At 40.2% G+C, this 72,089-nt stretch overlaps 2 protein-coding genes across 2 annotated transcripts; one reads left to right on the top strand and one right to left on the bottom strand.

Annotated features, from left to right (window-relative positions):
- The first annotated feature begins 36,205 nt into the window (after positions 1-36,205).
- On the top strand, positions 36,206-59,256 carry insyn2ab (inhibitory synaptic factor 2Ab). The gene is made up of 6 exons (XM_068717242.1): positions 36,206-36,276; positions 36,473-36,635; positions 43,335-44,502; positions 48,853-48,924; positions 56,390-56,839; positions 56,996-59,256. Exons 3-5 carry the CDS (start codon positions 43,340-43,342, stop codon positions 56,571-56,573), a joined length of 1,419 nt encoding a protein of 472 aa, XP_068573343.1. The 5' UTR covers positions 36,206-36,276; positions 36,473-36,635; positions 43,335-43,339; the 3' UTR covers positions 56,574-56,839; positions 56,996-59,256.
- Positions 59,257-59,455: 199 nt separating this feature from the next.
- On the bottom strand, positions 59,456-64,043 carry LOC137877368 (indoleamine 2,3-dioxygenase 2-like). Its single transcript, XM_068717226.1, has 10 exons — positions 63,939-64,043; positions 62,678-62,773; positions 62,426-62,545; positions 61,758-61,876; positions 61,572-61,586; positions 61,336-61,435; positions 61,048-61,165; positions 60,883-60,934; positions 60,507-60,655; positions 59,456-60,343 (listed from the first exon to the last, which is right to left on the bottom strand). Exons 1-10 carry the CDS (start codon positions 64,026-64,028, stop codon positions 59,982-59,984), a joined length of 1,221 nt encoding a protein of 406 aa, XP_068573327.1. The 5' UTR covers positions 64,029-64,043; the 3' UTR covers positions 59,456-59,981.
- Between the last annotated feature and the right edge of the window lie 8,046 nt (positions 64,044-72,089).

The following is a 72,089-nucleotide window of genomic DNA, read 5'->3' as shown; positions in this document are numbered from 1 at the left end:
CCAACAACCGGTGCAAAGAAGAAGCTGTTCTTACAAAAAGTTATTGATGTTTTAAATGGCTGCGCCTCGGAGGATTTTGTATTCTTGGGGGGGGGGATTTTAACTGTACGGAAGACGCGTCTATAGACCGCACCCACGCAGAGCCGCATCCAGCTTCACAGCATGTTCTGAGGCAGCTGGTCCACTCTCATGGCCTGGTGGATGTGTGGAGAAGGATGCATACCGACTGCCGACAGTACACATGGTCCCACCTTAGAGAGGGTAGGATCTCCTCAGCCAGGTTAGACCGTATTTATGTTTTAATATTTTTAAAATGTGTAGTATTGTACCTGCTGGTTTTACGGACCATTCTTTGCTTGTATGTAATGTGTTCATTAGTAACATTTTGCCTAAAAGTGCGTACTGGCATTTTAATTCAGTCTTAACCTTTTGATACGAATTTTAGAGAGGTCATTTTTTATTTCTGGGGTGTTTTTAGGCAGAGGAAGAGTGATTTTAGCAGTCTTAGGCAGTGGTGGGACCATGGTAAGATTGAGATTAGGCTCCTTTGCCAGCAGCACACCTTCAACGTCACCAGAGACATCACCAGATCTATGAAGGACCTGGAGACTGATATAGTGGAACTAGAGCGTTGAAGCGAGTCCACAGGAGATCAAGGACATATTGAAGTCCTCAAGATAAAAAGAATGGCTTTGGCCGACCTGTTGGATGTTAAAGTTCAGGGTGCACTGGTCCGGTCCCGATTCCAGACCATCACAGAGATGGACACTCCCTCTGGCTTCTTCTTCGGCCTGGAGAAGAAGAGTGGGCAGAGGCGGGTGATCCACTCACTGTTAGCAGACACAGGGCAGCCGGTGGTGGAACCAAGCCAGATAAGGAAGCGAGCTCTCGGCTTTTACTCCTCCCTGTATACCAGCGAGTACAGGGAGGAGGAGGCACTGACGGAGGGGTTCTGTGGCGAACTACCTCAGGTCTCTGAGGAGATGAACAAGAAGCTCGACAGGCCTGAAAGTATGCAGGAGTTAAAAGCCGCCCTGCAGAGAAGGCATGCTCCTGGCATTGATGGCCTCTCTGCAGAGTTCTATAGAGCCTTCTGAGATATATTCGCTCCTGACATCCTAGAGGTTTTTAATGAAAGTCTGGCCTCTGGTTCCATGCCGATATCCTGCCGCAGAGCCGTAATAACGTTGCTGCCAAATAAAGGAAACCTGCAGGACATCGGCAACTGGCGTCCTGTGTCTCCACTGTGTGTGGATTACAAGCTTCTGTCCAAAGTCTTCGCCTCCACAGGCTGAGGGAAGCTATGGAGCAGGTCATCCATCGGGACCAGACCTACTGTGTGCCCGGCAGGTGCATGGTAGACAATGTCTACCTCATTCGAGATGTTTTGGAGGTCTCCAGCTCTTTGGGCATTAATACTGGTCTGATTTCTCTAGATCAGGAAAAGGCTTTTGACTGCGTTGAACACAACTTCCTCTGGAAAGTTATGGGGAAGTTTGGGTTCAGCGCTGGCTTCATAGCTAAGATCAAAGTGTTGTACAGTGAGGTTGAGAGTGTGCTGAAGATAAACGGCAGTCTGTGTGCAGAGGCGTCCGGCAGGGCTGTGCTCTGTCCGGGATGCTTCTCCCTGGAACCCCTCCTCATCAGAATACGCTCTAGCCTACAAGGTCTGGTTTTACCTGGTTTTAGCGGAAGCACGATTTTATCAGCTTATGCGGATGATGTTGTTGTTTTTATTAAGGACCAGAGGGATGCAGACCTTTTTAACCAACATCGTGAAAGATTTTAATACAGCATCGGCAGCTAGGGTGAACTGGAAGAAAAGTGAAGCCCTCGCTGTCAGTGAATGGCGTGACGGTCTCCCAGTTCTTCCCCAGAGCCTGGTGTGGAAAAGGGACGGCTTTAAATACCTGGGGATATATCTTGGACAAAAGAGCATAGTCCAGAAGAACTGGGAGGGCGTCACTGAAAAGATTGAAGGAAAACTTTCCAAATGGAAATGGCTGCTCACTCAGATGTCTTTTAAAGGTAGAGTACTGGTTTTAAATAATCTCATAGCATCCCAACTGTGGCACCGTTTAACCTGTATAGACCCTCCCTCAGGCTTTCTAGCCCACATACAGAAAAAAATGGTTGATTTCTTTTGGGAGGGTCTACACTGGGTGCCACAAGGGGTGCTGTTTGTAGCCAGAGAGGAGGGGGGACAGGGCCTCGTCCACCTGGCCAGCCGGACGGCCACTTTTAGAATTCAGTATGTGCAAAAATATCTCACAAGTCCAGAGGGTTTAGTGTGGAGAGATGTGGCCAGCTGCATCTCAGACGTGCAGATAACCTGGGGCTGGATGCTGCTCTGTTTTTAATTGATTCTAATGTTTTAAAGGTAAGTGGGCTGCCTCCGTTTTATCAGGGTGTTTTTAAGTCTTGGGCCCTTTTTAATCATAAAAGGTGCCCAAAGTTTAACTCTCTGTACTGGTTGTTGAGAGAACCTTTGATTCACAGGGCCAAGCTGGACATCAGCAGCAGCGTCACCCCTGGCCTGATAGGGGCGCTGCGCAAGTCCAAAACCCTGTGCCTGCAGCAGCTGGTGGATGCAGTGGGGCCGACACTGAGCGACACCCCGGCCCTGGGCTCTCTGCTTTCCCGGAGATCTCCCTGAGCCCGGGGCTAAGGGAACTCACCGGCCCCCTGCTTACTGCTACACAACCAGAGAGACTAACACTATACAAGGCAGACAAAAAAGACTTGTATTTTAACTGTGTAAAGGTCATGAACAAAAGTGGACTGTGCAACAGACTCCCCACTGTGTGGTCAGACAGACTGGGACAAAACGGACCTGGCCCACAGTGAAGGATTTTATATAAACCTCCCCTCAAGAAACGGACTGCCGACCTCCAGTGGAGGATTTTACACGGTGCTGTCGCCTCCAATGCTTTTATCTCTGTTCTTAACCCCACTGTTCTTAGCTAGTGCCCGTTCTGGAACCTTAGAGAGACTGTTTACCATGTTTTTACTGAGTGCAAGAGACTCACAGAGTTCTTCTCTCTTTTAACATTGGTTTTTAGTCTTTTTAAGGTGGGTTTTAATGAAAGAGTTTTTATCATGGGAGCTGCCTGCAAAAAAACTGAAAAAGAAAAGTGGCAGCTCCTTAACTACCTTTCAGAAGAAGCCAAGATGGCGATTTATTGAAGTAGGAAGAACCGGGTAGAGAACAGGGAGGGGCAGGAGGCCAAGGTAGTCTGGCTGTGCAACATCAGGGCCAGACTCTGGCTAGAATTTAGGTTTTATAAACACATTGGAGATTTGGACGCTTTTAAACAGTGCTGGTGTTTTAACAACATTGTTTGCTCTGTGGTCAATAATGAGTTGACATTTGCACAAGTTTTTATCAGGTAGAAAATTATGTATATTTATGGAAAACGCATTAGCACTTTTTGTGTTTTTGAAAAATCTCTCTCCCTCTCTCTCTGAGAATGAACTTTTACCTCTATATACTGTTTCATAAAGCTCCTTTTTGGAGCTGAATCACCAAAGTCATTATTAAACAAAATGCAAGGTGTAAATTACTTTTTTTTGTAAAAACAAAAAAATATAGATAAATATGAAAAAGAACACATTTCAGTGACACAAGGTTAAAGTTGGAAACCAAATCTAGTATGCAGAAGTAGAGAAATGGAAGGAGAAATCTACTATAAAATAAATTAAATAACATGAACATCCTTCTATGTTATTAGTGTAGAGTTCAGCGAACACAGCAACGAGAAACATAAGACAAAATGAGGCTCTGAAATCTATCACAAATGTCAAAGTAATACTCACTCAATGAATGTCAGTGATGGTGGCAAACACCATTACACATGTTCTGTTTCCATTCTTCATCATGTAGAAACCGGGGGGGGGCGGTCGCTCAGGGAGTTAGCCGCCTGGAGTTAAAAAGGAGTCATTGATTCTCGCTGCAATGCCCTTTGTTTTATTGCTTTTAAAATGAAAGTTATGCTCCATTGAGATACTCCTCTTGTAATGGATTGTATTTAAAAAAAATTGTGAGCCTTTGCCTCGTTATAACAAATTAAGTATTTCCCAGGAAGGTACTACTGTAGTTACTGTGTTTATTTAGATTTTTCCTTGGTGGTTGCTGGTTATTGTGTTGCAAGAGAAAAGTGATTTCAAAGAGCAACTAATGGAAATGTTACAAAATAAATCAACTGCCCTTCTTCCAATCTGTATTCAGACTCAATCGTCCTTATCCCACATGGGTCATCTTGAATCAATGGACAGTAATGCACCAACAGGACCCCTGTCAGACACACCTCCCCCCTACAAAGGCTACATAATGGCTTGGCTCAGTACTGGAATTGCCAGGTGTGAACTAGCCACGTAGCGAGGAGATGGATACTTCCAGGGCTTCTCACTGGGATGCTGCATAAGCAATCAGAGGCTTTAGGTTCCCTGGCTGTTTGGGAAGATGCTAAAAGCTTTAGCGACTCTTGCTAAATGAACATTGAACCTGGAATATGATTTTGCTAACAAAGAAAAGATGCAGACAGAAACAATACGTACATAAACACATTCATTGCAATCTGAGACTGAAGGTCTAAAAAAAACAAATTGGAACGGATTATGACGTTCCCTGTCGTTTCACCGCTCTATGAAGACATGTTTTATTCTCAAGCGGGTCAACTGAGTTATTAATAGAATCTCCTGGATGATAGGGGGGAAAAAATCCCACTGCATTTTGCTTTAGAGGAATTGGGAAGGGTTATTTTCCATTAGCAAGTCCTGCCAGGTATTTAGAGATTTCAAATAAAAATCTTTCAACCTCAGCACAACTGTCAGGGCTTAACAGTGGAAGTGTCTGCATTACACTGTATTCAAAACAGTAATAAATTCCCTTTTACGATCTTATTCAGAATATGCTGCTTACAAGCACATTTAGTTCAGCCTTCTAAAATCCTTTTATCCTTTCACAATACCAAACAATCAAAAAAAAAAAGTCTGGGGCTTATTGTATGTTAGATATTGTTGTCACGCTGTGGTCTATCGTTTAACTTAAAATATGAATAGTGGACATCACAAACTACAGACATTAGCTACAAAACCCTTTGAAATTTAAAAAAAACTGATGTCAGCATAATTGTGCAGCATTATGGAAATTACAACAGCACTCCGGTCTCTTACAAATTACATTTATAGAATGCTAATTTGTTTTGCCAATTACTTTTTGTGTCCAAATGTAATTGTGGTTTCCTGGCAACACGATTGACCAAGTGCTGTGAGTAGCTAAACATAAAAGAACATCAATCATGCGTTAGCTGCCATGAGTGGATATTGCATTCCTAAAAGCAGATATATACATTTGCACCTTGGTATGTCACACAACAATGTTTCCCCATTATGCTGATAAAAAACAGTCAGGACAGCATTAGGGTTCTTAAAAAAAAGCATTTGCTCTTGCAAATTAATTGCATATGATAGTATCTACGCAAAAGACTTGACCAGAGCAACATTATTAACGTACATGATCCATTATCACAGCTGAAGTTGACACATCATTGAAATAATATTTTGGATTTTCTATTTTTCCCAACTCAACATCCGCATAAAAAATGGCCGTTTGGACTTTGAGTGAAGTTTAGCCCAGATATTGCCAATTCATAATTGATGTGGAAAAACACATAAACTCCACATCACATAATGACTTTCACATTACCTTCAATCTATTAGTTCACTGCAGCCACCAAAGACTTGAGGGGTGTTTGTCATGTGTGGCAGCTCTCCAAACGGTCCCTTTGCAACTATGGCATTAGGGAGTCACTCATGGTTCTATTGAAGCGAGCACGCTGCTGGCAGTTTTAAGATGTCACTGATACAGTTTGAAAGCACTGAAACACTTAACACTACTCTTACATCATTTGAATCAAGTTAGTGACAGTTAATTCCACTCTGTGATGCCTGACCGGTTGATGAAAAGCCTGCTGCGGGTTTGACTAGTACATTATATGAGGTCTGAATCTGGAATGGTAATAATAAAAAATGATATTCATACTTTAGGGATCATGTTCGAACCAGACCATAAAGAGTTTGTGATAGCATGAAATGCACATTTATTAATTTAGGTAGGGTTGAGGAATAAGGTAAAGATCCAGGTTGTATGTGCAAGGGATGTTTGTTTGCCTCAATAAAAGCTATTAAGTCATTGAAGTGATGATGTAACTCATTTTAGCCGGGATGTTGATGAGTCACTAGTGCTTTAACAACCCATTAGTTGTTGCTGCAGTTCACAACATCCCTGGGAAATGATCTCATTTTTACAATTGCTTAATCTTGTAAATCATTAATTGTATATAAATGAAATGATATAAACTAAAATGGCCGACTGTTTAAACAAGCAATCTATTACTTTTCCACGCTCAGGACGAAGAAGCCAAGATAATTTCAAAACACAGGTGACATCTGAATATGACTATTCAGCCATTTGCTCTCCTCAGTTCCCATCATGAGCTGCATTTTTTTTAAATGAATGACATAGTTTCTAATGTACAGATTCAGCAGTCCTGTGTTTTCATAGCTGTAAAGTTTCCTCAAATAACGGAAATGAAATTACTTGTTCAATTAGACACTGCATTTTGGCTGGACTGGCCAAATGTGGCATAATGCTCAGCCAGCACAGTAAAGATAAAGGGTTATGATACTCAGCAGAGACTTTCTTCACCTTAGTTTTTAATAAGGGCTTACTATGAGCTGCAGAGATCTGTAGCGCTGGGTATTTCCACTGGGACTCTGCTGAGTATCGACCCCATACACTGGCTCTGAATACACCCATAACTGAGTCTTGCTTGCTTATTTCCCTCACTAACCATTAAACACTCCATGCTTGGTTGCATCTCAGTTTACTAGATGTAGCAAATTATTTCCTGAAATTAGAAAATAATCTCTTTATCCAATACTCTTAAAAAATAGTTTAAACTGACCCATGCATTGTTGTAGTATTTGCCATTATAACGCTCTTGTGGTCATACCAGTATTATCCCTGTGCTATTTTCAGGTGTGTTTAGGAAATCCAACTTTTTCTGCATTATTCTGCTGAAGTCATAAGTGATTACACTGATTATGGAGAGCAGCGGAAGTGTTCAATGTATGCTCCACTGAGCTTGCTGTGACTGAATCATGCAGTCTCCCCTTAAATCCCATTGTTGGCTTTTCTCGTCAGATTTTGATTTTCAATCCACTTGTAAATCTATATGGACATTCTTGGAGATTGACTCCTCTGTGTTGATGTTGCATAATGTAAAACACATGCTGTCTTTTTGAATGGCATATGAGATATAATACATCTCAAATCTGAATCAATGTTTTTTTTTCTGAAAATAACCTCAATCATCAATCAGATGTTCGGAAAAGTGTCTCTTCTCGCTCTGGCAAGATTACCCGACCAATTCCAATCAACATTCTAAAATACAACTCAACCCGTGTCCATCAGCAAAACCTGGTGTTTAAAAAGAGGCAATTAAATGTGTTCGGCTTTCCCAATTTTTAAAGTGTATTAAAGATGGAAGCCAGCTCTTCTTTCAGGCGTCATTCTAACCATTTTGGAAAAAGTTTGTGGCACAAATAAAGGGCATAGAGGAAGAGTTGGTGGTTGTGTTTGATCCACTTAAAACACACAAAGTTCAATCAGAGGGAAAAAAAATTGTGTTTTCTCATCCAGCATCCAAACACTGCAGCTGTGCATGAATTATGTGCCACTTATCCATCACGGTGTTAACCATTTCCTGTATCTTCATCATTTAGAAGGCCTTTTTATACCTGGAGTACAAACACTTCGACATGACTCATAAAGTAAATCCTTGTGGTAACAGCATTTAGTTAATACATGAAGTGTGACAGAATGTTTAGGTATGAAATTACCATAAAAAATGTATTAAAAAAGAATTTATGAAGAGTATATCACCTATATATTATGACCTTCACAAGAGGTATGACAGAGTTGAGGTGGTCAGTAAGATAATTACAGTCAGCTAACAGACTTGGAATACAGTAGTTTGTTCTGTAAATGTAGAATATGTACAGCATTAATGTAGTCTAGGCCTTGATTCAGTCAGCAATACTAACTTCCTCCCAAAACCACCTTAGCTCAAGAGCTTTACACGTGATCAAGTGCCATATGGCCAATTACCTAAGAGCCACATCAGTGGGACATAGTTAGTAGTGCCTGCTATGTGTGGGCCAATGCACCAGCCGCCGTGTGGCCCTTCTTTGGCTTTGGCACCTCAGACCATGAGGGGAATATGAATTACTCTAAAGCCAGCAATGCACCTGATATGCAGCAGCTTCCTAAGTCACTGAACTGTGCAGCAGATACACTTATTGAGCGCACCTTAATTTAACGGGCTAGTTTGTCTTTAGTGTGTTGACAATTTGTGCACAAAATTAATGTTCATTAGCGGCAGCTGGTTTGTTGTTATCAGTGAAAACGATAAGCCTGCATGAATGTGTACGCCGATCTTGGCTCGATCTTGAATTGATAACGGATTTGTCCATGACGAAGCCGACCAAAACCAGATATTTCAACTTCAATATCAGAACACACGTGCAGGAGTGTGCCCAAATGATGTTTAAGAGTAGTTTCTGCAACATTTCCCTGCAACCAACCGGACTCTCACCTGAGAAAAGTGTTAGCGGAGACATTTTATTGTTTCTAGATGACTGCTACTCATGCTCTAAGCCTCTGACCTCACACCCCCAGCTGGAAGTTTGTGACTCTCTGCAGGATCGATAAAAGGAGCGAAAAGAGCTGCACTTTTTCACGTGTATGAGGCAGACCTTAGGTAGGCCTGCTGAGAAAAGTGAATACAGAGAAAGTTGCAGTCTAAATGGAAAGTAATGGATTAACAAAGGAAAGGAGCACATGGGACTGTTTTTTTACTGGAGGCTGTGACTTCAGCAACCTCCACTCTCTCTCATCTGGGCTATCTTTTGGTGTTTGTGACCTGAGCCCTGAGACTGTTCCCTCCACCATTCATCGTAGTTGCCGCTTTTGAACTGCCCACTCAATTCAATCCAATTCAATTCATATGGCTTAATTGGCATGGCATTTGACATGAGTTGCGAAAGCACAATTACGATTGTGATTTGATGAAATACGATGAGTAAAAAAACTAAATAAAAGAATGAGAGAAAAATACAGTGAATATGATATAATGGAATAAAATAGATAATGATATGGGCAAATTATATACACAAGTAAAGGAGGTGATTTGGGTAATAATCGGAAACAAGCAAATCATGGTGATTGTTCTTTTGTTGTGGCAGGATATTTTGCAGCACATTCTGTCTTTTCCCACAAAAAGAGGGGTAATTTCTCTCTTTCTGTCAGATTTTTGAAATTGGGGTCATATTTTGGGAATAATTCCTCCCTAATATTTCTAAATTTGTCAGAAAGTGTAATTCTATCTCTCCAGCTCCCTCATCACAATGATAGCACAGCCTGTCCTCCCTGCTTAGCCAGGTCTGTCTTTGTCAGGCCTTCTCTATTGTCAGGCTTTGGTCCCTCGGTCTGTAAATTGTCAATGTCTGTATCAGGTTCTTATCAGTTATTGTGGTTAGGTAGTCTGCCACAGTACACTGTCTGTTTAGGGCCAATTGTTTCTAGTCTGTGTCGTAAATGTTTGATATCATTCCAACAAGTGATGTATTTTCTTTTTCTTTGGCTGTAATTGGATTACGTCTAATCTTCTGAGTGATGGTGTAACTGCTCTAAAGCTGGCTGGGATTTTAGATATCAGAAGGTGAAAGGTCAGTCAGCCTCAGAACCAGTTGGCTGAGGGGACTCTCTTTTATGTACAACTCTTGGCTGGCAAGGGCTTTAAAATGATAAGGCATGGTCGCACTTTTTAATATGGCTCCAGAATTTGATAGATCTTTCTTGCAGAGTTTGGGGGTTTTCTTTGTACATTAAAGAATACTCTAGCAGAACTCTGCATGCAGGGTTTCAACTGGAATGTTGTCCCATTTCCATTTTGCCCAACCTTTTTGGAGTAAGTACCTCAGTGCCATAAAATGTCACACTATCTTAGCATCCCTCTTATCCTCTAAAAATCTCTGTCTGTTCAAGAACGTATTCCTCCATTTAACTTAATTTAAATGTGTAATATGCTGTAAGAGAGCAAAGGAAGTGACAGTACAGAGAAGATGAATGACATGAATGATGTATGAGTAAATCACAAATAAATTTTGAGCGTTTAACAGGACGATTACCTAATCACGTAATTCACTAATTATGGCATTAGTCCTATTGTCTTTGCTCAAAAAGTGCGTGCAGGATTTGTCAAGTAAGGAAATTTTACATTACAAAATGTCACAATCACAGATGCATCTGGGTAATGTTAAGGTGCTTCTGAATCTTCCCAAGCAATATATTTTACAATCGGCATTGAACAGGTCAGTTTATATCCTCATTGGGTTATCTGTGAGGTCTGAGCAGTGTTGACAGGTTTCTGTGTTATCCTGCCAGAAGACGGGACAAGATCAGGTAGTGGCAGCAGGGAGCAATGACTTAATGCTGCAGTCGAGACAGACCGTTTCTAACAGTCATCATTGTCTGTAGAGGAAGTCTTAGAAACATTCACATCCTGTTATATTGTTAAATTTGGCTCTCTTTTTTTCTGCTGTACTAAGGTGTCTTAAGCAAAAGAGAAATTGTTCTTAAAAAGATTATCCAACTACATTTATTATGGAGTTTATTATTTATATATTATATATATATTATTTATATGGTTATATGTGATCCTTTTAAACCCCTATATGCCTCATCTTAAGAGGGTTTATATATATGTAGAAGTTCTCATCCGACATCAGATCATGGGTTGAGTGAGTTCTTCTTCTACTTCTTTCATAATACAAGTATGAGAAAAGAACACTAAAAAAAAAAGAACAGAAAAATAAACATTTGTAATAATTATAATGATGGAAACCCTTGTTTAACATTTTCTAGGCTACAGATGTCAGCAGATTAGCGCTACTTCATAGTGGAGCGACACACTTCCTGAGTAACACAGTAACTCAGGCTATGCCTGTCTGACTCTTTCAGAAACCCTGCATGCATTTACACAGGAACACATTGCATAATTCATCAGACGTTGTCTTGATGGGGAGGCCCTTGCAGTTAGAAAAAGTGATTTATGAATTTTAATGCAATCCCTGGGTCTTGTCAAAGTCTTTAATGCATTCCTTTGCGTTTGAATTACTAATTAGCTGTTCACATAGAATAGGGACTCGATCTTTCCTTTGGTTTGTGAACAGAAGAGGATTAAAAATCATGAAATCAATTGGTGAATTGATTTGAATGTTCAAGGAAAGGGCTTGCATATAATAGAGTTCACCTTACGGAGGATTTGATGAGTTGTCATGTCCTGGAAATCCTATAGGTAGTCCCCTGATACATGTAAGGAGTAAATTAGAGTTAATTTCTAAATGTCACAGGGAAATTAAAAGGCCAAGGTGGTCACCACAGGTTTGAATTTAGAGAAAGGCTTAGCAATTTTATATTTATAAAGTGTTTTTGAAATGACTTAAATGACACAGCTATGCGCTGACATCTCTGTTCACCATTTTTATATAAATGTGCTGCACTGTAAACAAGTACAAGAGTGTTGTTTAGAGTGAGCTATCTTTTTTCTAACTCCATACCCCCAGTTATTCGTTTTCAAACGTGTAGTCTTTCGCTCCACCTGACATTTTTTTGAAAACCACAAATGTCAACCTCATGATGGTGCTGGAGGAAAAGTCAAGGGATCACCAAAGTCATTAGGATACATCATATGGGGACCATAAAACAAAATATTGGACAAATTTTAATTTTGAAAAAGTGATCCTGTTGGGGACAGTAATGTCTAAACTACATTTGTATGGCATTCTATTTAATAGTTGATGAGCCATTTCACTTAAAACCACACATTTCATCCTCATATTAGTGCAAGGGGAAAAGTCAGGGATTACCAGAGTCATTGGGGTACATCATAAGGCAACTAAAAATCAATTGAAATATTGTCAAAGACAGCAGCATTAGTATTTGGATGACACTTACGAATGACATTGGTTAACAATACTATAGTTTAATGTCAATTATTGTAATACCAAATAAACAATGGTAAATGTCCCTGCATTGTATAGCACCTTTCTATTCTTCACCATTCAAAGCGTCATCATTCACCCATTCATATATTCATTCAATGAATACCCTCAGGTCACATTTTCACAAATATCATGTATGTTCCATTCATACAAGTTTCAAGTTTGGGATTGGATTAAAAAAAAGATTTGAAGATTGGAGCCATGGATGAATCCTGAGCCGTTTCAAGGTAGGACGCTGATTGGGGTCTTGGTTCAAACTGGCAATCTGGAGAGAAAGAAGGAGAAGAAAGGTGAGGGCGATGGCTCCATTGATCCATCAGAATGTGAACTAAAAATTTGTGTCTGCCGATGTTTTTCTTACTTTCGGAGAGCTCGTTGCTGATTCTCAGATCGTTTGCAAAGAACCCGATGGTGTCGAATTCTGCACCACTGTGGAGGGTTTCAAACAGCACCACTCCAATCTGATACACTGTGGTGGGTCCGGCTCTGTACATGCCACGGTCGTACCACTCTGGGGGGATGTCAGTACCTAGAATATACAGACATAATAAAAAAAGACAGTGAGAATGAGGAGCTCTGTTTGAATGTAAAAGTCACAGATGGGTAAGTTAGTGAAGAGCAGGAGTAAAGCCAGACATCTTACCGAAGAAGACTCGGTAACAGGCTCCTTTCTTCACGAAGCAGCTCAGACCAAAGTCAATCAGGCGAACTCGCGGGACGTCCGAGCGGGTCTCGATCAAGAGGTTCTGCAGCTTTATGTCCCAGTGGAAGATGTGTTTCTCCTCGAGATCAACTGCTGCATCGACCAGCTGTTTCAGTATCACCTGACAGACAAAAAGAGAGAGAGATGAGGGATCAGAGAGGAGGATGGTCTGACATGTTTTCATGGCTGTGACTCTGAGCTGACTGCAGCAGCTTACCTTGGTTTTCTCCTCGTCTAAGGAGCCTCAGTTATCTTCGATGTGTTCAAAAAGGTCTTTGGCGGGGATCGGTCTGATATTTTAAAGTTCCGTGTTTTCCTTATGTTACATTGTTTGTTTACTTAGTTTACGTAATTATTTTAAGGCCAACCATGTCTTTCCTAAACCTAACAATTTAGTTTTTTTCAAATGATCAAAACTGTTACCCTGGTTTTGGCTCCATACAGCAGTTCCATTCATGCACTTGGGCCTGGTGCAAAATTTGGCCACAAATAAATGAGTTTGTCAAACATGACCAACATTGCTGGATGTTTCCAATTAAGCTGTAGAAACATGTCCCCAAATGTGAAGAAATGTGACCGGTGGTACTTTGAGTGTGCAATTACTGAGAGGCTGCATACATTGTTATGATGAAACAAGTGTGTGATTGGTCTCAGTCTTTCTTTAGACAGAACTTTTATACGCATTTATAAAGCCTATATTAACATAGTCCCTAACCATTAGTGCATATCTAAATCATCATCAATCATATATATAAATGCATGAATAATGTACATCTAAATAAGTTCTTGATCATTTAATAGCACTTTATAAAGGATGTTATTAATCATCTACAACTCCTTAATAATTGGTTTAATATATATAATACTTCATTTATAAATGGGGAATCCATCATTTATAAAGTATGAAAACACAATCACCACACATAATAGACAAGCTTATTAATCAAGAATAAAACATTTATCACTGTTGTTATAAATTGCATACTAATGAGTGTTAATGTAGGAACAATGCTTTATAAATGATGAATTAAGTGTTTACTCATACTTAACTAAAGCTTCATAGTGTGTAGTTATTATAAAGTGTCACCGAATATTGTTAATCAAACTGGGTAAAATACACACTTTGAACCAATTCATCTTTTTTTGGTTAACAACTATAGCAAAACATCAACAGTTAAACAGAATATGCCAACTTGAAGCTGTGTGTGTGTGTGTGTGTGTGTGTGTGTGTGTGTGTGTGTGTGTGTGTGTGTGGGGGGGGGGGGGGGGCTTCATGTGAGATTTACCTCAATGGATCTAAGTAGCTCTGCCTCCGCTGTGTTCTGAGCGTTTTTGTCATGACCCAGACAAATTAACGATCAGTGTCTGTGTGTTGATGAATGTACCGTGTTTGACTGACTGAACAGTGGGTTGCCTTGCAGCCAAGAAGACGAGCTGCAGTGTTGTTTTTTGGTAAGCTCTGATTTTGTTGGACTCAGAGAGAGCGTGCCTGGCTTACGAGGAGGATCAGACTGTTGTGCAATTGATCTCTTTGACTGGATATCCAAAGCTGCAACATCAACAGTAAAATACAGTAGACAAAAGAGTGTAGCAGTAAAAGAAAAAAACAACAACATATCACTATAAGTTCGCTAGTTAACGCAACAGAAGATGAATGTGATTTTGCCATAGATGTAGCAGATAAAGGAAACACAAAAACAAAGATGACCTGACATCAACTAAAACTGAGGTTGTGCAGCATCAACTGTGACAGTAAGAAAAGTGAATGCACATTTCTTTTGCAATGCACGTTTAATACTTTTTTTTAAGTGGAACTCAGATTTGGAAGCAAAGCTGGTAGAGGGGGAACAATATTCTGTCGGACATTTCAAAACACAGATTATCACGGCAGAGTTGTGCAGTGTGAAATTGCCGAGTGGTGTACTGTAGTGTGAACGATTCGCAACTGAAAAGACCCACACCATAAAATCATAGAATGTTTGCCTTCTTCTCTTATCCGGTGTGTGAAAATAAAATGTTTGAAGTTGCTTTGGATGATAAAAGTGCTCGAGTTCTAAGAGATACCAAACAGCAGTGAAGTGCAACTGTAAACACACATTTTAAAACTCAGACCAACGGCTGTTTTGCTCGTCTACAGTCAGTGCCTTTTACCCTCATGAAAGGTAGTGCACAGGACTGGCACAGGAAAATATTTCCAAACAGCAGATGAACCAGCTTATGGTAGTGGATCTCAATGCCACACAGCTATGCAGAACTTGAAATGTGATAGCTTGGAACCCAAACAGAACTTGGGACACGATATACTAAATGTTGTATGTGGTCTTTCTGAAACTGCATCACAATACGGGACTGCAGATGTGTCTTTGCTAAATGTTTGTCATTTTCTTGCTTAATTATTTCCTGAAGAATACCAGAAAAAGACAATCTTGATGAAATGAAAAAAACAAAAATCAAATGCACCAGTGAGGCCAACTTACGCAAATTAAGACATTCAACCGGCGACAGCCTATCTAGCTTCTATGTCCCTGCATTTAGAAATACACCTGCATCAATGACAAACACCGAAATAGTAAAAAAAAAAAAACATATGAGAATTTTCATACTTCCTCATCCCACCCCACTCTCTTCCCTCTCTATAGTACTTTGGGTGTTCAATTTACTGCCTGTCTGCATTTGACAGATAAGCCAGCCCTTTACTGCAAAGATAAAGGGACAAATCTGGTCTGTTATTGTTATGCCAGCAGAGTGTGTGAAAACATTAGTACTTCTGAAGTGAGACACTCTTAGCTACCACAATTTCTGGAGTGTTGTGAGTAAAGTGTCAGTCTTTAATGAAACCATACATATACCCCTGTCACAGGAAATGTGCCACAGACTAACAGGTACATGCTCTTCCTCTAGTTAAGAGATGAAGTTGCGCTTGAACCAGAAGTCGTTCTGGTCTTTTTCACATCATATACAGTGTTATCATTTCCATTCAGTCACATGGGGCTGGTGATTCCTGTGCATCAGGTTTGATATGAGTTATAATTACAATTTCCCATGAAACATTAGCCCAATAAATCGTTTTCAGTGTTAAAAGACACCATATTCATATACTGGATTATTAAATAATGAATTCACAATCAGAATATCAATAAATACAGAGGCAAATAATGAATAAATAATGTAAAGGCATTCTGCCAGTAGAAATGGTTCTTGTGCTTCTAAGCAGGACACAGTACACAGTATAAATACAGGATGCAGGTTGTTATTCACACAGGCTACAAAGAGAGACCACTGCTGCTCTGGCAGTGATAACTGTGTGCCTTTTATTAGTACTAGTACAGTGAACATGTGTGCAGACACAAACACCATCAACAGTCTCTGCAGCTGTTAAAGCCGACTGACAGCTGATCCAGCTCTGACACTTAAGGTGACACTTCAGAGGTGACGTCTCAATTCTCTGTAAACGTATGTCATTGTTTCCTCTCTCTCTGCATGGTTTCCTGCCTCTCTCCATGGATCCCCCGGTGGGAGGGACTAAAGTCAAAGTCAGACTTTCTGTGTCCGTCAGGGTCCGCTAGGATCTGCGTGACATTCATTTCTCATCAGAGGGTGTGCGCATAGGCTCGTTGTGGACGTCCGCATACATCCAATTTGCTACAAGCCTAGTGTGACCACGGGACCAAGGCCCGGATTTGGTTTACAATTTATAGTGCACTGCACCTTTAACAAGCTTTGGCTCAAACCAACTCAAAGCCCACAGATCCTCTATTGGTACAGGTGGTGGTGAACGACGGACTGAGACAGGATTCCCCCAAGATTACAAAGTTTATTAGATGAAATACTTTAAACAAGGTATTAAAAACACAAGCAATCCCTTAGATCCAAAGGTTGCAACAGTAAAAAGAGTATATCTCAAATATACAGGTTATAATAAAAGGGTAACTTAATGAAGCAACACAAAATCATGCAAAACAAAACCATGAATACAACTAAATTGGTAACATAAACAAAACAGCTGTGGCAATCCACGTCTCTCCTGCCTGCTCACTGCATAACCCCCATCCGGAAGGCTCGACGGGGAAGTGATAATCTCTATAGCGCTGGACCTAGGAAGAACCAGGAAGTAAGAGGGGCCAAGGCCTACCCAGCCCTACGGTAGCCAAGGAGGGACACTTCAGCACCGGCTACACTAGCAATGTGTGCGCTGTGTGAAACGCATAAACAGTATTACTATGTATCTATGGTGTCCACAGCTGTCCGTTTGGGAGTATGAACTTAAAGCCTCGGTTATACTTTCCACAAGGACGGTCGCATGGACATGAGATGACGCAGAATTGTGATGAGGAAATGTTTGTAGCATACATTTAATTTAGCTTTCAGTGCATTCTTTTGTTGTCAGTAGGGCTTCCAAACCACTCAACTTCTTTGAATTTCATTTTTTATCACAGTAGCTCTCAAATGATTATTATTAATTTAAGCTGATTGTTATACGCCCACTAATGTTTATTCTCAGCACAACCACAACAGGGTTGTGCATCTAAGATAGCCCTGCATATTCTATCAAAAGAAAGAAAAGAAAAAGAGCATGTGCTTTTGCACTCTTAATTCATATACTGTATGAACTGTAGATTCCTTCATGACATTTGACAGAATACAACACCCTGGGCTATCACAGTCAGCAGAACCTCAAAAAACAAAGGTCAGCATGTCGAAATTAAATCTACAAGCCCACGACAGAAGTACAAAAGCCCTTCATCTAGTGTTACTGATTCAATGTCACACTAAAGTTTGTGTGATTTTCTTCAGATTGTGACGTTATAAATCACCGACCAGCATGGCAGAAGCAGAGTCAAAGGGCTGTCACAGTGAAATATTTGAAACTAACTGTTGAATCTGTGTGGTTTGAAATACATTCTCCCTTGCTGTGAAAACATCTTTTAAATTGAAAGTGACACATTATTAAAATGGTCAAAACTACTAATAGAGATTTTCTCCCAAATGGGGAAGTTCCATCCAAATGTAATGCAAAGGCTGAACAAATTTCTCAGAAAAGCTGTGACTGAAAAATTGACTTTTTTTTTTTGGACTTAATGGATAACTCCATCCCACTGTTGAGCGAATATTAGGGGTTGTGTGCATCAAGATAAACAGATTGTTGCGTAGAATTCTCTAGTCTGGTGCTATTCAATCATTGTAGAAAAAGAGGAAGTGTAATGAAAAGAGCACATTGATAGAATTCTGGTATTAACAATGGAAACCTGGTGTTCGTGTTTGTTTCATTACGTTGAGGAACGTTAGTCTCCTCATCGGTCCACATTGTCCGACGCCAATTTTGACTGTTCAGCTTGAGTAGAAGTCACATGCTTTGTGTTCGCCAGGATTTATACGCTTTGTTTCCATTGGACTTTTCCCATTTTGAAGAAGAATAATAACTTCATTAATCCCTGACAGTTGTTTTGACAGTAAATATATTTAGTGATGTTTGTTTTGTTCTTGTCCTAGATTTGTGATGTTGTTGCAGATGGTCAACTTGTATTTAGATAACAATTTAGGACTCAACATTCTGCAATGGAGGAAAGCAAGAGGAATCCCTTGCTTTGTGTGTGTGTGTGTGTGTGTGTGTGTGTGTGTGTGTGTGTGTGTGTGTGTGTGTGTGTGTGTGTGTGTGTGTGTGTGTGTGTGTGTGTGTTTTGGCATATGATGCTTATGAAAACATTTGACAGGCCTAACATGAATTGACTTCTGGGCTCAGGACAGTTACACATAAGCAGGGGTTGGATAGCGTGTGCACGTGCGTGCGTGCGTGCGTGCGTGCGTGCGTGCGTGCACACACACACACACACACACACACACACACACACACACACACACACACACACACACACAAAATTGCTTCCTTCATGCTAAACAACATGAAACAAGGTTCAGCTTCTTTCTGTCTTTCCTGCCAGCGTGTTGTGTGGGGTTGTGTTGTGTGGTGTTGGTGTGCGTGTGTGCTTATGTGCACGTGCGCATGTGTGCGTGGCTGCTATTTATCAGAGTGCTAATCAACCTGATAACCTGCAGCTGCGTCTGCTGCCTGGCTGAGCCCCTCGTCACTCTTCACCCACAGCAGTGTTAAACCACAGCCCTCTTCTAAACTCTATTACAAAGTAAATCCGTGAACAACGTCAAAGACATGTTGTCAAGATCACAGGGGTTTTTGGGCAAAATAGGTGGTAAGTATTGCAAAGAAATGCTGTATGACTGTTCTCCATTGTATACACACAAAAATGGAACTATGCACATAATTCTGAAAACATGATACTTCTGTATCAACACAAAGAGTCCAGTCTCCTAAGTATAATAGAGCATTTATTTCCAGGAATGTCGCCACAGACACCCTGTTTCTAATACTGCAAATATACAGTATAAATATTGCAATACTTTTAGTGGGCTATAGGCTCCATAACCTTTGTGTTTCCTCCTTCAGTAATAGGGTCTTTAGATTTATTATTAACGATTTGGCAGACTTGTTGGACAAAATCTAGACAGAGATCTAAGTCATAATCCCAATTTAATGACTATGTTAGCTGTCTATAGTGAACCACACCTATGTTGCCCAGTACTCCTATAATCCTGAAAAAGGATTTGTAATGAGGGAAAACATTGCATTCACCATACTAGTACGACCTGTCCAACTGCCTATAGCAATACCATTTAACTTAATCACTAATGTTATATACTTCAGTTGATCTGTACCGTTTTTATACAACAGCAAGTTGCAAAATGAAATGCTCTATCTTCCGTGCTGTGGTTTAAACATGTGAAAATACAGATTGCAGCTGTTTTTCAGGCTCTACAGCTCCTGCAAACCCACACAGGTGTTTCCAGTTATTACGGTTGATTAGACCTGTGCTCAGGCTATAATATGGACAGGGATATGCTGGGAAGGGGCCTTTTTCACAGCAGACATTTTACTTTGTCATAGTATAAAAGAAAAAAAAAAAGCACAGGTGTTGCTGACAACATTAACGAGGCCCTTGTACGTATCCTTGAGGTCTAACAAAGATGTTGAATGTGTTTCCTTTCTCACAGAAAAAAGGCGGTCTACAGGTCTGAAACTCCACAGAGGACCATTAAGAGTCTGAACACTCACAGAGTCCTGTGAAGGGGTTTTATCAGCTTAAGGTGAAAAACCCCTGTGTGGTTGTTCCATGGGTATAAAGGGCATAAGGAAAAGGCCACAAAAAACATTCACTGACCAAACTATTTTTTTTTGTATGACAAAGGCTGGAATTGCAAATGTCTCACTGTCACAAAAAACAAGTCTTGTCTCTGAAGATAACCAGATGATAAATAAGGATTAAAAAAAAAAGTGCAACCATTGCCATTCTCGGCATTCACACAAACATATCCTAGTCATATCCTTTTGGGAGCACCACTGATTTTACGCTTCAAAGTCTGTTTAGAGGCTTCAAGGAGAATATTAAAAAGCCTTTTGTATCACGTTTTCCTCAAATGACATCACTGTAGGACCTCTGTAGCTTGCTCCTCATCACTTGAGACCACGTTAGCCAGCAGTAGCATGACACACACACATATATTGTGTGTATGTAATTGCAGAAAAAGAAAGTAGAATGCAGCAAAGGATAATAGACTTGAATTTCATTAGTGACTTCAACAATGCGCTGAACAATTTGATAGGCATAAACACAATTAACCCTGTGCTATCCATACAGTTCACTTCATTACAGAGTAATTGAGAATCAGACCAAGAGAGTTTTTTTTTTCACACACAATTAATCTCTGTAGTTGAAGACTCCAAGTCATCAGGGAGAGGCCAATTGAGTCAAAAATCCTCATAGAGCGATTTATTAGTTGTATTGTTGTAGGAGTATAGCATGATGTGTCTATTGCATGAGTGCACTCTCACTTAGTATTCATAAGCGCTGTTGCATTGGTGAATAAATTACTTTTTAACCATTGTGTTGCACGTTGCAGGTTGCATGTATAGATTTAATATTGTGCTTCTTCAATGTATCCAAGAAGAGGAAAATGTTTTTACATAGCTGTTCTGAATTAATATTAAAGGAGTTCTGATTCACACACACATCCATCATTGTCCACATGCGTGCATTCTGCTGAGGTCCTATAGATTTGTTGTACTTGTAGTATACCCTTGGGTCCTGCCAAAAACAATAGGGCAATCAATCCTGCATTAGCATTTTGATGCCAAGAAACATATTTGAGTAGTTGCATTCATACCCAGTATATACCATCTGGTGCCTCACATAGAAGAAAGAAGCATCAAACCACAGACCAAGAATCAGTCCATCAACAGACTCATAGGACTCACTGGCCAGTATAATGGCATTACACAGAACACAAGGCCCATAAATCAACTGGGAGTTGATGAAAGCAAAGTGAACAGAGCTGCTGTTATCAAAGAATGATCATAATTTTGTTGAACATCCAAGACTACCAAAAAAACAGCTCGCATGTCTCCAATATCTTAGCTCATTGCTCATCTAAAGGAAACCTTGAGAGGTTATTACATGGTATTGTCGAGTAATATAATTCCCTGTGCACACAAGATTAATTTAGCACGGTATTAATGAATGTGATAATGGAATAATAAATGGGATGCCCTAAAAGAATGCTTGTGCCATTCTGCAATATCAAAGACTAAGATGCATGATTAATGTCTGTCAGAGTAAAGTAGTCTGAGATGTGTGTAAAGAACTGTATAAGACAGTCTTCCTTTTCTTTGTGTGTGGAGGCCATATTATCCTAACTTTTTTGTGATGAATTGGACTCAAAACGGTCATGTGAAACAGTTGTACATAAACAGAACAATTTGATCAAGTAATAAGTAAGTAGTACAAAGTATGTAATAAGTGTATACATTGATTTTGTTTTCTTTTTTCTTTTTGCTTTGAATAACGCGAACACAGGAAACATTCATCTTGGTTCCCTATGTTGCAACTCATTCAGTATGTGCTACAGGACTAAACCCGGCAGAAATATCTGTCAAATCTTGATTCATGCAAATTTCATTGCTGCCATCACAGTATAGACTGCATTTAGTTTTTTAGAATCTAAGTAAGTAATTCCCTCTTATTGCGAAGTAAGTAGCTACTTTCCTGTTTTGATTTTCATTTCAAAGAAACTCTTTGTTCAGTCTTCTATAAAAGTGCCTTGTTAATCAGAGCCTTTGTGAGTGTGAGAAATACTATTAGTGTTAATCCATGTCAAAAAATTATGTAAATGCATCTCAGCGTAAGGAGTCTGATATTACCTCCAATGCTCTAAGAGACCCCAGAGCTCCAGTTTTAATTCCATTACTGTTCTAATTCTTTAACTTTATGAATTCAGTAATATTGTCGTATTTCAGATATATATGGCTATTCAATACATATACAACAAATATAACAATAATACATATTTGAATGCACTACTAAAGCTAGTGGAGATGGATTTTAGAAACCTTTTGTTATATTTGCTGCAGGTACTAACAATAGCCATGTTTGTAGATTACGTTCATTATATGTTTATATTCATAGTGATCATTTTGGGGGAGTGACTTTGGAGGGAGCCCTGACGGGACTGTCACTGTTTCCGACTTGGCAACTATCTCGCTAGATTTAGGGACTTTTTGAGCTACTGCTGCTAGCTACGTTTATTGGATATGATTTGGCAACACTGGACTTTGTTTGTCAGTTGGATACTTTAAAAATCCATCATATTCGTGTTGGTTTCTCCAGTGCTTCTGACCCCAGCTATAACATTTTGCAGTTGGGACTTAGTCTTGGTTGGTGTTTGTTTTCCTTTAACAATGCAGTTAGTGAAGCATTTTAGCCCAGCAGCTAAAACACCAACCCGCTGCACCAACATCAGCACAGGCATCCAATAGCTTCACAATTGGCTAAAATAGACTTGAAATTGAGTCATTTGGCTTTCTTTGGCTGTCCAAGCACATGCCTGTCTGCAGAAGATGGCTCGAGGGGATTTTTAAGTCTGTCTCCCATTCGGCATATAACGATAAAAAGTAGGCTCAATCCTGCGACAACATTGAAAAAAGCACACATTGAAGAGGGAAGCTGCAATGAGAAGACTGGCAGATGGCATAATCCATCCTGGTTGTCCAAACAAAAAAAGGTTAATAGCTTAAGTGTTTGGAGCTCTTAACAGGAGGAAAAACTGACCTGCCACAAACTGTCTGGGGCAGCACACGGCTTAACTTCATTTCCTGACTACTCATCAGGATGGGATTGGATCAGTTTAAATTGATGTAGGTCAAGAGAATCGCAAACATATGGAGCCAGTGGTGGGTCATGACATTACTAGACCCCATCAATAGGTACAAGCCTGTATAATTCAACTATTTAGATCTTTTCATTCCATCCAATTCATGTTTTGAGATAGGAATCATTGATCTGTGATATACCTGATTTAAATTTTCAGTGAGTTCGCAGAAAGCCTCTCATATAGAGGCTGGCTATAGTTGTCAGAATTATTTTTACGGATAGTCAGAGGGAGTTGTGATTTAGGAGATAAACGATGTCGTCCTGCGAGACTTCAGCCCTTCTTTACTTAACAGATGAAACAGCATAGTGTGAAAGAGATGTTTCTTTATGATTATCTCCTGCTTATCATTCTAATTCGTTAAAACTTCTCAGATATCGGTTGTCTGAATCAACCAAATTTGTAACGTGTCAGGGCAACATTATGCTCCTTTGACTGAAGGATACAGCAGCAGATCAAATTAACTGACAACATACTGGCAAAACATTAAAGTTTTTGTTCTAATCACTTGTACTCAGCATCCGAGCTCATTTGCCAGCGGAGGCCAGCTGCCGTTTGTTTGTCTGCACACACTGAGATGACCCAGAGCTGGTTGAAAAAGTTTCCCTTAAAGTTTGATGTGCAGACATACAATGTTTTAAGTATGAATCCAACTGAGATATATTTTGCTCTCTTCTATTTGATAGTGTTAGGCCAAATAGCATTATGCAAGAACGAGGCTGCGTGTGATGGAGAGGAGGGGAGACTTCCATGATTTACAAGCCTGACAGGAACAATTAGGAGGGCACACTCAGTGGGCTATTACTCAACACAGACAAAACCAAAAGCCTGCCTTTCATTTCCATCAATGCAGCCATGAGGGAAGCAAGTGGAAGTGTGGCTGGAAAAAGACAATGTTTGTTTCCAATAGGGAGCCTATTAAAAGCTGAACCAGCCCCTACATTTATGTTTAGCACAATACAGAATTTTTGCCACAGACATCCATTTTTTTCCCTTGTGTGCTATCCTGATGATGGACACTTACATAATACAACATGCTACAAATAGAAAAGGCTGCGTATTGTTAGTTGCTCATTATTTCCCGAATGTGTATAATTGCCATGCTCTTGAACATCTCAGTACACTGTACAGGACTGTCATTTTCTGTAATGCATACATAGTTTGTAATTAAGGGTTGGTATCATCCTTTTCTGTGAATCTAAACCAATGGGATGAATTTGCTGGACTTTTAAGTAAAAGACTCAAATTTAAATGAGACGACTGGTATTCATGCCACAGCTACATACAGCAACGGATATTAGTTTGAGATGATCGGCATTCATTACCATCCTTTGCATCCAACATATTCTTGTATTTACCTCTGTTTGAGTGAGTGCAGGTAGATGAAAGTCTGCAAACAGGAAAGCACAGCAAGAGCCAATTAGAGCAGCTGCAGTATTTCAAGGCTGGCCTAATGGGTCACGTGTGAATGCAGCAACAAGGGACTTCCAGCAGCTCCCGTCCCCACATCTGCTGAATAAATGAAGAGATCTCTCCAAAAAAGCACAATGTTCGTTGACAGCTGATCAGAGTTGTGGGGAATGATGCATGTACTGTGTGTGTGTGTGTGTGTGTGTGTGTGTGTGTGTGTGTGTGTGTGTGTGTGTGTGTGTGTGTGTGTGTGTGTGTGTTTGCTTGTTGAATGGTTGGAAAAAGCTGAGATGCATACCGATCACTGTGGCAACCCGATGTAAAAAAGACGTGGCGTTACTGATCAGGAGTCTGCGCACACATTCACATTGTCATACAGTAAGTAGAGGACAAAGAGGTTTAAGCGGGATGGATTTTGTTTAATCACACACCCACCTGCTCCTGCAGGATTTTGGACTAATACCGTCAGTAAACAGTAAAACAGTAATTACTATTATTATTATTATTATTTATTTTTTCATTCAGTTAGTTATGTTTTTTAAAATCGTACCCTTCTTAGGACAGCTTGCAATCACACACACATATTTAAAGGAGACGCCAGTAATGGCGACTTGTTATCTACAAAAAGAAAGAGCAAGAGAGCAACTTTAATTTATACCATCTTTGCAGTTATAATCCATATATCGGAAGGCAATTTATTATCATGCATGGTTAAGGCCAAAAATAACAGCCTCTCATATAAAATTATATATATGAAATTTGTATATTGCATTCATCCCATTATATTGCAGAACAAGCTCTGTCATTTATGACAAGGGATGGATTGTCATCTTGCATTATTTGTCATCAATGCAATATGACAGCATGACATTGTTTCTAAGCATTCAGTTCTCCTATGTCTCATCTGTATGAAAGGTCACCTAAGTCCTGGAAATGACACTACCAAGTTTTTGGTCGAGTGGGTGCATGCTATTAATAATTTATTAGCTGCTTTTGTTTTTTCTTTGCTTTGAATTGTATATCTGAAATATCTGTGTGCCACCATTGTCATTGTTTCTAAGCAACCAGGGCTCCCTAAGACCAAAGCAGTATGTTGCTAAAAGAGAGCAAGACCAATTGGATGGAAACTTCCTGGGTGTGCATGCACAATGATCATCTTCACAGATTAGAAAGATATTTTTGACAGCGACCACAGTTTTTGAAAAGAACGCCCTCGGGTGTCATGTATACAGTGGTTACAAGAGTTCTTTTTAATTGTGTTTTCAAAAGAGAAAACTTCATGAATTAAATATAGATGTTTCACTTTTCTTTCATATGAATAAAAAACAGAGAAACATCCATTTTTAATTTATGACATTTAAATTCATGAATTACCATAGTTAAACTTATTTTATTGTTATTCACAGGAATGACCCTAACCCAGAGTGTGCTTTGTAAACTACAGCACACATTTAACTCTATGTATCTATGTATAAAGAGTGACACTTAAAATCTGTTTGACAGAGGAGGTCAAACCCCCCCCCCCCGCCCTCCGTTTGACAGATCCCACTGTGTCTATAGTTATTATAACACCTAATTGTAAATACACCATTCCCTGTATATGGGGGCAAAAGAAAGAGGCAAAGGCTGGGGGAAAACACTGCTTTTATGCTTACATAATTGGAAACCTGCTGCTACTCATGGCAGAATAACCAATTTGCCTGTGACCTGTGTCAGACAGCTGTAATTACCTCCATCCAATTAGAGTCAGATCTTAACATCAGCCTACAGCCAGTGCCTTGAATATAATTTGCCAGGAATATTCCCTTTTGAATTCAGATCTCTATTCATCAAGATTGTGCCTTCCATTGAGATGGAAGGCACAATCTACACACACACACACACACACACACACCCCACACCCCGCACAACATTTAATTGGTTGGTATTCTGCTGAGTCACAACAGCTGGACGAATAATGTGAATGTGTATGTGTGCGTACATTTGTCTGGATTGCAAGAGATAATAATGATTGACATGTGTCTATTTGGCTAGATTCAGATTTAGAGCAGTTACCCTTTCCACTGTACGTCTGGCTGAGGTGACCAACACACCACGTACAGTTCCAAAAGTACCATACAGTGTATGTGTTTTGGCAAAAAGAAGTCAATGGGCATTTGTAGGTGCACTGAAACATTCAATCAGCAGTATATGTCCGGTCTGTAGAGAGATCAGCGATGGGTGTTCAAGAGTGTGTAACCAGTGATGAGTAAGCACTTCCACTATTGCTCTCGACACATCTGACAGCTTCTCTCCAGTAATACTGCGCTGCGGCCTCATCTCAAGGGTGCATGAATTGAGACAGATTATTTGGGGAGTGATTCAGAACTCCCATTATTAAGTCCTCAATGCAATCTGCTGCTATTCGACGGGGCTGCCTTGAACAGCGAGACAAAGTCTGAAAAGTATTCCCGCTAATGTAGCCATGCAAGTAGCATTTCCGAGAATAACCAGTGTTCCACTGCATGTGGTGCAGGACAGAATGTTATGACCGAGTAAATGAAGAATGCAGAGAGGCGCAGGATTGAAATGAAATGATGAAATGGCAAGTCAGTTAGAAAGGTGATGGGGGAAGTGGCTTCAACTCTTGAGCAGCTGATATATATTCATGCACCACTGTGATTAGAATTTATATTCTGCAACTGCAGTCCTGACAGCAAAGACTTCTGTTCCAGGTAATGTGTGTTCGCACAGACCTGCATGATACTGTGATGTGAATGTGGATGTGTTTGATGTGTGTGTGTGTGTGTGTGTGTGTGTGTGTGTGTGTGTGTGTGTGTGTGTGTGTGTGTGTGTGTGTGTGTGTGTGTGTGTGTGTGTCGGTATGTGTGTATGTGCGTGTGCCTAATGCACACCATGTCTATGGCTGGCTGGCTACAGGTCATCACACATCATATTAAACATCTAGTTAAGCAGACCATATGGTGAACTGAATATTATTGTTACTCTAGAGACATCATATTATTATTTTTTACTTTGTCCACACAAATTAGATATACTTTTAGTCTGTTTTCATTCATTTGTGCAGTATTACTTTTGAGCACCAGCTGCTTGAAAGAAAGCGGTACCACCCCCCCACACACTTCATTGACTTTAGCGGTTTTCTATTTCACAAGGGAGAAGAAAACTTTCTTAACAGAGTAATTTGCCCTGAAAAATAATTGCCATGAGTAGCAGAGCAGTAATGGCGATTTTTAACAACAGCTTGAGGGGCCTATCAAATAAAACATTGAAAATGCTTCCTTCCATTCACATGTTATGGCCAGGTAGCTGTAGATGATGCAGTATGGTTTAGTAGCCCACAAGTACATGATAAATAACATTAAAATAAAAAAGTCATTACGAATAGACTGCCAAAGGATAAGATTATAGTTGAACAAGTGACAATATCAGATAATGTTTTATATCACGTATGCAATAAATTAGAGTGCTCAGAGCACTAAAATAAAAATGCCTGCATGGTCTTGAGTGACATGGTAAATCTAATTTAAATGTGCTCCCGTGCTGATGTGGCCCACAAGGTTAAAGACACTAATAGTTATGTGGTAATATTGCATTCCTTGGTAATAAAGTATCAATGGCTCAAAGATGCTGTGTCAGATGGGTTAATCCCTCGATATTCCAGCGGCATACAGCACAGTCTGTAAATCTGGTTCACTAAATGGCCAGTGGGGTTAGTTACCACTGAGATAGCATATGAGCCCAAATGGAAAAACTGATGATTTAATTTGGATGAGCAGAGATCTTCACGCATGAGGAAACTTCAAAGCCATATTTGGTGAGTCACAAATGATGGCCCACCGAGAGTGACTTTCTGGAGATCATATTAGCCGAGATATATCAAAGTAATTACACATGTGTGCTTAAGATTTTTCCATCCACCCTATTGAATATTGTTCGAAGCTCATCTCTTTTAGCAGTGAATGTCTTTTTACTTATTCCACATAATATGTTCTGCTCTGTTCTGTGCTATTCTGAGAGTCTTTTTTTTTTCTTATTTCGATAAGATGAAACCGCTGCAAAACGAATGCATATCTGAAAATATCCGATTAGTCACAACAATATAGGCTGCTACTAAAACAGACATCTTCCAGTTTGAAGTAATGCTTGTGAGGAAGAAATGGGAACCAAGCACATCCAGTATCACTGGTGCTCAGAGATCATTTCTCACTTTGAAGTGTGTCGTCGAACAGAGCCTGCAGTTGGTGTTGACACAGTCTGGGAGCAAACAAAATCTGGGCCATTATGTATTTAATGATGGAAGAGGAGGTACAGCCACCCCACCCACACCAAGACACAGTAACTGTTACTTGAGGACAGCATGTCAGTACTACTGCAGGTCCAAAAAACAATATGGAGGCCGATATGTGCACAGTATGCAAATATTGAAGTGGGTGCTATGCGTGACTGAAAAAGCAACACTAGAAAAATATTAAGGAAAAAAAACTGAATGTTTGGGATGCAACACAAAGCATTTCTTAGTTTTTGTTTTTACACTTTTTTTGCCACTATTGTAAATGAGAGCAATTGTTTTTAAGTTGTTGTGGTCATATAAGGTATAATGTTCACAGAAGCCCAAACCATTTGCACGAAGGAAATAAACTGTTGCATCCTGCATCAAGTCAAAATGCTGGTACATTATTTATTTATTTTTTAAGTAAGAATTAACTGTGGCAACTCGGTTGGAACTTGTTGTTTTTTGCCATTCTGGCAGCATGGTGACTCGGTCCGCTTCAGTGCAGACCACTATCGCACTGATTGTAGTGAAATTTTGTGCAGATATTCATGGTCCCCCGAGGAGTAAACACACAAACTTTGGGGATACCCTGACCCTGTAGCGCCACCATGAGGTTGACATTTGCAGTTCAGAGTGAAATACCTTGACAGTTATGTGATGGATTTTCAATTTGCAACAGGTATTCAAGAAGGATTCATTCAAGTGACTTTGATGAGACTCTGACTCTTCCTTTAGCGCCACCAGCATATCGACGTTTCACACATTTAGCTAAATATCTCAACAATTAATTGATGGATTGGCACACGATTTAGTACAAACATACATGTTTCCCACACAATAAATCATACTGACTTTGGTGATCCTCCTCTAGAGCCACAATGAAGTTGACATTTTTTGGTTTAACAACATTGCCATCAACCTCAGCTGTACTTTCTTTTTAGTGCAAATTAGGAAATATGCTAATAAGCTAAACTAAAACGTAAACCTTTTACCAGCATTATCATTTTAACCATGTTAACATGCTGATGTTAGCATTTAACTCAAAAACCGTTGTGCTTATGTACAGCTTCACAGAGTCATAAGCATGGCTGTAGACTCTTAGCCTTGTTTATGTATGCTAACACTGACTCAAATGACAACCCTTGTAATGTGCAGTTTGCTGATGCCAAGCCCACTGATTCCCTGATAAGTCAAGTGTTTCTTAACACTAGATATATTGCTACCAATATATCTCAGGAAAACTCCCAAAATTATCTCAAATAAAACAATCTTTTAAGTCTAATATTCAAATAAACTTTTACAAGCGTGTAAACATTAAAACTCTCCCTGGGGCAATCATTTACAAGCTTACACATTGTCCTAACTAACAAAGAACAATTGCCATAAAAAACAAATGGTGAAGAGATCCCTTCCTCTTTTCTTGTCTGTCGTTTGTTGATCCAACGGAAGCATTCTGCTCTAAGTCCCCAGTGCCAGATTAGCTGTGTTTGAATGTGGTCTCAGGAGGGATGGGCACACAGTGTATATGCAAATAGATTTACTGACAACCAATTACACTGAAAACTCCTCGAACAAAAGCATGCCCCAAAAAGAGAGACCTGTAATTTTCTGTTTGGAGGAGGCACAGAGAGCAAAGAGTGACTGGGGGCCAGAGACACAGTGAGAATAAGTTTTTGATTATTATTTAGGGCCCGAGCAATCGGCAACATCGGGGCGTGAAGGCCCAATTGAAATTCGAATACACATAGTACATCGGGCGCATATTTGGGGGACTTGCCATACTCGAAAACATGTTGTACTTTTTTGTCACTTTTCGCAGTTTTCAGCCTTTGTACTGTAAAAAACTCCTCCTACAGAATTTATGGGATCAACCTCAAATTTGGTCAGGATGCTCTTCATCACTTTTTTTGTAATGAAAAGTTATCAAATTGGTGAGTTTTCATGGAAGAACCTTGACGTGGCTGGCGGCCATTTTGCCTCATTCGGCATGAATAATGAAGTTGTTATAACTCCAAGGTACATTATTCAATCTGCAAAAAATTACATATGCATGATGCTAATTCAAGAATCAGCATACATCAATGCCAAAATGTTCAATAACTCATAGCGCCACCTACTGGCAAAAGGAAATGTCACATGTTATACTTTTATTTACAGTCTCAAATTTAAAAATTAATAAGATACATTTGTTATTTCCAGTTTCGGGTTCACAGCAAGGACACACAGTTGTTTATGCATATTTTTACCATTACATTCCACTCTTTAGATTATTCATTAATCATACAATATTGCAAAAATATGTTACAAAGACATTTCAATGACATCAGAAGTATTATACATAATGTTACACAAGCGCCATCAGAGCAGCGGAACGGATTCCATGGTCGATTTTGTTCTGGCATGATGAGAGAGAAACAGCCAACCAGTTTGTATGGAATTCACCCAAGCAACTGGTTTGTGTGATCAGTTTTGCTTCTGTTGACACCGTGAGGTTTCCACAAAACTGTCAGAGACAATGTTTTACCACTCTTTAGGTTCTAAATGTGTGTATGCAACTATATGTGTATTTTTGGGTGTGGTACTGAATGGGTAGATCCCTCGATGGTGACTGTATCACTTGTCGCACCCTCGTTGGTGACCGCACGTCACGTAGCTCCCTCGATGGTGACTGTATCACTTGTCGCACCCTCGTTGGTGACCGCACGTCACGTAGATCCCTCGATGGTAACTGTATCACTTGTCGCACCCGCGTTGGTGACCGCACGTCACGTAGATCCCTCAATGGTGACTGTATCACTTGTCGCACCAGCGTTGGTGACCGCACGTCACGTAGCTCCCTCGATGGTGACACAGAGCAGTGTGTCTTCGTCTCAGCAGGAGGTGGAACCCTTTTGCAGTGTGTTGCATGTATCCAGGTTGCCTTCTCAGCCACCTTCACAGCCGTGTGGGTGACGAGTAGTATCTGGTACGGTCCTTGCCACGGCTTAGCGTTCCATATTTTTACCATTACAACGGCTAGAGCGACGGGTAGAGCGACGGGTAGAGCGACGGCTAGAGCGTTAATTTCCAGCGTCAGGCAAAAATTCCGACTCGTGGGCGTGCTGTCCGACGGCCGCGGACATTAACGGCTGACGCGGACGGAGTCCCCGCCAGCACCCCCGACGTGCGGGAGGATGTGAGGGCCTGTTCATCGCTGCTCGCAGCTTTGATTTTATTTATAGTTTGGATTGTATTATAAATTAGATTATATTCTGATTGAGTTGTGTCACTGGTATGGATGAGAGGGACACCGACACTACACTTCAAAACACCAGTATATTATGACTGATTTGTCATTGTGTTTATACACCACAGTAACCCAGTAATCATCTGCAGCCAACAGGGAAATAATGGGTTGTGTAACAATTCCATACTACATTGATTATTTATTTTGCATTTACGTGCCTGTGTTGTATAATGGAAATGAGCTAAGCAGCATTAACAGTGGCTTCTCTGTGGGGGTTTTTACAGACAGTTAAGCCAATTTTCCAGAGCCATTAATAGTGATTAATGGTGCTGTGTTTTTAATGCTATTTGTTGGGATAAAACTGGAATAGCAGTTTGTGAAAAGACCAGGAGTCAATGCATTTACGAATATTATCCACTTAACAAGGAGAATATCATTTAACATTATGGCAGTTTGGAGAATGACCATCTGTGTTCAACAAGGCGTGCAGTTCCTGTGTGTGCGTGTTTTAGGAGTGGGAGGTGGATAATGTGTGTCTGTCCATGACTGCATTTGTTGTAAATTCCCAAATAATACGATTACTCTGTAGAGTAGAAATGGATCATCTAGAAGTCGACAGCCGTGCTAGCAGCTCTGTGAGGCTGTATTTAGGGACAGCAGTGCTTTCGGCTGAACGTCAGCATGCAAACATGCTCACAATGTATGCTAGAGTAAAAGTCAGTGGATCACTCAAGTTTTATACATCATCTGGCCTGCATATTTGTACCAATTTTGGTGCCAATTAATCAGTAGTGGGCACTTGGGAAGTGACCTATTGGTGGTGCAAGAGGAAAAGTCAGGGGATCACCAAGGTCTTTAGGATACACCATGGATGGTTGTACCAAATTGCATTGAAATCCATTCAATGGTTGCATCACAAGGAAACGTAAGAGGATTACCAAAGTCAGGATTCATCCTCTGGGGGTGTTTATATAAATATAAACCATTGAGGCAATTCATCCAATAGTTGTTGAGATTTTTCTGTTCGCACCAAAGTGGTGGACCAACTTACCCACCGACTAACATCGCTTTTGCCACGCAACTAGCGTGACTAAGAACTGTAACAGCATCTGATGTGATGTCATCGGCTGTGACCACTGTGCTCAATACCTTTTGAAGCAAAAGTGTATTTCTAGTGCTGGTGTCCCAATGGCCCCAGATATCATTCACGTGTTTTGAAGCAGGTTCAATCAGGATCTGTGAGGCAACATCTGATTCCTTGTTTGCCATTGTTTATGCATGTTTGTGGTTGTATGCAGTGATCTTACTTGTTCCGATCCCCATGTGTTTGCTGCATACAGTAGGAAGATGCTCATGAATAATTTAGATAAAAGATAAAAGTGTACGTTTACCTCTTTGGCTGTTTAATAAGCTAATGTAACCATTTCTCTTTCACCTACAGTGTATGGATGCTCTGTGGATCAGAGGAAAGCATTTGACAGTGCACACTTCCCTTACCTCTGAGACTTTGGAGAACTCAGTAGAGATTGGGAAATCAACCAGAAGAAATAGAATAGTGTTTGTGTCTGAACATTCTCCTTCAATCTTTTATGCAACACCTGCTGTTTTCCACACATTTTCACATTCCAAAGCCTTCATTTAAATACACATTTCCCCAGTTTCACCGGTGTATGACCACTTTACAGTTTCTGCTTGTACAGGCTGTCCTCAAGGATCCAACCATAATGAATGGTTAAACTGACAGTTATCGGCAAGCTGTGAGGGCTTTTTTGCATAAATCTGGACACTCCCCACACAGCCTTTGGCAGGTCAATAAACGGCGTAGTAGAGAAGAGATTAAGGGAAGTGGTGGAGGGAGGGATTTTCCCCTAATTGTCAACTCTGTGTTGTTCCACTTATTAAGCACAGCGAGATTAAGCTGGTGTTGGGACTGAGGGGATCTGTGGTTCGTGGCAGGTTGGATCGACATGCATGCAGTGGGCACAGTCAGAAGCTCGTCATAGTGCCTGTGAGCAGGCAGGGCTGGGAGGAAAACAGACAATTAAATCAATAAGACAGCAGTCAGCAGATCACTGCGCAGGCTACCGCTACCAGCTTTTCTCCTCTTCAGCTTCAGGTTGCTTGTACATACGCAAAGAATGGTAAAACGTTGGTCCTTTGGTGGAGTCATTTTATGACATCTCTTGAACCAAATTCCAATCCAAGCCGTATCCACCTCCACTTTGTTTGTGCGTTCCTGTGACGGTCCACCTTATTAAGTGCCATCCCAAACCAATTAGCAGGGAGTGGACATGGGTTATAAAACCCTCCTACAGCAAGTCTACAACATTACGTTTTTGGTTTTTTTTTACTTTTAGAAATCTTGTGTTCAATACAATTTTTTTTAATATTTTTCAAGATAATTCATCAAATTTAGAAATCCCTTCATTACAAGCATAAGAGACTTGACTTGGACTTCAGAATGCATACACGTGTTTCGGGATATTCCCTTAAACATGCTTATCAACACTTGTGACAAAGATATTTAATGGAGGCAAGATATTTTACAGTGCATTGCACTGCTTTTTTTTTTTTTTTTTCAAAAAGCAGTGTTTCCCCTATCATTGACTGAAAATAAATAAAATAATAAATAAAATATAACGTCCCGCTAGTTTCTCTGCTTGCAGATAGCTGCGTCTTGCCTTTCACATGTGACTGCATGTCACTTCGTTTAAGTAGTAGTGCATTCTTTTGGAGAAGCTATGTGATGATACCATTACTGAGTTATTTAAGCAGACTAAATTTGTTGTTGTACATATATACATGCATATATAAATATTAATACACATAGAGTATGCATATAAAGGAATGTACGGCTTGTCGACAAAAATATTTAAAGCTTGTCAACTATGGGGCAACTTTGCTTAAAGTCCAGGTTCTTCATTTAGTCCACCAACTCCTCACGGTTTCATTTTGCTAAATGTTTGAATCTTCTTCACCAGCTAAAGGGATTATAGGTATTTGGGGATTTAATCCATCCTGATACAGCTTTAGCAATCATCAACTGTTATTTTATTTTTACCTTTTGGAGCCTTTTATGTTTTGTTGTAAATATTTCACTGAAAATAGACAAAGCTTTAAGCCCGCTTGTTTAGAATATATCTCATTTTAGCATCTGTCAAATTATTCTGATGGTATAGGTTGTTCAATCCCAACAAATGTTGTTACAGTCTTTGTGCAGCTTTAAGCTAATTTATTCTCAGCTTTAAATATGGTCAGCTACAGAACTGAAATCTAACAGAAATATATAAATACCTGCAAAAACCCCATTCAGATCCAAATTAAACAACGTTGACTCTAGCTCAGCAGTGTTAGCTGTGCAAAAATAGCTTTATCAACTTATTCTCATGATAATGATGATAAAAACGTATCTGCACCATGATATCTTGTATGTCAAGTTTGCATGTTGTTTGCTTTGACTCAAGAAATTTATTTATTGAATTCGATTAGAGGTGTACAGGACTTTATATGCCATTTTGCCAAGCCATAAACTTCTAAGAAACTTAATTTAAGACGTCTGCTTAATCAATATTCCCTGTTTTCTAATGAAGTACATTTCTCTCTGGGCCTCTATCTCTCTCTGCCTCACTGTCTCTAATACTCTCTCACATATTTTCATTTTCTCTCTCGTCTCAGTTTCTCATTAACACTGCTGCCCTGTTGGCTCCTCACCTTGTCTGTTCCCCCCTTTGTGCACCTACAGAGCCACTTTTCTTTTCCTTTGCTCGATTCAGCCCCCTTCAACACCTCTCATACACAATATGTCAGATGTATGAAAGTAACGGGGAGCAGGAGACATCCAATTAAAAGCACAATACATTATTATTTTGCAGCTCCCCCTCTCTGTCGTCTCCTGAAGCCCTTCAGATTATATAACAGCTCAGTGTCACCGGAGCCAGCCTATGGAGGACAAGGGGGTCTTCGCCGATGATGCAGCTCAGCGACTCTGGACTTTCCCCAGTAGCTTGCCAACTACCCCTCACTCCTCCTCCTCCTCCTCCTTCTCCTCCTCCTCCTCCTCCTCCTCCTCCTCCTCCTCCTCCTCCTTCCTCTCTTTGCCATATCCACCCACCCATCCACCCACCAGCCCACCCTCTCTCTGCCTTCCTAACACACACATACACGCATACACTCAATCACGAATGCACAGGGATTGCAGCAACAGCAGCAGCACAGCGAGATGGAGATCTCCGCTGCGCGTGTGAGTGCCTATTCCCGGTGAGTGCGGGGACAAGAGCGAATGCGTGTCAGTGATGCTTGAATGAGGTGTATAAGGGAGAAGAGAGCAGAGTAAAAGGCAGAAGGGGGATATCAGTGAGGACCCGATGAGGTTTTGAGGCAATGTCTTTCTGCTTTTTTCCCTCTCCCATCTCGATAACCTGAATCTTTGCCGGATGTGCCACAACTACTCCAGCTGTCACTGCACCGGCTGCCTCTCTCTCGGTCCTCCTGCAGCCAGTGAGAGCTGCTCCAGTGGCTGGACCGTACCCTGGCACCCACTGAATACATGGATGAACACTGGCTCTACAGGGGATCTGCGCTTTCTTGTCCTTTGCACCTCTGATCTGTTTCTCAAGGTAAGAGTTCTGCTTCCTTTGGTGGAGTTGCACACATATTCAAAAGGTGCTGCAAGAAGAGTGGCAGATGCATCTGGTCTGCCTGCTAGAATCTTAATTGAATCAAAGTGGCTGTCAGACGCATGCTCAAATTTTGATGAAATGTTGTTTGAGTCTTTTGGTTTGTGATGCTTGTTTGCATTAGATATGGATAAATTAGGGAGGGGGCATTTATGCACCCAAGCATTGAAAGGTTAAATGAAAAATCAGGAAGGCACGTCAAGGTTTTCCTTTACAGTTGAAAATGAAGATGAATGGTGATGTAATTTGACTTTTATTTATACACTTATTAGATTGCGTGTCTTTGCAGCCTTTGCCAGACATGCAGTATTTATCTGATGATGCAGAGGCTGATTATTGAGATCGCTGTACTGAATTTTTTGGGCTTGATAATGAAGAATATTGACGTGCGCTCACTCATAGACTATTGTATATTGTGCTCTAATCGACTGCTGGAATGATGATCATTTATTGGAAAACACCTATCACATCAAGTGGCGTAGACTATATGACAAATTCATATTTGATGAGGGATGTGCTCTTCAAGGCGGAATTTCATAAAAGGTGTATTCAGACTTATCATGACTAATGACATGTGTGATCTGGGACGCTCTAGGGTACTGCATCATACATCATAAATTTGCTCTCAGTCGTTGCCTCCCCGCCCCACCCCCACCCCCCCACCCCTCTCTCTGTCTCTGTCCCTCTCTTTTCTACATGTCATTCCTTGACTACTGAATTCACAGGAAACACAGACAGGGTACAGCCTTAAGGTGCCAACAAAAACTGTGGCTTGTCTATCTCAGCATCTTTTTCACTTGCCAATCATCCCCTACATTACACCAGAGTCAATCATCAGAATGACCCGACTACACATGTATGCCCATAGCTCAACCCCTCATTAATCAATGAACTCATCAGGGTGATGCACTACAGATGTATGCTCTGAAGTGTTAGAGACAGTTTTCACCATTATCTTAAACAAAAAGCGGCCCACGCTAGCAGGAAAGCATATGATCACACAGAAAACCAGAATGCCCTTCTTCATATCAGCCTCTCCAAACTTACTCTTCCCAAGGATCCATTTCACAGCCAGTGCTCTCATCCAGGGTATTGAGGGATGGGAACCTTTTAAAACCTCCCGCTATTCCCCATAACAGAAAGTGCTGATAAATCTTTTAAGCCAATGTCATAAAGCAAACTTTCAGAGGTGTAGCCGGCAGCCCGGTTGGATACAGATAGCTCTGGAAGACTGCTGGAATAAGATGGTGTGTCTGTATATGTGTGTTTCTTTGTGTGTGCGTGACTGTGGAGATCTTAAAACTGGCTGGGATTATTTTTAAAAATTGAACAAAAGACAATATAAAAATCTGGGACCAAAGGGGCTTACATTGTCGCCCAATGGTGTGTTGAGAAAAAGATTACTGCAACGCGGAAAGTGTGGTAGTCGGAACCTATACAGTACAAATGCATATGACTACGCACGCACACGACCTTATGGATTGGACAAAGGCAGCGATCTCGTCCTTTGCATTGTGCTTAGTTGGTGCAATGTCACACTCTGTAATGTATGCAAATAACAAGAAAAAAATGCCTCATACAAAATGAATACATAGCACAGCAACAATGAATACAATGGACTGCATGGGGGGTGATGAGCTCAGCATCAAAGCATGTACCTTGTGATAAACACTTGTTTTAGCACATGTTACTAAAATGATGAGCATTGATGAACACCCTGTGTGCTTGATGCTCTCAGTTTGTATTGATGGTGCAGTGGAGGTTGCGATGTTAAAAGCCAATTACTTACCCATTAATGAGAGTGGCTAGACAGTGTATTATCCTATGTAAATATCCTACAGATGCACTTCAGTAATTTTTGCGTTGATGCAGACTGTCAAAGATGTAAGGCGATCAAAGCAATGCCGCCTCTTTCTCTCTGCTTTGCGATGGGGCATAAATCATGAGTCAGCAGTGTTGTAGGGCTGCTATTGCCTGGAAAATGGATCCAACCTCCCTCTTAACATTCTTTGCAAACAACCATGTTCCTACAACATTGTGGTCATATTAAAATCAATCATGATACTGTAGTGAAAGGTGTTTGTTTTTTCCCTCATTCAGCATTTTAGCGTGATGAACTGAAGGGCAATTGGAACAGACAACGTGGTCTGCCTGGGTACATAAGGAGATTTCAGAGGATTACTTTTGCAATTTTAGAGTCAATGCATTATTCATAATCCTTTGGATAGCTGAGGCCAAATCAGGGAAAGACCTCAGGTCATTAGCAGAGATATAGCTTGCTTTGAGAAGAGGAGGAGGAGATAGAAGACGTTGAGGCGAAGAAGGTTCTCGCTCAACCATCTGAATATATTCATGTGTCATGTCAGTCTCTCTCTCGGTATGTGTGTATCTGACTTCCAACAAAAACTCGTTGAAGAGCTTTTCTTGATTCCCTTTGTGTGAATTACCATTTAGCTGCTTTACATGCCTTACATGACTGCACAAGAAATTGTACTCGCTTAGAGGAGACTTCCTGCAGATGTGATTACCTTTTCAGTGGTGTGAGATTGGTATTTCTGAGTGTGAAATAAAAGGATCTCATTTGAATCAGCCCTGAACAAATTTCTTTTTTTCCATAAAACCGCTTCTGACAAACAACTTGCGCTAAAATCAAAGTGCATACCAAGCTATGTTTCAGAACAAATACCACCCCCAATAAAATCCAGCTGCTCCAAATTCCAAAACAACTGCATGTAAATTTATGAACCAGCATACAATATTGTTTGTGTGTAATGAGGTTGAGTTGGTTGCTTGTTTGTTTTTTTCTCATCTGGCACTGAATGCATTGCAGTGAATGAAGTGACACTAGAAACTGTTGGCATGCCGTTTTTCTCCAGCATTAATAGGAACCAAGATGAAACCTAGTTGCCTCTAAATATATTCCATTTCATCAACAGTTAGCGCTGAGGGGTTGGTTACAGTGGACAGTCTGCAAGGTCTAACACATGGCAGGATTCCCAAGAAATACAACCTCATGCTTTTTATTATCTGTGTGTGTGAGTGTGTACGTGTGTGTGTGTGTGTAGGCGTATGTGTCTGTGTTTGTGCACACGCTCCATAAGATGCTGGCAAATGCCTCACTTTGAAGAGGCGACAGCAAGGCACACACACACACACACACACACACTAATATACACACTAATACACAAGTGCCCATATGCTTGTATGTACACACACCAAAAAAGAAGGAACAAACACAGTTTTCCCATCTTTAAAAAGTGTGTATTCTTTTCTTATCACATTGAGTTACTAGTTCTTTCGTAAGAACTTTTACACGATTAGTCATTACATCACTGGAGCTCAACACGCGCTGCAAATGTAGATCAACTGCAGATCACATATTAACATGAATCTTATCTACACATGTTTTTCCTTCTACTAATTCAATCGTGAAACTGACAGTAAGGAAATGTCTCTTCAGTCTAAATTTCCCCACCAGAACAATCACATTGATGGATTTACAATGTCTCCGAATGATAAAACATGATTACTTTCAGAGAAGCAGCGACACCATGAATAGCTTGCTTTTGTGTGGTAATAAATGATTCATTGGAGTTTATTTATCGCATGCTGTCTTGTCATATGAAAATGATTAACCAGCTCTTTCTGATGTTTCCTTTCAACCATATCAGACATCATTTCATTTCCTCGTGCTGCTTGATATGTGCTCAAGCTATGAACTGTGTGAGTCAGAAAATGCAATATTTCTCATTGGATCATCATATGGAGCTTAATTTGAAACTCTGCATGGGGAGTGACTACAGTAGCAAGCTGTTGTATTATGAATGTCATTTTTAGCGCCTTTATGTGAACAAAGCCGGTTGGGATTTAACACATTTTGGAGACTTCATCCCGTTTCTCATTTACAAAGTTATTTCAGTTTTTTCCTCAAGATGCTCTTACTAAAAAGTGGTAACTATCAGTAATCTGTAAACATTTAAAGTCTAAGGTCAGTTCAGTCAGCCAACTCACGTGGGACAGATTTATTATGTGATCGCTGAGTATGTACAGACTTTATAATTGGTGTCTAGGCTCTGACCTCGTCACTCCACTCTGCACAGCAGAGATTGGGGAGTGAAGATAATAAATTTCCCCCAAGGGAGTTTAGACTCAGAGCCTACAGGTGCATACGTGTGGAGGAGTCCATCACCAGCTATTATGTATAGTCTAGTATGTGTGGGCCACAGAAGCTGTGTGGTCATTTCCTCTGCCAGGGACATCTGACCACAACGGGAATATATTATATACTAAACACCTTTTACTAGTGGGCCAACCGCCCCACAGCTATTTCTTAATAAAACACCTCCTTTCTGGCGATCATACTATCAAACAATCTAAACGCACAAGGAGATGACCATAAGTGTTTGGATACACGGGAAACTTGAGGTTGTCAATGAGTGCAGCTGAGTGTACCAGTACAGAACAGAGAACAGGAGCTCAGCAGTTTAAATGTAATCATGATATGAAGAACGGTAAAGCGAGTTGTAACAGAAACCCATTTGTTTGAGCTGTAATGTTTCCCCAATGTATAGCTGAATAGGATCTGTGTTGATTAAATGTAAATGTGACTCTCCTTTATGCAACAGAGGAGTTTCCCATTAAGCCAAGAGATTGGGCTATGTGCAAGGCCACAGTGTTTAAATCACTTGAGCCCGTGTACACTGTTACCCTCCAAGAAAGATTGGAGTCTACGGTGATCCAATAGGAAACCCCCAAAATAACATGAGCCGAGGGGGAAATAAGCCACAAAACCAATTGAGCCCAAAACACTTAATACTGAAACATGAGCATTGATATTTCACAACAACATAAATCACTACCTAAATGAGTCATAATGCATTTGTAAAACAATAGCTAAAAGAAAATATAGCAGCCAGCAGCTTTAGCAGGCCCATCGTTTAATGATAGTGCCATGCACACAGACGTCTCACCACATAAACTCACATTAAACATGTTAAGATAACAGGCAAACACTTGATGAGGTAACGCAGTGATCTGGCATCTATAGTGATCACAAGTAATATCAGAGCTGTGTCCCAGGCTTGAGGTGTGTATTATTTTAGATTGACAACTGTCATAAGTCACTACAGCAGAGTTTCTGAATGGTGGCGGTAGGAGCAAGGAGTGTAGCACAAACACAAAAAGGTGTCCTGAAGCAAATTATCTGACTTTTGGCAGGCAAGCTTATGAAAACTACTGTACAGTAAATATCTACTATTGCAATTGTTGGCAGAGCTAGCAATGAGTTGTAAAGCAGGACTAGCAGAACAAAAAAGCGGGCAAGATAGAGTTGATAGATAAAGTTGTGAACTGGAACTGGAACCCCTGGTTCTGGAATAAAGGAAGTTCTATTAATTTTCTTCATAGATTGTGTGAGGTGACTCAAAGTCAGAGCACCTCTAAATCTCTCCAGGTTGAATCATCAGAACAAAAATAAACGGTGATATTAATTATCTGGTTATTAAATAAAAAGTGGAAGGTACCAGCTTGTGGCATAAAAAAAACATAAATTGGAAGTTAAAATTGAAAGTATTCATTGTGACATGTTTGTACTGCCCTTTTAAAGCTTTGAGTTTGGCATTTTGACTCTCGCATTTTGTTTTTTGGATGTCACCATCTTGATTTTTTGCGTGTGACACGTGAGGGTGGAGCTTAGTACAACTGAAAGCTGAATTAGACATGTTTTGGTAAGCAAAATTGTTACAATTATTTTTCATGAATTGAAAACATGGTAGTGACCTGTCAATCACAAGGTAGCCATGCCCTAAAGCATACCCTGCTCATTATTTATTTTAGTCGAAATGGGACCATAATTTACTAAATATTCATGAGGCTGTACTGGAAAAGTCTTGGAACTAGCCATTGAGACCATATACTAATGTTTAAAGTGTTTACTGAGGTAATAAATCAAGTGAGAAGTAGGGTCATTTTCACATAGATTTTTATACAATCGGACTTTTTTGCAACCAGAGGAGTCGCCCAATGCTGGCTAGAAAGAATGCAAATTAAAAGGCAAAAAAGCATTGGTTTCACTTTCCAGACCCGGAGGTCGGCGCCTGATTAAAAACCTCCAAGGATACATTTACACAAGAAACATCCAATTGATGCTTTAAATTCTGTTACATGTTGCAAAGTTGCAATAATTAAAAGTGGTTATTAATACAAATTGATATGCTAGTCACATTATTCAAGAAAGTGTTTCTTTGATACACAACACTGAGCATTTCATTTGAAATGGGAATGCGGCATGGGGAAAAATCATAATATTAATAATGTGTGAGATACAAGTGTAGATGCATACATAATTGTGCAAATTACTTGTAGATGAGGTTAGATTATTTTTATCTTTGTTGTGTAGTGATTTCCAAGGTTTACCTTTGATGCATATCACCATGTGTATGGCATAAGTTTGGATCCATGATTTTGATATTGGATCACAGATTGTGTCTTTGATAAAGGTTTAGAATATGTTACCTGGTTATTACTATTGTCCCAAGGCAAATTTGTTGTACTATATTACTGCTATGATTATAGATCATATTTCTTCCAAACTTGATAAAAGAGTAACAAACATGCTCTTTTCTCTTTTACCTTTTTCAGAAAATATGGTGAGCAAAGAAGACACCAAATGCATTATCTCAAATTCAGATGAATCAGATTCAGAGACAGGCCCATCACACAGCCTTGATGCACAGTCTGGATCAGAATCAGGCAAGCAGCAGGTAAAGAAGAGAAACAAGGCCTTACAAGTGCGTTTTAAGGATATCTGTGAAGCTCAGAATGAGTTTCGAGGAAAACGCTCCAGATCCATTTCCTGCAAAGTGACACACAGAAAGTACATGACCATGCCTGCCAGACGCTCTATTCCAAACGTGACCAAGAGCACTGGTGTCCAGACCTCGCCTGACCTCACAAAGCGATACAAGACTTTCCCTTTTGAGAGGAAAAAAGGACATACATTTAAACATACTGCTTTGGTGGAAGATTATAAAGGACAAAACAATGGTTTTTTGAGTGATATAAAGACAGGAGGAGAGGATGGACAACCTATCGGGGAGTCCGCCACGTACAAGGGTAAGATTGTGGGCCAGACAAAGGCATTGCTTCACCACACTGATGACAGCAGTGATACAGAGGATTTGCTTTCCAGTGCCAACTGTGTGGATGGACCCTCTTATCCAGACTCTTTACTTTTCTCAGAAGAGTGCCGTCCGGGCAGCCCTGCTTCCAAAAAAGAGACGGAATACCAGGGTTGTGGTACAAGGACCAAACACAAAGGATTACCCAAAGAAGACATGGGAGCTGGCACATCTTCAAAGCGCCAGCTGGCTAACACAGAGTTTTCACAGAACAAGTCAAAGGGTATGGGCCCTGTTACGTGGAACTCTTTGACACAGGTGGAGTCTTTAGGAAGCCCGTCTGTGAGCTGTAAACGGAAAAAGGGTACACAGCTAAACGAACAGCAGTCACAGACACTTCCCCATAGTGCCAAATGCTCTGTGCAGTCACAAGGGCAGTGTCGGACAAGGCATGCGTCAGCCTCCTCTAAACTCCAGCAAACAGTTGGTGGGGATGAGGGCTTTCCTCCAAGAGACACAGGAGCCCCAGGCATGAGGAGCAGCCAGCAGATAATGCCCTTATCTGGAGACAAGGATATCAAAGCACAGCTGCAGGCCATGGAAAACCTCATCAGCTCGAGCCAGGAGACCATCAAAGTCCTACTCGGAGTTATTCAGGAGCTAGAGAAAGGTGAAGCGCAGAGAGAGGGGTGAGTAGAGTGAGCTTTACAGTGCAGACTTTTTATACATGTAACCAAACATACAATGTACTTTGTACACACATGCACATATCAGTGCGCTGTCAGGAAAAAGCGTAACTCATATAACAACATGAATCTTAAGTCTTGAGTGTGGTAGCTTTGGCCATCATTTCTATGAGCTATCATAAGCAATTACTCCCCAAAGTAATCGCTTATATCTGGGAACATCAGTACAACAATGGCAACAAATACAAGCAGTCGACTATTTGTTAACAGTTAACCCACATTATTTCAACTGCTTTATTTGAAGTTAAACCCAAAGGAAAGAGAACTAGAAATGATGGTAATAATCCCTATCTCACATAAAGTCTCTGTGGGGGGCAAGTATGATCAAATTTCAATCAGGAAATTGGTCTTTAAACTGTGATGGGTCTTCACAGTGGGCAGTTTTCAGTAATGACTTTACAGTTTGCCTGTGATTTCTCTTCTAGATAAGTTCAGGTATAAGGAGGATTGTTTAAAACCTGTATGGTTGTCTGTGTTCCCAGATTTTATTATGAGCAATTACAATGTTGTCCTAAACAAAAATAAGACCGTAGTTGTAAACTACAGACATGATCCTTTAACAAAAAAAAAGGGGCATCATTTCAGCTGGTATTTGCCTAATAACTGAAGAATTGGACAATAAGAAATGTTGACCTGATGATGGCACTAGATAAAAGGTCAGGGGATCAAATATTGCTACTTCATCCTCTGTTTACCATGTAAAGTACCTGTAAAGTAGGGATGCGCTGATCTGTTTTTTGGGCCGATAATGATACCTGTGCTTTGGGTAAAGGCCGATATAGAGTATTGATCCGATACAAATGCTTGAACAGTAAAGTGTATATCTCACTGTGTGTTAGGGAATGCGAATATTTTATGTGTAAGCCAACATCAGGCTTGACAATCTTTTTATAAAGTACTCAAGCCATGTCCACAGCCAGAATCCTGCAGTGCTATTGAAAGAATCAAAATACTCCATCTCTAAAACCCATAGCAACACAAAGCAAATTGTATTTAAGTCTTCCATATCCAGGGGAGAACAAGGCACCCCAGTGTGGCTCTGTGGAATGTGGTTGTAAAGGCCCAATTAGTGCAGCCTCATAACACTTTGCCTTTCATCTCCACAAAACCTTGCCTGCTATAGCGCTCACTCTGTGTTGTGCCCTCCCCAGTACGTTCCCCTTCCCATTTTTGCATGGGTGGACAGTCGGAAAACCATCTTTAAGACTACACTTTGAGATGAATCCAATTAAAAGTCTCCATGTTCTCACCAGGAATAAATAGATGATGTCAAGTTTATCTTAAGCCACTGCCATTAACATACATGCATTGACAAAAGGATAAAGTTAACCCATGGTAAAACAATGGACACATTGGGCCTCATGCAAGAAGCACTCATACGAACAGATTAATTCTTAAGTTGCTTGTACGCGTGATTTCGGAGAACTTGCCACCAATTTTCTAGTTTTTTTAATTTTCGGTACAAAACACAATTTAGGAGTGGTCCAGACCTGCCGTATGAGTCATTTGCAAATAGTCTTAGCGTGTTGTGCCCTTGGAAGACATATAGCCTTTTCACATGCAGGTTTATTCAAGTCGCTGTGCTGGGGAACATCCTCCATTGCAATGCCTGACATCTCCTATTATGGCACGTATTCTTTCGTCCATCTCCATCTCCATAGAGATAGAGACTTCCCCTTGACCCCCTCCATTGCAATCATTGATCGCCTTGCTGTGACGAGACGTTATATTCAGCTATTTTCATATGGAACTATTTCCACTTCATTTCAGTGACAGTACAACCCTCAGTTAACACGGCATTAATAGCTCATTATTTTTTCCCATTCCTTGGCTTTAGCAGGTCCCTTATTTCTGCTGCTGATAATTTTCCTTTATGTATCTCATTCTTTGGTGCCATTTTCATTAATAAACACTTCTGGACAAATGGGACAGGACTCATAGGCGTATATGGTACTACTGGGGCTCATTTACAATTCTCATGAACACACGCTCATTTAAGCACAGGTGGCATTCATCATGATTACAATGGCCATTTACACATTTATCTGAAGTTTGCTAACTCCGTCATGGCTAATGTTCATGAGGCCCATTGTTCGTATGACGGCATTCATTATTTCAATATCCCAATTCTTAATTTTTGATGATTTTACTTGCTTTCCCTCACATGCCCCATGAGTCAGTTACAAACAAGAAAAAAATATGTCCTGCAAAAGTACAACAGGAACTCAAAAATAATGCATGTGCTTGTCATCTGTTCCTCATCTCTGTAAGTTTGATTAAGTCACACGAAATGGATCAATGAGGTCCTGCAAAAAGGAACAACAAACAATGCGTTTGCTTGTCAGCTGTTTCACATTTGTTCAAAATGTCCAAACCTTAGCAGAAGTGGGTCAGTGACACTTGATAATGTTTGATGTTAGTCACTGATGATAATACAGTTTCTCCTTCTTTCTTTCTCAAAAACAGCTTAACTGAATATATCTTAAAGCCTTGACCAGCTTGTGTGCTTTACATAAACTATAGTGTTCAAGGTTTTTAGCTCAAAGTGGTTCAACAATAAAACACTTGCACACAGACTATTTATCATTTTTCATAATAACAATGGTCCATAGTTGAATATTTTTTCTACAGTATGTGTGTTGCATGCCAACTCTTGGTTAAACTGTATTGATATAAGGGCCATAATACTAATTTGATATGATTATATTGACATATGAGGGTCGCTACCCATGCTAGTCACGCTGCTGCACCATATAGACAGTTAACGTCAAAATAATGTCTGCTGAGTCTGTATTATATATATACTATATACAAAACATGTGTATAACATAAGATGACATACTCACCCCATATTTAAAGCACGCCACATCTGAATGTAGTTTTTGATGACAGGTTTTCAGTGAAAACTAAATCATATGCAGTGCTACAGGCAGAGCAGCAACCACTTAGGCAGGGGGTGTTGACAGTAAAAGCAGAATGACGAGGGCAGGACATATCCCAGGACAGCTGACGTGGGCAGACAACACAGCAGTGAATCTGTGCCAACAAACAGTCGGCTTAGCCAACGAATATCGGCGGTGCAGGGTTTTTTTCCCATGAAGCATCTATGAAATCTTACTCTGTGCTTTTTAATAGTGTCACTTTAGTGGTTCTTGTTTGTTTTTTTTGTGCTGAGTACACGCGGTGATTATCAATTTAGGTTAATACGCTTTGATTATTAGAGCGGAGCTCTTTAAATTACAAAGATGTGCAAGAAAAGCCAGGCAGCAGCACAGCTTGTGCGGACCTTGTCTGTGCAGTGAGTTACTGTTCTTGCTCACAGCTGCTCAGAGAGACTTCATTTGGGAACAGGGCAGGATGGATGAACTTGTTGACCTTGAGCTCCCATCAGCGTTTTCGATCCACGCGCTGTTCTGTCTCCCCCAGTGAGGTCACCTCTCGTGTCATGGCGAGCGGTTGAGATCCAACCCCTCCACGTGACATCCAGCAGGGTGATGGGTTGCCGTGACAGCAAATAATTACATGTGCAGCTCTAACACAGCCCCTCCCTTCATCCCCAGACCACTGCAGCCGTGACTTATTGCATGCAGGGACTGATAGCGCAAATAATATGCGGACCTGCATGCTTGTGTAAACTCAAATTAGGAACTATGCATAGAATTTTCCAACAAAGCCATTGTATATTTAATATGTCATCTTTAACATATGTATCTCCGCCCCAGAGATGGCTTATGTTGGTCCTTTGCGGAGGTCTTTCAACATAACAAATTGCAACTCTTGTACAGTAAAGACAACAGGCCCTCGGGGTTGTATTCCTATGCCATAAACAGAGCAGATACAATTTGTCTTGCTGATTGTTTTTTTGGAATCCTCGATGTTCATTATGTCTGTAGCAAATTAAGTTGGATGAGAAATAAAAAAGATGTACAGTATAGCGCAAAATGTAAAAGTATTGATTTTTCACTACACATGATTCATGCAGCATTTAGTTGCTACTTACTTCCTATTGCCTATAGAATAGAGACACAGAACACATTTTATAACTATGTCGCGGCAAAGCGAGGTAATCCTGTTATGTAAAATCAGTAAGTCTGCACACTTGATTAACCAAATCTGAGAGAACTGCAGGATCAGAGCCCCTGCTGCATTTTCAACTGTTGGGAATAAACAACACTGGGTAGAAACCAAGCTGAACAGATTTTGGCTGATAGCTGATGCCCACAGGTGTTGAAAAATGGAAGCTCAAGCCTGTCACTGGAGATCACACGTATCTTTTCATCTCTCTGTTCACAGGCTCACCTACCGAACAGGACAAGACACAGCAAATTGTGACACTTGTCGAAACAGCGCATGCATCATTTACAGGTGGGCCCTTTTCACAATCATTAATATCTGTGTCATAAATGCTGCATTAAATGCTTTTTTTTTCTGTATGATAGTTTGGTTCAGTGTGAAAGGGGGATGCTTACAAGAGGTGTTTGGTGCAGTGATGCTTTTCTGTGCAGAATCATGAAACGATCACCAGGGATATGGGAAGAAGAGCCCAAAGAAGTAAATGTGCAGCTGCTGGCGGTACTGTTTAGAGTATATTAGGTGTTGCACTATAGCGTGTTTTTCTACAGTACAATGGATGATGAAAAATAATGTGTGGCTGTAATAAATAAATAATCATACAGCAGTAGGAAGTGTATTAGATAAGATGGGAAATATAGTTCAACCTGTCACGAAGTATGAGGATCTAGAATTTCATTACGTCCCATTGAACTCAATTTTCTGTTTAGAAACAAAGGTTGGATTAACTCTCTGGATTTCTGTAAAAATACACAGTGGTTTTGTGTGATGTAAGTGTTCGCATGTGTTCTGAGCTGAACAATGGCTCTGAAGCAGGTGGCAAGTACGCTAAAGCTATAACCTTGTGTCATTTGTCACTTCACTCCAAAAGCCTCTACTGCTGAACCCGCTTGTTACCTTGTTCCTTAAAACAGGAAGCAGACAGCTGTTTGGAAAATACTCTCCAGGCAAAATGCTTTGTACAGTGGGAATCGGTTGTTTTCGTAAACGTTGTATCCCTACTGAATATGAAAGTTTGCAATATGTGCACTACAGTAAAGGTTGGTTTTAACAGCAATACAATAAGAGCTGTCCAGAGTCACTCTGATGCCATTTTAAATGATCTTGAAAGAATGTCAGATATTTAAAACACCTTGAATATTCTAAAGTCATGATGGTACTTAGCTGTGGACATTTTCGTGCAAAGAAAGGGAAACTGCCCTGTCCCGGACACGTTTTTTCAGGGTTTTTGATTTATGTAATATTTTCTACAAGATGCCTCCTCTCTCTTCTCCCTTGACGAGTGCGTTGTGTCAAGCTGACCCAGAATGTGGTGTGAAAACAATGCTGGAACTTGAAAGCAGGGTACTCATTTTGTATTAGATACAGGGGGATAAGAAAGCATTGGGCCTCACAGATTTGTTCTTAATCAAGTGTTGCATGACAAGTCCTGTTATAAGACTCATGTAGCAATAGTCTGCATTTCTCCACAGAAGGAAAAAAACTGACTTTGATTTGAAATTATAATGCGTTAATCTGAATGCATTATGAGTTGAAACATGTTGCTGAAATTAGCTAAAACCCCCAAAAATAATAATATTTCTCACACTCCAAAGCTGCCAGTTTGATGGAAGTTACTGCCCAGGGGAACCTCCTCTGTTGCACCCGGCACTACAACATCCACTAATGTATTCTCTCATTGCTCATTTACAATGACTGTCACATCCCCTTGATCGCCTTCCATCATGCTTTGCTCTAGCAAGACCTTTTTGGCAACTTAATTCATGTCAAACCGTTCTTTATTTCTGCTCAGATGACAGATGAAGTAAAATGTTTTAATTTCTGGGTCCCGTAATATTGACTAATTTGTTTTGTTTTGTTTTTTTAAACCTAGACCTTAAAGCTCCTTGATTATGCTGATGATCAAATAATGAACATGCAACTAATGAACAGGTAGTGGTTTATCACATTAAAACTTAAAGCAATTATTCTAGTAAGCCTCAGGGGGAAAAAATTAGAGAGATTTTGAATTATAATAGTCTTGCATGATCCCATTGACATCCCAATACACTTCACATTAGAGACTTGGACAACATATATTCCCTGATCTGGGCCGCACACTAATCAATACCTACTGGATATGAACAACACAACTGACTCAGACATGAGCCGCTGGCTCGCCTAAGGAGCACGGCTAAACTACAAGTTCTATTGTTGGTGCATCAAAACAAGAGCTTTGGTCTGATGTTGGTCTAAGTAGAAGAGTTTTAAGGCCTGTTACATTCCTGATGCAACAAGTCCTCTAACCCACATGACTACGTAGGTGGTTTGTTCCTATACCCTCTAATCATTAGAGGGTATAGGAACAAACATTAGAGTCTAATGTGACCCACAGGGGCGTTTCTTATTAGTGTCCCTAACGGTGGCAGGAGATCCATACATCTTCGGATGCATGCAAACGGATGCAGTTTGGATAGGCGTAGGCAACAAAATACTCAATTAAGGAAAAGATCATGGTTTGGGTTCAAATAAGAATGTTACGTAACGTATGCTACGTCCATAAGTTAACCAATGTCACGTACGTAAAGTACATTACATACGTGACGTAAAATAACTCAACATTGACTTTTAGTTGGACACACACAGGATGCAAGTAGTGGTCACCTGTTTTACCCATCCCCGACCTCCTCCATACGCAGACTTCACCTCACTTCCTTGTTTGCTCTCGGAATAATCATTAACCACTACTGCCACTAAAGGTTGCCGCCTAACAATTAATGTAAATATGAGTCGTAATAAGCTGCTTGTACAAACAAGCTATGGGGTTTGTTTATGGGGGAGGACAGTGTCTCCTGGTGACCTGGTGTCTGACCTACTGTAACTAAGCAGATCCTTCAAACCTTGTCTGCCTACCAATCTGTGAAGACTCTCAAGCTACATGATGTCTTTAAAACAGGTGGAGTTCACCTGAATAGAATGAAGCTGTTAATCTACTACTATATCCAACATAAAGATGTTGTAGTAAAGGAAGCCAAGGTTAGTAAATGTAGTGAATAGAATCCCATTTCTCACAGACAAATTGTATGATAAATCCTACAGTAGATGATTAGATTCTGAAAGCAAACAGAGTGAGGCTTGATCAAAATGTGTACTGCTCCTGTGTTACAGACCAAATACTGCAGTGTGTCTGTGTCCCTATTGATTACACAGGCCTTTTCTTTGATTTGTTTCCATGTGTTTAGCCATGATTGTAAGTTAGTGTGCTATTCAATCCGAGGGTTTCTGCAGAGTGTAAGAATATTTATTACTGCAAATAAATGGTATGGTAGTAATGGATAAAGGGTATTATCTGTCATGTGATTTCGACTGGACCGCTTGTTTAATATTGTCTTACTGCCGATAAATGTGGCAACAGGGTGCATTCGGGTTTCATCTAACTGAGAAGCAAACATTATAGATGTAACAGCAACATCATTTGTACGACTGAAGCAATAAACCGACTGCGAAGAGGAGCAAAGTAAAGTCCCAAAGCCCATAGCTGAGTTTCTCTTTTTCTACCTCACTGATCTTATCTTCTGCCAACTCTGTATGTCGGTGAAGCAGCTTGGCTTAATTAACAAACTATGAACAATTTCTGATGGCAAAAGAACAGCCCCCAGTCTGTTGTCAGCAAACCAAAGCATGTGGTATGGTAATAAAATCACATTGAAGACACACTCTGCGGAGTACTAATAACGTGGAAGATTATCATTTCATCTGTGCTCTGTTTCATTAAATGTTGTTTATTTCAGATCACCCAGTTGGTTCTTAAGTCAGTGAATAGAGCAGAGTCTCTTGGCAAGCAGGGTAGTACACTGTCACGGTCCTATCTATTTCTGCCAAAGCAATTGTCATAAATATCTTAAATTCTCCAAATAGTGCTGTTTAGTATTCTTCAGCTGCACAAACCTTCCAAGACTGAATGATGTTTTTAGAGAGAGAAAAAAACAAAAGCATTACCTTATTTTTTACCTCTGCTCTTGATTTCAGATGTTCTTTTTACTGTCACATACAGCTACCTCACCTCATCACCAGCAGCCCTGTTATTATAATAGTCTATTAATACAGAGAGTTAAACTACTTATAGCGCAGCGGTAATTACCTCGATGGTCAAACCACTCTGCGTGACACCTTGAATAGGACGCAGTGATGCAAATTAAAGCCTAGAAAAGCAAGTTTGGATGAAAAGTTACCCCTCAAGGTTAGACGACTGCATGTTGAAACTGTAACCATGATTAGCGGCCCCCGAGATGCAGCACTTCATTTCAGAGCAGTCCAGCATTTCCAGTATGTCCAATAAATTCAGGGCATGAGTAGTTGCTGAGCTCCGGTAGTCAATCTATAGGTCTTATCCAGACTTCAGCTCTGCCCTGACAGTCTCTACCCACCCTCCGGTTTACTGCAGCATCTCATACATCACTGCAACAAATAGGGCGTACATATGGCAAGTAAACGAGAGAGAAAGAGCTAGAGAGGCAGAATGTACTATAAATTAGGGGAATAACTATAATGACACTGCCCATCACATCAGGGGAAAATGGGATCCCTTAAGGAGTCCCTTCACCCACATTACAAAAGAAAAATAATTCTAACCTACTGTATATCTCTAGTGGTGTCTAGTAATGCAGATTGTTTCAGGTTTTACTTTGTTACTGAGAAATCGTGCATTGGCCCTAATTTTGGCATGGTGGACAACTCTAAATACTATACAATATGCATGAGCCTCGGCTGGCATTGCCATGGAGAAGAGGTCAGTCAGGGAAACAAATCAGAGTGGTAGCGAATTCAAAATGCTTCATTGCAACATGCAACTCAAAGACAGATACAGTATGATCGGACTACATCAATCTTCTTGCTCTTCATATCCCCTTGTTATCTACATTTCAAACAAGTAGTTCAAACAAGGTATACAAGAGCTTCCAAAAGAAATTATATGTGGCCTACCACAGTCAACCTGGAGTATACAGCGGGAAGCCCAGTTCAACAAACATACTCAGATCAAAGCATTAAAGGATTTTATTCCTATCATGCTGTGTTGAATAAAAACCAGCATTTGAATCAAAGTATGCAATGTAGTTGTTTCCAATTTGGAACTAACAATGACTTTGAGAAACAGTTAAGTTCAGGCAAAGCAATATGATGAGACGCAAGAGCTAATTAGCACTTGTAACACATCCTGAGATGGTGGAGCTGGGGATTTTTTTTTTGTGAACAATTGTCAAGATTGCTTACTCTATTTTGTTCTCATTAATGAGTTTGGGTTTTTCTTTGTGTGTCTGTAAAGCAGAAGGCTGTGTAATAGACAACAACAATGGCGTTTGTATCTGAGATACATGACGGGAAGAATTCAGCATCTGATCAAGATAACCTGCAGGAAGTTTCTGCTTCAACTGTTGCCTGTCAGTGAGGGAAATAACTGTCAGTCTCTAGTGATTCATTCTACTATGCCCTGTCATAGTTCTGAGGATGTTACACTATACTGGGCCTGAACCACTCATCTTGTCAAGTGGAGAGTTTGAACTTTGAATGGCCAAAGGGGAAATCACCGGAGGAGAAATTACTTTGGTGCCGGCAGCAGAAAGAACAGAGAAAAGTGGCGAGCAGGTATACGCTGCTAAATGAATAGAGTATGGTGTGCTAAAAAGACATCTCACAGCAGCATGAATCCCTCCCAGGAGCAACAATCATTGAATGGTGCTCAGCGCACCACGACCGCAGACAAACAAACGGCTCGCCACTGATCACAGCAACAGCTACTCACACTGCATAGCTAAAGAGATGATTAATCTGCTTTGCTGAATGCCCCAGAAAAGCCTCCCTGTCTCCAGCTGCTTCAATCTGTTTCTGCACTGAGATGATCTTAGATTTAGGGTTTTGTTTGCTGAAGCACCTGCTCCCCAGAGCCACCCGCATCGTACAGTGCTGCCCTTGGCTTCCCACCGTGGCATGTGTCCACAGCGTACAGTAATTGCAGTGATCTGCCAACTGATTAATTGCCTAATAATTGCTGAGGCTATTCGGTGTTGCACTGTGCTGCTGTGATTCTGCTCCGCTTTCTGTCAAGTCAACATTCTTTAAACAGCAGTTGTAAACTTGCAGGGTTTTTTTTAACACAAAACAAAAGATGCATATAGAGATAAAAGCTGGAGGAAATGAAACAATTGATGATATAAAAAAGAGATGTTTGCATCACATACTGCAAGAAAGAGCAGTTCTGTCAAAATAAAGGCTTCAGTCTAATCTGAAAACTGAGTTTCTCACTGTCATCAGTGTTTACCTGCAAGTGTGAGTGAGCTTTTATTTGAAGTGGAAATAAGGAAAAATCACAAAGGAAAATGAAAAACGAGGTTTTGTTTTGATACAGCGAAACATGCTTGAAAAACCCTTTTATATAAATCATGAGGAGTTTCAAGCAGCCACGGGCTCTTGCACATTTCTGACTTGCTTTTCATATAATCGAGTATATCGATTCATTGCCTGCCAAACTACTATCCAGCCCTCCACGCGGATTCTCCCCTGAAGGCTTTAATAGAGCTCTGTTCTTAACCGACACTTATCTTAAGGGTGAGGACAGTTCCCAGGATTCATTGTCACTTTGAGTATAGCATATCCTTCAGCAAACTAATTACACTGCCCATCAAAGACGTTACGCTATCAGGCCGAGCATTGTGCCTTAACGTCTATTTGTGTGCCGGCGGACAAGGAGAGGGCTAAATGTTTGACCTTGACATGTCAGACGTCATCTCTTTCAGCAGCTTCACTCCTCTCCACCTTTAATCCCTCCAGAGTTTGAGTGACAGAAATAAGCGTTGTAAATCCTAGTATTCACTGTGCTTTAAAAATGCAGTGTGTTGAGTAATGTTGGCAATGATCAAAATAAATGAAATGAGGATGAATCAAAAAATGCCCCGAAACCAAAAAGCAACGGGACATTTTATCATCAGGTACGGTTTGTTGAGGAGTGTCACTTTGGCAGGCACATAGCAGATGATTCATTCTCTTCTATTTCCACTCGGATGCTACCACAATTTATTGCATACTCCAAGAATAAATACATTAACAGATCACTACAAATCGATAGCAATAAAGTGAAAGGAGATGGTGTATAATAATGCATTTATCCCTTGCTTGAATACAGGCAGTTAATCAGGATATGCTTGGCCTCTCAGCGGTTTCATTTGGAAGGGATTAAGCCCTACATTTATTCTCAGGCCTGAGAGATTTAATCGGAGAGAGAGTTCAACTACGGTGTCGGAACAAAATCAGACGATGACCAGCCTGGGATTATGCTGGCGGGTATGGAGGTCTGATGTCAGGAGCAACCCACATTCTAGCTCTTTTTTTATACAAATATAATCTATGCAGGAAAAGCCCTTTGACAGCATCCATAAAAAATACAGACATGATGCAAAGGAACTCTATTACTCGGAGGAGTCTCTGAAATGTGGATATATGCTGCTAGAGATATGTGCTGCCAGGGTGTCTGTCAGTGCATTTGAACGGTTTGCCTCCCTCCCAGCCTCCATCTGGACATCAGTGGGTTACTAATATAAAAAATAAGTCATAAACTGAGTCAGAAATGTTACAGCCTCCAAAAAGCTCGCTAACTTTAAAAACCTACAGATGAATGCACTTGATTTTAAGTCAATAAATCTACTGTCACATCCTTGTTTTTAAGGTGAAATACTGAACTGAATAATGTAAATGATGTAAAACTCTGCCTCTTATGCTTGTGTTACAGTGTCGAGCTGGACTTCAAACTGCAGGAGGACAAGCTACAGCCTCTGATGAAGAGGCTTTGCCCCCTGGACAGCCAACAATGTCCTGCTTTCCCTTACTCGAATGAAGTATTCACATCCACCCCAAAACGCAAATCCAAGACAGAGTCCAAAAAGCATGCTCGTTGGAAACTCTGGTTCCTTTGACTGAAACATGAAGGCTTTGGAAACAGCCTTTTTCCTGGGCAAATGAATACCCCTGTTATTCTCAAGATGGATGAGGGAATATTCAGAGGGAGCAATCAACACATGAGGATGGATAACAGCAGAAACCAGTTCATTTGGGGGTGCTGAGTTGAGACTGCACATTAAGTCAGCTGGGGGACAGCAGAGACAAAAAACATTTTAGATTCTGTCAAACCTTTTTCTGGCATGTTCGCTGAAGAGGATGGACACACACCTGCAAAAACTAGGTGAGCTTTGGGATACATATATGTTTCTTAGCTGTGTAAAGATGAAAAAAAAAGATGGGTTTTTTTATCTACTGGTTAAATGCAACTCATAGTTTATATGTATGACTTTTTATTGCCTTCTCCAATGCAATGCACTTTTGGTCTTCTTCCCCTTAGAGCATATTGCTTGGCAACAAGAGGAGGCGCCATGTGGAGGGCCTTTTACGAGTGAGGCTATTATCTTTGAATGGACATCAGCCCCACCTCCGGCAAAGCACAAACATTTGACTATTGAGAGGAACATGCTTGAAAGACTGAAACACCGTACAATACATGGCAGTGTGTCAGCGCTATTTTTATGACCCGTCTATTCTCTCTTCTTCCTCATTATCTGTTAACATCCTGCTCAGTTTGTCCGTCCGACTGAACGTCTGCCTGCCTTGGTTAAAAACTCCTGTCTCCTCCCTCTCTTTGTAACTCTGTCCCTTTATAGCTCTCTGTCCTTCTTTCTAACTCTCCATTTAGCTCACTGTGCAACCAACCAACTAGCCAGCCAACTTTGCCTCAGTCATCCTGTCCTTTCTGTTGGCTACACTGTCACGTAATATTCAAAATTTATATTTCAGAATATCTGAATATTTTTAGCAAAGTACTGTGAAATTAAATTTATAAAAATATATATGTTTGGGCCCCTTCTCTTGAAGCAGGTACAATTGTTGAAAGTGCAGAAGTCTTCTGGCTTAGGTCAAATTCTTTTTAACAACATATATGTTTGGATTACTTCCAAGGCAGAATATTTTCTATGATAACTTATAAAGGGTTTCATTTAATTTTGAATTTCAAACAAAAAGTAAAGGCTATTTTGACATTTCTCTTTGAGTTCTTAAGAGTTTGCCTTGCCTCAGAGTCACAGATTGTGTCACAGCAAAGCTCTGATGTGAAGTCTTGAACCTAATCTACTTCTAAGTCATTTATGTCATGCTAGGTTAGCTAACATTTGAAATGTAGTTATTTTAATTTTGATTTATCTTGCCATTCAACCTCGAGTTCCATCTTGTAAAAACAAACAACATTTTATTTTGTTTGCAGAATTACAGAATACCAAACATCTGTTTATCCACCCACATAAACAACTGTGCACTGAACTTGCAAGAATAGAAGGGCTATATACAGTGCTAATGGAGTATGGTAGCAATCTTACAGCAGAGACTTGTAGAGAATTGTAGCCACCAACTTTGGTTAAGTAAAAAAAAAAACACTGATGATGTAGCAATGACCCTGAACTTACACGCTGTTACAAAGCAGGTATTTACTTTAAGTAATTTTATAACAGCTAGCTCGTATGTAGATTATGGTACTGTATGTCTGAGAAATGTCAGGAAGACTCATACTGGCCTCCCATCATTAGACTACGCAGTAGATAACATTATTCAGGTCATCAATTTCCATGCAAAGATCTGTACCTTGAGAAAGTGCAATTTAGTGATTATGTGCAATATTATGCATTTTTTTACTGTTTCTACATCACAAATAAAACATTTTCAACTAAAAGGGGATCTGATGTGCTCCTATGTCTGTTGAAAGCTAGAGGCATTAGAGTTGCAAAGTGAGACAAAGAAAAAGTTCCATTCATTTTTCCCGTAGTCAATGTTACGTGACTCACAGTTGGAGTCCTCCTACAGCTTCGATTGGCATGAAACTTTCCCAGTTGACTCATCAGTACAAAAGATTAACAGGCATGTTAGAAAATATCTGTTTCTTAGATAAGTTAAAGCTACAAGCTTGTGTAAACATGTTGTGGGAGAAGGTAACATTGACAATATCATTGAAAGTTAAAATGGAAATGGGACTAGAATGGAGAAAAACGGTTCCAGATGCAGCGTCCCCTTCTACTTGTCAACTCTACAGTATGCTACAGTACTAGGTGTAGTTACAGGCGGAGCTGTATTCACCTGACAGTCCTCCTTTTACATCTTTTGTGCTTTAGTGAAGCAAGGATTGACCATGACCAGGGCTCAGCAGTGTGGTTGAGCTCCTTCTTCTCTCTTCTAATGTGATTACTGCTCAAAACCAAGAAGGGACACTTCAAGTCAAGACCTGGAGGCTCAGGCGAGTGGGGGCTCCAGTCATTCAAACTAAGTGAACTGATCCATCCGTCTCCCACCGTCTGTCTCTTTCATTCTCCTCGGCTGATTCTCTTTTGCTTTTATTTTACCAGTGTCCTCTAGCATTCGATTCCTACAACATGTACTTCCTCTATTTCTGTTTCCTATTTTCACAGCTCATGGTTCTCTCTACATTTGTCTCCTTTATCTGCCATCTGCCTCTTACTCTTAGGCACGTAGGAGTTCCCATTTTCAGTTTGTATTTACAAAAGCCAAATTAGTTTAGCAATCAAAAAAAGAAAAATGCTTTTCTTCTGTTTGGCATTATTGGTATCATTGTGTGCATTTCATTATTATAAATAGTTTTAAAATGGGTCAAAAACAACATAATCAGGCATTGTTATAGTAACTGATAAAAATTTGTATATAAATTTTAATTATAATATTTAAAAAAAAACATTAAAATAATGTTAAGAATCAAGGGTAAAGTGCAGCTCAAGAAAAGATTCAACATTTAGTTTGAGATGTAAAAAATGACTTTTTTAGTAATTTATAGTAGTTATTATCAAGAAAAAACACTAAGAAAACAAATTCCACTAATTTAATCCCAGGCTCAGAAGCAGTGTTTCACTGCCCCCTCTGGTTCAAACTTTTGAGTCTGTCTGGCCAAACCCAACAGTGATGTCACAGTGAACTGACCACACCCTTGAGTACATTTCCACATCATTGTAGCCAAACGAGAAGTTAAAACTACTGGAGGTCAGCATCCGGTGTAAAACTGCAACTCTCTTTGGATTTATCTAAGATTACTTAGATACTTACTTACTGGTTACTACAGAGCACCCTAAACATTTACCAAGCCCTGTAATTCAGTGAGTTGCGCAGTTGACCCAGCAAATGTATTAAGACTTGAAATGTAATAATGACAGACACAACTGTCTCATTAGAATAATGGAGGTGATGTTTGCAGATCCTTGTTTTTTTTAAAACCATGTAAAAATTCAACCTCAAGAGCGTAGTGCACAAAGAATTGTTGGCTATAGTGCATGGTATAATATTTAAATTAGAGGCGGCCCCTCTAAGATCAGCGCTTTTTGAGTGGTGTTACGAACACTCTTTAGGAAGACCATGAAGCTGGATCCGCTGGTCCCTGTGGCGTTCAGCTCAGTGCCCTCGCCTCTCAGCGGGCAGCCCATGGCGCGGGCACGATTACCAGGCACGATGATGTACTTGGTCACGGTATTGAGGTGGTAGTTCCGTAAATCCACTAGCGCTGAGACACAGGAGTTGTAGGCCTGGCAGAGATCAGAGCTGGAGTTGGACAGGATGAAGTCTCGCAGAGATGGACATTCAGACAGAGCTTCTATTTGCTGACGGTGGGCAGGAGGCATGTAATCCCTCATGCGTGTCAGGAAGGCACCTAGAAAGCCAAATTATTGAAGAGAACAGAAAACAGCCTTTGAAAGAAAGAAAATAACAACCTTCTCTTTTCTGTCAGAGCAATCAACTGACTGCACAAACAGAGTGATTCATTCATGAGAAGCATCTGACGGGGTCAAAGGTTGAGGGAAATGCATCATTACCTGCCTCATCCTCATGCTGGATGCACAGCAAAGCATCAAAGCACTGAATGGCTGAACTCTGGGCTGCACTTGCGCCTGACAACAAAATTGGCTCATTGCTCACACCTTCATACAACAGCCCCCTTGGAAGCTTGGGGTTGTCTCGCCATCTAAAACAGTTGAAATGCATACATACTATAAACCTCGTTTTTATAGATGCAATTATAAGCACACAGTACCATTTTATATGTACAGTGCCTTAATAGAGAAAAGTACAATAGAAGAGTATAAGAAAGCAGAAGGGAATTTCATCATCTCATCTGCACCAAATGAGACCATTATTAAAAACATTAATAACTTCAGTATGTAGGACAATTGTAACAGCTCCAAAACTCACCCTGAGACAAATATCCTCAATGTTCCATGAAACGCAGTTGGATCCACATGGTCTGGAAAGACCACGAATTCAGTTATTTTAATTACCTTGAATTTCCTTGCCTTCATAGAAGGCACAGCTTGTAAATTGATTCAATTCAGATTGCAAGCTTTAATTTAAACTTACTGTGCATGAGTTTGAAAGTTTCCTTCATCTTCTTTAAAGACTGAGTCACTTTTACGAGACCTTTCTGTATGGCGATGAGGTCTGAGATTTTCATAGCATGCATCACCTCCAGAGCCCCCTGGGTTAGAGTTGAAAAAGATCCATCACTGAGTGGCAAGGGACAAAGGCACACATAGCATGAGGATGGGACAGAAACAAGGAAGGGGACAGATGAACAGGCAGCATGAGGCTGAAGTTCAGAAAGAGTTAACATGAAAAAGAGGAATAGCAATAGCAGCCAGTACTGACCGTTATGCCTGAACTGGCAGCCATCTCAACCAACAATGACACCATGAAAAATCCCCTGCAACTCTCCCCACCAGGTAAGGAAAATATCAAGTCCATGTTCCTATTTTTGAGAATGATGTTTTAAAAATATACATGCTGAACTTCACTAGTACCAGACTAAAGAAATCATGTAAAAATGCAGTTGCAATATTAAAGACAATGTGGGAGTTAATTACTTTTCTTTTTCTTTTACTTACCCGATTTCCATATTCCTGAAATGAAAAATAAACCTTACTGGAGAAATAAATAATTTTTTTGGGTGAGTGACTGAAAATTAGATATATACACTTTTATTGTAATGTTACTATTATTCTAAAAGAGTGTTAGTGGACAATGTGCATGATATCAAGTCATTAATGAGGCAATGAAACAGCATTACTCACCCTGTGGGATCCCTTAATTTCCAGTTGGCTAAAACTGAATCTGCGTAAGTGAGGATGGGTGGAAGGCCAAGCCTACAAGATACCAGCCAATAGGGCAAGGCTAGGGCTTTTGGTAGAATCTGTCAAACAAACATATAAAATATCAAGCAGTCTCTGAGATATTTGGTATGAAGGCTGAGGATGTTGTTCAGTCAAACACTTTGATCTAGACTTAAATTTCTCAACTATTAGATGGATTGCCATGATATTTTGGTGCCCAGAGGATGGATTCTGCTGACTTAGATGATTCCCCTAACTTTTCCTCTTGTGCCACTTTTTGGTCAAACACTAATACTGTGAAATATCTCAGCAGAACATACTTGCATTGGTACAAAATGTTTGAACAGACATTCATGGTTACCAGATGATGTATCTCATGTATCAGATGATTCACATGACTTCCCCACCAGCTGCACTTTGTCTTCAGTGCTAACAATTGTTAGCATGATAGCAAAGCTAAACTAACATGGTGAACACGGTAAACATTCTAGCTTCTTTACATCAGCTTGTGAGCATGGTGATAGCATTTAGCTCAAAGTATTGCATTGTTGCATTGCCAGAACTCCACCGACTGAAATGCACCTTCTTTTTGTTACCATCTCTCATTCCATTGCACTGTAGTGTTTTACCTGAGCAGGTGCATGTTGTCCTTCCTGCCATACATATCCCATGCTGATGAACCCCAGCGCTAGGTGAGCCAGCCTGAGCTCCCGATGATCAGTTAAGAGATGGGGACTCAACACCGGCATCTGGATTGTGATCAGACTTTTGATTTTTAAATTCCCATTCTCAAGAACAGTAAACACCATCAAGGGTTCACAAATGACACTGTAAGTCCTGATTTACATGAATAGTATGGAGAAGGCATTGCTCATTCTCACCTTGTGAACCAGATCCCGTAGTTTCCGTACCTCTATCAGATGTGTGAGATTGTTTGCCAGGTCTAACCACTCCTGATAATAGTCTGGAAGGTCAGTCTAGACAACAATAATAAGAAAAAAATGTTGATTGTTCATTTTTTGATTGTTTATTTGCATGGGGGATTTTCATGTAGAGTGTAATCAGTAACATCATCAGCTCATGTTTGCTATGATGCCTGACCTGCATGTCAGGGAATGACTGGTGCTATCAATCAGAGAGAGAATGCAATTTAAAAGAGGGAGGCAGTAGAAAACTGAGAAAATTAACCAAGCAGAAAACAGGGGATGCCCAGATGGAAAATCACTGTATAAACAGATGAGTAGGGTGCTTAATGCCACACTGTATTGAATTGCTGTAAATTTACGGTGGATTTTCAACGGTATCTTACAGTATTTCATAATAACGGTAACATACAGTTAAATGGCCGTCCCTCGCACGTCAATTAACAATAATGGTAGACTACTGTAATTTATCAGCATAATACAGTATTTTCTGTGAAGTGGTGGAAATACGCTTCTCTATACAAGTTCAGTGAATCACAATCCATCTATATTGTACTGTCTATTGTAGGTTAATGTGTCTGTTATGACAATAGAATATATTTTTACAAAGACTTGCACTGATATGTTAACATGTGTGAGGCACATGTGCACTGCCGGTCCCCGTTGGGAGCCAACACCGACACCAAGCTGCTGGAGGCCCAGTCCTTATTGCTGGGCCCGCTGGAGGGAAGGGACTGACGCAAGATCCAGAATCAGGACTGAGCAGGGCAGACTTTTTGCTTTGAAACTATATCGCGTTTGTCCACAGGTACCGCCAAAATCAACGCAAAATGAAAGTTCCTCTTTGTTGCTTTAAGTGTCGTAAACTGTGTGACAGTGAGCAGGCCCATTCATGTGAATGACTCAATAGAAACTTGCAGAGACAGGCTTTCACTGGATATAAAATCTTCCATAATCCTACTCAAAAACAAGTATTATTATCAGTTCCAGCCCAGATGTGGGCTATATGTGTGCTGCTGACCAAATGACTTACACGAAGGCAAAAGGTAAAATATAATAATAATCAATGTTGTCTCAACAAAACTGTCTCTTTGTGTCCAGTATCATTATTGTCATGACATATTAAAACCTAGTTTCAGATCTGTTTTGACAAGAAAAATTCTAAACAGACAGGAAATGTCTTTTGTATGAGAAAAGAAAAGATGGCAATGCAACGTACCAGTGGCTCTTCAAGGAGAAATCCAAGCTTCTCAGAAATATCAAATGCATCAAAGTCTGCCTGCAGTGTTTCTCTGCTGTTAGTCTCCATATGCTCTGCCCGGCACTCTACTGCAGTAGTTTGAGAGGGTAATCACTCTGTGTGTGTGACACACAGATATCAATTGTTAAACTGGCTCTGAGCCTGATTTCACTACCTTTGTTACATCCCTTTTTGGTACATTCCCAACAGCAAAGAGCAAACTGATTTCTTGTATTTTAATGTCAGGAGTTCACAGAGCAAAGCTTAATTTCCCCTTTTTTGTACAGTGTGCAATTTAAAGGATATCTTCATTTATATTGTTTGGAAGTTGATGGAAGAAGCTGAAAACAACAGCTGCTGCCAAATAACAGAAATATTAAGATTATACTTTTACACACTTTTTTCTAACCTTTTGCAAAAATTATAACTATACATATGAGGTGGTAATTGAGACAAATACCAAACAATTTAATAATACATTCAACTTCTGATTGTTCCAAACTCAATATAGAGTGATGAATTATTGAAGAAACACTGCTTATGTTGGATCCAAACAGCTGAAAATCATTTGACTCTCAAATGTGTTGTATTAGAAAAAAAGGTCTTTGTGGATAAACCCAATTACCTCAGTCAAACCTGTCCTCCAGCTCATTAACTGAAGCTTGAGTGCTACCAAAAATGAAACCTTAATGTATTCTGTTTTTTTGTGATACAAGGTAAATGCAGAAATTGTGATTCTTCAAAAACACCCCAGATGTTAGGAGAACGAGTATCAGTTTACCATCATTGAAGCACGAGTTATGCCTACCTTGGTATAACCATAACAGCATCAGGGAATTTCAACATGGCAGTAAATGCACTAAAGGAAAAAGCTCAAAGATCTCCAAATGCAATTATTTGATAGTGTCATCCAGCCCATTATCTGTACGGTAGTAAAGGACTGGGTCCACTCAGCCTGCAATAATCTGCCTTGCTCCATGTTTTCATTCATATCATTTATGGTTTGGTGTTTCCTGTTTTATTTTGTTACTCACTTCTCCTCTTGTTTCAGACCACATCACTTCCTTTGTCAGTTTTGCACAGTTTGGGACGTTTGCCCCGCCCCGTTTAGTTTCACCTGTTCCTCGTTAGCCCTGCACTCACCAGACCACCTGCTCACCTGTTCGCACTTCCCCAATCAGGCAGTCATTACACATAACAGTCCAGTTCCTGTTGTCTTCTGTTATGCATAGAGTTTTAGAGAATTTAAAGAAAATGCTGGTCCTGTTGCTGTGTGGTTGGCTAGCGGCAGTTTCTTATATTTGCGGCAGCTAAAAGGATTGAATGTATTTTGAGTGATATTTGTACCAGATCTAGTAATATTTAAATTTTAAGTGAATCATTTTTTCACTGCTTATCCCGTTTTTGTTTGTTTGTTTTTTGCACTTCATGATTTGTGGGAGAAAGAGACAAACCGCCATTGGAGAGGACTGAGGACGCACCGTGGATGTGGAGAGGAGCTTCTCACGGGTCAAGAGGGCTGCTTCACTCTACAGCCTTCATCACTGCGTATAGATGAGCGCTGTGATGGCACCACACTTATACACACTCGCACTACACTTAAAGAGGAAAAAACACTTCCTGGGTAGATGAACATTGGGTTTGTTAATTTTCTCAGTGCTCTAAATGCAGTGCTTCGGGAATGAGTCCTTAAACCAATAATCCTTGGTTTAAACCCAGAAATGGGATAGCATTTTTGCACTTACGGTTCCCTTGATTCAAAGTCAGTGGGTTTTTTGAATGGGCGTTTGGCTAGATGATTGAAATAAGGTCTGTGTTTAACACAAGCTTTAGAGATTTTAATGTTTTGTTATACAATATAAATAACAAACCCCTTCTGTGAATTTTGTCTTAAATAGGCGGTTGCTGATAAGTGGCTAAATGAGGCTACAAAACGTCATCACGCCGACTAGTGGGCTAAGGAAGTGCTTAGATTGCCATGCATACAAAAAGGACTGCTTGACATATTATATTTCCAATGGACGAACCGTTTTCCTAGATATGACTGCTATATTGTGGCTCCTTTGTTGTCTGTCAGCGGGAGGTGCAGGGTTTAGTTCTCTCGGATTTGATCAGGTCGGCGGTTGAGACCCATATCTGAGCTGCTTTGTCACTGCTGCATCACAGAAACACAGAGCCCCCCCCCCTCCACCTTTTTATTCAAGCCCTCAGTTTCTGCCTCGAAATTATCAGCATGCTTTACTGCCCCGACCAGCAGTCTCTCACACCATTTAACCCTCCAAAGAGTCAAGAGAAACAGCAGAGAGGAGCAGGGCGGTAGGGATGAAAGCTGTGGTGATCAAATTAATTTCAAGACCACTTAAGGATTCATCAGACACAGGGGGCACAAAGGGACAGTAAATTTACTCTGTCAGGGGAGAAGTGGATAAATCGTTAAAGGGACTTTTTAAAAATCAGGACAGCATCTGTGCAGTGTGATACATCAAGGTTGGAAAGGTGGAGCAGCAGTGTTAAGTTTCATCTTGTAGATTTGTACTCTGTTTCAGACACTAATCCTTCATCCTTTTGTCCCACATCATTTTTTTTCTTCTCACTGTCCAACTGTCTGCTACTCCCTAACTTTTCCCACATCCACGGTGTCTAGAGGCAGAAGGATGATGTCCAACTGGCACATCTACTGAAAGAAACATGAAGCAATGCTTTCATTCTTTGCTCTCTGAGGGTTAGTTGTGTTACAGTATGCATAAGAACGAGATTAACAGGTTTTGTTTACATTTTTAGAGGAAAAGCCCAGTAATGCATACGATTGATGGTCTGAATCATCCTCACCATCTACATGTAGAATTTATGGGCATCCAGTCTACTCGATCTTGTCATGCTAGTTATTGGGGTGTGAATCTTTCGGCATCTCAAGATTCGATTCAAAATTGATTCAGTACATGGGGATAGTAATTTCAGGGTCCACTCCAGTGAGCTGTGCACTAAAAAAGGCGGTGTGGCAAATTATGGCATGGAAACAGAGAAAAGTGTGTGTATAATATTATGGAGATTTTATATTTGAAAAGGTTAAACCAACTGATTGCAAACCTGTAAACACACAAGGTCATGCTTAACTTGTACAAACAAAAAATTACAATATCGTGAGGAAAATATTAATTTAAACATTCGCTACCCCACTGTATAGCAGTAACCTGCAAATCATTGTAATCATTAATCAATATTAACGCCACAGAAAGGCAAAACTAAGATAAAAGGTAACATTTATTCAAGCTACACTTCCACAAATATTTCACAATTCTCAGTGACCTCAAGAATTACAAGTCCAAGTTTTACAAAAAATAAAAGTGCGGCCCGTTACATTAATGAAATTGGTCGGCTTGGGTCAACATCCGATGAACTAAGTGACTCCCACACAGTTTATTCTCTCTAAGGTTATGCAAAGGCTGCTGCCGTTACGTTTTGTTGCAGAACTGCTGCAACTCGTACACATGTGGTGTCCAAACGGAAAGCATTGCGGCTGTGGTCTATTTTTGCTTCATCGACTTTTATCTTGGTAAATCTGAGTCACCACTTTCTCAGTAAAAAAAAAAACGAAAAAAGGTGGTATGATATACTTTGGCCCAATTGTCCGGATCATAAATCTTAAGTATTCCTTGCAGACTACGGTGTTGGAGCTCAGGTCCTCTGAAATGAAACAGGCGATCAATGTAGTTTTTTTTTCCTGCTCAGAATTGACTGGGCGTTTGGTAAAGTGGTGTAGTGGGCGTTCAGCTGTGGGCCGATGAACTTCCTCCACTTTTTTCACCTCCGGATAATGGTGTATGATGTGAGCCCAGGTATTTGTAGTGTTCCTGAAGCACTTGACTTTCACTTTGCAAACCTTGCATATTGAATGAGTCACATCAAGCTCCTTCCTTCATGGGATATTGTAGAATCCAAAGTGTGCCCAAACATTTCTTTTCAGGGAAGATGGGACGGGCTGAATCTTGCTCCTCAATTGACCATTTTAGATTCGAGAGCTAACATTAGTAGCGACTGACTAGCCAGTAGCCATACTGCTTGCCGCAACCAACTCCGGTTTCTGTACAGTGCAATACGGAAGCCGGTGTGCAACAATGGCAGATGAAAATAAAAACCTTTTTAAAAATAATTTATTGGAGTTTTTTTATCAATTTCAGAATTGTCATTCTAAGATTAATGGGCTTTTTTCCCCCTCTATTTATGCAGTTTGTTTAGTTGCTAATGAAGAGCACTTTTGCCTTCATTTCAATTCATCAAATGTTCCGCCAATGATGGGTCAAGATCTAAACCTCTCTTCAACAAGATAATCCAAATATTTCTTTCTCTTTGAAATTATGTCAAATTTACGATTAATCGTTAAAATGTATTTAAACGTGAACCACTGTTTAAATTAACAAAAACGTTTGGCTTTGTCAGCTCATGTGGTGCAAATTGCCTTATTTGTAATTCCCCATGCTCACTCATCCTGGCTTCAGGCAAGCTGAGCAATGAAACCAAGGTTAAGGACTTGTCTCTGTGTTCTATATGAAATGTGTCAAATGAGGCACCATCCAAGCGTCAGACATAAGCCTGTTTAAGTCTGACAGCCATATCCTCGGGGGAACTTTTTCAAATGTTGCTTAATTCCAGTTTTTATTTACCCACAGTTGGACTAATAACAGAGTCAATTTCACACCAACTCACTGTGTAGGACACACTGCTCCTCTTGGCTTTAACCATGTTATGTGAAAGTGGGTAGTGCCCAAGAAAGTGTCGTACCATACTTACTGCTCTGGGGCTCATTAACAAGAACCTGGCAGATGCTTTTTTTTTTTTTTTTTTGTTACTCATCAAAGCTGCTGTAATAATTGCCCACGTTTTCAAGATCTTTGTATTTTAAGAAAGCCTAATCTCAAACAACCTGAGATTTAGGGCTCAGCCTCTCCAGCATGGAGAAGAACATTTAATTGGGGCTAAACTGGGTCAAATCAGGATTTTGTTGACACATTGTAGTTAAGTAAAAAAAAAAACTTTATAATGAAGTGTAATAAACTCTGTCAATCTTGATTTTGTATAACTTTATTTATATTTGTTTGTGAAAGGCTTGGTTCATGGCATATACATATTATTGTTCCATGTGCCGAATCACATGGTCCGTTTTTACTTTTCTATATTATGGAGATAGACTACAGTACATAAATCCAGTAAAAATAAAGAAATAAATCCATAAGGACAAAACAGGAAAAAAACACAACAGAGGGAAAACATGTCTTGCATATATCGTGAGTACTACTACAGGATCACATAGTTACAGAGGAGACTGAAATCTACTTAGATCTATATTCCATTTTAATGTAATCCCAGAACCGGTCTGAGGGAGACTCACGTATGAGTAAGACTAAACGTTTTGGATAAAGAACACAACCATTTGTAGTTCTTGTCATCTGTCTTTGTAATTTCTAAGCTAGAGGATGGGTTGGTAGAGGCATATGCTATCCATTCTGCACTGGAGCAGGATGCCCTTCTGTATTAGCACAGAGTTGATGCTGTTATAGACAGAGACTGCTTCCCTTTCTGTCCCTCTTGAACTGTGTCCATATTTCAACTGAACTGTCACAGAGCCCAGAGCTGAGGGCATTACTGCGAGCAACCAGTCAGTCACAGCATCACGTTCGGCACTACTGCTGCTTCTGCAACAAAGACGTGTGGAGTCACCACTGAGCGATCATTGGAATCGCTTGGTGCGGTCAAACAGGTGGTGCCGTTTCAATATTTGGAGAGGAAGAGTGCACAGTTATGATACCGATTTAAAATGAATACTAAGATTTGCTCCAAGTGAATAATTGATGGTTCAAGACAAACTGAGAGCGCCCCAGATAAGCTCCAGGGAGGTCGAGGTTCACAGTTCTCTTGGTTACTGTATCTCTCAATGGGCCTCATTTATCAATATGTTCAAACGCGTATGTTTGTTAGTGTGTTTTGTTGCATGCCGTGCATCACTTGTTGTACACTATACTCTGTGTTCTAATATCTTAAGTTTTATTCCCCAGGAATAATTGTTCAAACTTAAAATATAAGACTCAAGCCATAGGAAAGACGAGCAATACGGGCATCTGTAACTTTAAAAATAGAATTTTTAAATTGCATTTTTAAAGCGGCATACAAGTGAACAAACCGGCGTGAAATGTGAAAGTTGAAATGTAATGAAAGTACAAAAAGATGCAGCATATAATTGTAAATTAATATTACATAATTTAAATGAAAGCAAACCTAAATTAAAAAAGGAGATTTACAAAAAGATAAAGAGCTGGGTTACATTTTATTATTCCAGAGCCAAGGGGCCTTGGTTGAAAAAGTCTGGTCTGGCCTAAAACCTCAGAACCCACAAGGACCCACTTTGGATCTCGGGCTCATTTGGTATTATGAGGTCAGTGATATAATCTCTAAGTAATCCCATACACACCCTAAAATGACCATTCAAATCTTAGAGTCTTCAATAAAGACAAATGGGTAACCGCTGCAGAGAGGCTGGGTTTAGGAATGAATTACACTCTCCTGTATCTTGAGGACCACACTGCTCCAGTTAGACCGAGCAGTCTGGAACTACCACACATTTTTAAATCTATAATCAGCATTACATTGCATGGGGTGGGGGCAGTGAGGCAAGTGCAGGTGAAAAGGTTAAGTGTGTTTGTTTATACACTCCTCTTGATCGTGCCATTAGCAGTGTCTGTGCATTTATTTTTCTAGAATGCTTATGTTGCATAAAGCAATTGGATGTTGACCTTTGTGTTGTCGGAGTGGAACATTCTCTTAGTACCACTTGACTATGACACCGTGTATAAGTGGGATGTTTTCGACTGGGTCAGCGCTACCTCACTGTATGCAGTGTGTAAAAGGAATGTCCTCATTCTTGTCTTGTTTGTCGCTACTAAGTTTCTAAAATGAATGAATGAGAAACAAAAAAGTACAACATGGTTGCTAAGGATGTATAAAGAGAACGGGTGTCTCAAATCATAAAACCGATTTACACCTGTCGTAAAAACAATTGGTGTTTTCATGAATTGTGGCCCCGCCCACTCAGCTCGGCAGCATCTTGACGGGTGCCGAGCGAGTGCCGCTCGCTTTCTACTGTCTTATCACCTGTCTGACACTTGCCATAGACTTGCCATAGACTTGCCACTGCGGTGCCAGTCCCACAAAGAGGATCTTGGCATTGTCGTACTTCGGAACAGGTGGCATGCTATTACACATTGCACCTTTTTAATCTCCCTAACATTAGCATTTAAAACAATTTACATGACCCATATTTAAACTAAATCTAAGTAAATTCAGTTGAGATTTTATAAACTGATATGCTAGCAGGAAAAACTAGCTTGCCTTAGTCATAGAGAAATATAATACCTTGCCATATGTTGTGGACTTGTATTTGTAATTATACTATTATTTTGTTATAAAGATGGCGTGTTGTTGTGGGAATAAAGAATGCACGCAGCCACCATATTGTTTGGTAAAGTGCTAATGACAGTGTGAAAGCCCAGGGGTCCAAAATCTCTGCATGCAGAAAACTAAAAGGGTCAAAACAATGTGTAATTAATGTTAAAAGGAAAACAATAAATGCAGTCCATTTCTTTAAAGGTTGTTTGAGTACAAGTCCTGAACTTTATATATCACAAATGTATCTGGACAGTTTGAGATTCTGTTGCAGCTGATAAATGCAGATTTAATAGCTGCCCTTGAGTAAACTCCCTGATGTGCTAAAAGCATTGTTTAATGCATCTAGAAGTCACAGTGTAGCATTTATTATAATCCACTATATGAAAAATAAGTTTCTTTCTCTGCAGGAGTCTATCTAATGGCTGCTGGCTGTGATAAAGTAAATATCACAGTTTTAGAGATTTTTGGCTGACTTTCAAAAAATGTACATAGCTGCTGCGGCATAAACGGATAAGCTCAGCAAACGTTTCCCTACAAAGAGATATCAGAGGGAAACATTCAAGGTCATCTTTAGCTTCATCTTAAAGAGCTAAATTTGATATGCAGAGCATTAATACAGCAGCAAACAACTATTTTCTGTATAAAGATAGAGTGGAGTGATGTCTACCTGAGCAGAGAATGAAGTCGCTGTCC

This window comes from Cebidichthys violaceus, unplaced genomic scaffold (assembly GCF_023349555.1).
Source record: "Cebidichthys violaceus isolate CVI_PGR_0920_01 unplaced genomic scaffold, fCebVio1.0.p SCAF_10, whole genome shotgun sequence".
Classification (NCBI taxonomy): domain Eukaryota; kingdom Metazoa; phylum Chordata; class Actinopteri; order Perciformes; family Stichaeidae; genus Cebidichthys; species Cebidichthys violaceus.
The sequence above is the reverse complement of the archived record's forward strand: the minus strand, read 5'-3'. Positions and strand labels throughout refer to the sequence as shown.

Coding starts and splice junctions, on each gene's coding strand:
- insyn2ab (XM_068717242.1), top strand. CDS start 43,340: ATGGTGAGCAAAGAAGACACCAAATGCATTATCTCAAATTCAGATGAA. Junction 44,503..48,852: donor GGTGAAGCGCAGAGAGAGGG/GTGAGTAGAGTG, acceptor CTCTGTTCACAG/GCTCACCTACCGAACAGGAC. Junction 48,925..56,389: donor AGCGCATGCATCATTTACAG/GTGGGCCCTTTT, acceptor CTTGTGTTACAG/TGTCGAGCTGGACTTCAAAC.
- LOC137877368 (XM_068717226.1), bottom strand. CDS start 64,028: ATGGAGACTAACAGCAGAGAAACACTGCAGGCAGACTTTGATGCATTT. Junction 61,877..62,425: donor GACAACATGCACCTGCTCAG/GTAAAACACTAC, acceptor TTTGTTTGACAG/ATTCTACCAAAAGCCCTAGC. Junction 60,656..60,882: donor TTGAGGATATTTGTCTCAGG/GTGAGTTTTGGA, acceptor CAACTGTTTTAG/ATGGCGAGACAACCCCAAGC.